Source organism: Schistocerca nitens, chromosome 7, assembly GCF_023898315.1.
Source record: "Schistocerca nitens isolate TAMUIC-IGC-003100 chromosome 7, iqSchNite1.1, whole genome shotgun sequence".
Taxonomy (NCBI): domain Eukaryota; kingdom Metazoa; phylum Arthropoda; class Insecta; order Orthoptera; family Acrididae; genus Schistocerca; species Schistocerca nitens.
This window is the reverse complement of record NC_064620.1, coordinates 506,931,803-507,003,891: the sequence shown is the minus strand read 5'-3', so window position 1 is coordinate 507,003,891 and position 72,089 is coordinate 506,931,803. Positions and strand designations below refer to the sequence as shown.

Here is a 72,089-nt window from a genome sequence, read left to right as displayed (position 1 = left end):
CCAACCTATTATCCATTTGAGCCTGTGCAGGCGATAGCAGCGTCACCTGGCGAAGAATGACTGCTAGTCAGACACACGCTCGGTACATGTAGTATGAGTGAGCTTTCTGTCCTTGTATGGAATGGGGAAGTTGCGCGAACTAACTGAGTTTGACCGAGGGGAGACTGTGATCGCCCAGAGGCTCGACATTAGCATTTCGGATCGTGTTCGAATTTTCAGGTGTACGAGGAATGCTGTGATTATTGTCTTCAACACGTGGCGAAAACAAGGTGAAACCACGTCCAGATGTCATGGGATTAGGCCGCCGCGCGTCATTGGGCATGTCGGACGTTGTAGGCTGAGCAGATTGCTAAGCCAGTACACACAGTGAACTGTGATGGAACTAATATCAGACTTTAATGCTGGGCAGAGTACAAGTGTGTCTGAACGCACAGTGCAACGGAACACTCCTAAAGATGGGCCTCCGCAATCGACGACCCATGCATGTGCCAATGTCAGTACCACAATGTCGGCCATTACGACTGAAATGGGCACGTGACCATTGGCACCAGAAGTTGGTGCAGTGGCAGAAATTTGTGTGGTCTGATGAACCCCGATACCTTCTTCATCATGCCAGTGGAAGGGAGCGAATCTGTCGTCCTCCGAGGAAACAGCTCGTTCACACCTGTACTGCAGGTTGGAGACAAGTTGGGGAACATTCACACGGGCATCCATGGTCCAGTGGAGCTCCTGCAAGGCACCTTGACGTCCAGGGAGTATTTTACACTGGTTGCAGACCATCTACAGCCCTTTATGACGATCATGTTTGCCGATGGCAGTGGCGAGATAATGCGCCATGTCAGAAGACCAGGATTGTGCTGGAGTGGATCGAGGAACACAGTGACGATTTCCAATTTATATGCTGCCCTCAAGTCGCCAGATCTGAACCCGATCGAACACATCTGGTACATGACTAAATGTGGCGTCAGAGCTCATCACCCCCCCTCCCCCCACCCCCGGAATTTACGGGAGTTGGGTGATATATGTGTGCAGATGTGGTGCTAACTCCCTTCAGCGGCCTACCAAGCCTCATTGCTTTCATTCCACATCTCGTCGCCATTATTATCTGTGGAGAGGTGGACATACTGGCTATTACGTAGGTGGTCACAATGTTATGGCTGTTCACTGTGTGGAGTCACAAGGCTCGCAGGAGGGACTCTTCCACTGCATACTGTAGCGCCAGTTTCTGGGTCATCACTCATGGGATGCAGAGACTGCCATGATTCTGCTAGGCCTACTGGAGGCTTGACCATCAAGGCCAAGAAGCTGTACGCCTTCAGCCAGGAGGTTGAGCCACTGTTGCTTTTTGTCCCGTTCCTGCAGCCGATTCTAGAGCTGCCAGACTCTGTCTCCCAGCTGGAGGCCGCAGCGCTGGAGGGCGAGTCCAGTGGGTGCAAGTCCTCAAAGAGAACGCTTAGGAGAACAGCCCGCAGAGCTGCTGTCCACCAGTGTCATCCATTGCCAGCCATACCTGCCAGCCCGTGGAGGCCACCATCCAGCCGTGACGTAACAGCTGCAACACGAGCCTTCTGTCGACACAGCAGTACGACCCATCAGCCTTCTGAGCTCGCTCAGCAAGACTGTTGAGAAGGTGATTCTCAAACGCATCACTAGGCACTGCATAACAAACGACATCCTGAGACCGGAGCAATTCGGCTTCAGGAATCACCACTCCACAACACAACAACTCTTACGGGTCGTTGAACATACAACACATGGCTTCAACACAAACAAAGCAACAGGGGCGGTGTTCCTGGACATCGAAAAGGCTTTCGACCGTCTATGGCACAATGGCCTCATTCGCAAACTCAGCGACGCGGGATTCCCCGACGGGCTGGTGCGTCTCATACTCATGCCTCACAGACAGTAGTTTCAACACTGACGTGCAGGGAAAACAGCCAACACGACACGGTATACACGCGGGAGTACCCCAGGGAAGCATCCTAAGGCCCCTACTGTTTAACCTCTACATAAACGATCACCCAACCACACACAACACAACGATGGCAATCTACGCGGATGACACAGCCATCCTCGCGCAATATTCGAAACCATCAAACATTACGTCACGCTTACAGTCTGCACTCAGAGTGGCTGAGCCTTGGTTGGAGAAATGGCGTGTTAGAGTAAACGTCGACAAGTGCGAAGCCGTTCTGTTCACTAGAAGACCGAAGCAACTGCGCAAGCACCGATACTGCAGACCAATAACTCTACATGCACGCCCAATACGTTTCCGTGAGAAAGTCAAATACCTTGGTGTCTGGCTGGACCGGAAATTACTCTAGGGGGAACACATACAACAAATGACCAACCGAGCAAGCGCGAGGCTCAAACAGCTCTGCCCTATGCTCAACAGGCGTAGCACACTGAACAGAAGGGTGTCGAGGTACATGTACATGACACTTATTCGACCCCTGATGAGGTACGCAGCTCCTGTCTGGGGATACGCTGCGCCCACACGCCTGCGCTGTCTGCAGCTCATACAAAACAAAGTACTCAAAATCATAAGCAATGCTCCACGATACACACGCATCGCGAACCTTCACCGGGAATACCGACTTGAGACTCTCACGGATGTAAACAACAAACTCACCACAAGACTAAACAGAAACTCAAGGCATTCGCAGAACCCGTTTATTCTGAATCTGGGAAACTACGACCACAACCATAGATAGAAACATAAAAGACCAAAAGACATACTTGTAAGGACCTAACATCTATGGCCAAGTACACGCAAACACAACGGTACAGGTGAGCCCCTGTTAATCAGGCGCCATTACGGGATATCCAGCTGGAACGCACTTGCCGAATAACTGGCACCACGCAGGGAAGCCGTACTGTACACTGCATGCCGACAAGCTCCACACACACCCCGCAAAGTGAGATGATCTATGTACGATCTTCCACTACTATATAACGATTGTTTCAGGAATGTAGCGGCTGCAGCAAACTGGGATACATCGCCATCGCTTGCCACGGTAACGATGCATGATACCCATACTAACAAATCCAACCTTGCATGAACTATCGCAGCTAGTAAGCCACTTCTGCTCTTACTACCCATCCCACTGTCGCAGAGGTTTTTTTTTTTTTCACGAGCCTTGGCACTTTTTTCCCTCTGCTCTTCACATTGCTACCCTCATTCGCGTTTCGTCCACTATTTTTCTATCACCTGATGGTTGGTTGGTTGGTTGTTTCGGGGAAGGAGACCAGACAGCGAGGTCATCGGTCTCATCGGATTAGGGAAGGACGGGGAAGGAAGTCGGCCGTGCCCTTTGAAAGGAACCATCCCGGCATTTGCCTGGAGCGATTTAGGGAAATCATGGAAAACCTAAATCAGGATGGCCGGACGCGGGATTGAACCGTCGTCCTCCCGAATGCGAGTCCAGTGTCTAACCACTGCGCCACCTCGCTCGGTCTCACCTGATGGACCGTGTTAATGCGTAGTCTTACCCAGACGCACGGATAACATCACAGCCCAGCATCCTGTGATCCACCTATTAGATAACTAACATGTTGACGGAGGTGACAGTAGAACTTTTGGTCTGGTCACCATGTTGGTGCGGGCGTGGAGGGGCGCCATCTCTATACTGCCGGGCGACGCACGCCTGCTAGTGCTGAGTGGGCCTGCACACCGCTGGCCCGAGTGAGCTGGCAGCGCCTGGGGAAAACAGTCCTGTATTGCTGATTGATACGAAGGGCGTTCAATAACTAATGCGACGCATTTTTATTCTGAAAGCAGGTTGGTTTTATTCAGGATTCAAATACATCATATTATTCCCCACACTTTTGGTTACAGGGAGTTATTTTTCAACATAATCTTTGTTCAATGCGACTGCCTTAGACCACTTTAATCAGAGGGCATGCGTGCTGGTATTGTACCAATCTGCTGGTCGACGTCGGAGCCAACGTCTTGCTGCATCAATAATCTTGTCATGAGTTTGAAACTTCCCCTTCGAAAATTAAGAATGACTGTGCTAGTAAACTTCTACGTTATTTGATTTTCAAACAGCTGAGCAAAACTGAACGTACTCAGACAGTTCTCTCTTTACTTACTCTCATCATCTCTAAACTTACACACAATATTTTTTAGCGCAACGCAGTCTGACTTTCAATAATCCCTACAAAAGAACAGCCCTGACTAATAATAACCTATACCTTTCATGAATCACTTACCTCATAAAAATCTTCGTTAGTCGAAATACTGCAATACACCGAGCGCCAATACTGCAAGCTAAATAAAAGATTTTAACTACTGAAGGCACTAACTACTGATAGGCATAGTTAGCAAATGAAACATTTTGATAGAGAACAAACAATGTATTTACCTTGACAATTTTCAAAAGTCATCATATATATATATATACAGGGTGTTACAAAAAGGTACGGCCAAACTTTCAGGAAACATTCCTCACACACAAATAAAGAAAAGATGTTATGTGGACATGTGTCCGGAAACGCTTAATTTCCATGTTAGAGCTCATTTTAGTTTCGTCAGTATGTACTGTACTTCCTCGATTCACCGCCAGTTGGCCCAATTGAAGGAAGGTAATGTTGACTTCGGTGCTTGTGTTGACATGCGACTCATTGCTCTACAGTACTAGCATCAAACACATCAGTACGTAGGATCAACAGGTTACTGTTCATCACGAACGTGGTTTTGCAGTCAGTGCAATGTTCACAAATGTAGAGTTGGCAGATGCCCATTTGATGTATTGTTTAGCACGGAGCAATAGCCGTGGCCCGGTACGTTTGTATCGAGACAGATTTCCAGAACGAAGGTGTCTCGACAGGAAGACGTTCGAAGCAATTGATCGGCGTCTTAGGGAGCACGGAACATTCCAGCCTATGACTCGCCACTGGGGAAGAGCTAGAACGACGAGGACACCTGCAATGGACGAGGCAATTCTTCGTGCAGTTGACGATAACCCTAATGTCAGCGTCAGAGAAGTTGCTGCTGTACAAGGTAACGTTGACCACGTCACTGTATGGAGAGTGCTACGGGAGAACCAGTTGTTTCCGTACCGTGTACAGCGTGTGCAGGCACTATCAGCAGCTGATTGGCCTCCACGGGTACACTTCTGCGAATGGTTCATCTGACAATGTGTCAATCCTCATTTCGGTGCAAATGTCCTCTTTACGGATGAGGCTTCATTCCAACGTGATCAAATTGTAAATTTTCACAATCAACGTGTGTGGGCTGACGAGAATCCGCACGCAATTGTGCAATCACGTCATCAACACAGATTTTCTGTGAACGTTTGGGCAGGCCGATTGGGCCCCATGTTCTTCCACCTACGCTCAATGGAGAGCGTTATCATGATTTCGTACGGGATACTCTACCTGTGCTGCTAGAACATGTGCCTTTACAAGTACGACACAACATGTGGTCCGTGCACGATGGAGCTCCTGCACATTTCAGTCGAAGTGTTCGTATGCTTCTCAACAACAGATTCGGTGATCGATGGATTGGTAAGGCGGACCAATTCCGTGGCCTCCACGCTCTCCTGGCCTCAACCCTCTTGACTTTCATTTATGGGGGCATTTGAAAGCTCTTGTCTACGCAACCCCGGTACCAAATGTAGAGACTCTTCGTGCTCGTATTGTGGACGGCTGTGATACAATACGCCATTCTCCAGGGCTGCATCAGCGCATCAGGGATTTCATGCGACGGAGGGTGGATGCATGTATCCTCGCTAACGGAGGACATTTTGAACATTTCCTGTAACAAAGTGTTTGAAGTCACGCTGGTACGTTCTGTTGCTGTTGGTTTCCATTCCATGATTAATGTGATTTGAAGAGAAGTAATAAAATGAGCTCTAACAAGGAAAGTAAGCTTTCCGGACACATGTCCACATAACATATTTTCTTTATTTGTGTGTGAGGAATGTTTCCTGAAAGTTTGGCCGTACCTTTTTGTAACACCCTGTATATAGGCATCTCTCTCTCCACATCGACCACTGCTGGCGGCTCACCTCCAACTGCCCAACGCTACACGCTGTTCACATCCAACTGCCCAACACTACACAAGCGAATATTCCAACAATGAGTCCAACCAGCCACAGACTGCACGCAGCGCAGTCAGCGATTTTCATACAGAGCACTACGTGGCGTTACCAACATAAAAACCTAACAGCCTACTTACAAGTTGAATAATACGAGGGCGGTTCACGCACTCAACAGGTCAGTCGGCATCAAGCCGTGGTCGAGTGAACGTCGTACCTGCGCTAGTTTAGTTTTTGTGGCAGTTTGAAATGTGTGCTGCAATAGAAAACCCCGCCAAATGTGAAGTGCGTGCTGTCATAAGGTTTTTTACAGCCAAAGGATATTCTGCAGCAGCTATTCATCGTGAGCTTTGTGCCGTGTACGGACCAAGAGTTATGAGTGAAGGAGTTGTCCGTGAATGGGTACGTTTATTTAAAAGTGGACGAGAAAACGTTCATGATGAAGAGAGGAGTGGTAGACCATCATTGGTGACTGACGAACTCGTTCAGACAGTTGATGCAAAAGTTCGTGAAAATCGACGTTTCTCAATGTCGGAGTTGTCTACTGGTTTTCCACAGATTTCTAAGACTCTCTTGTACGAGATAGTGACAGCAAGATTGGGTTACCGTAAGTTCTGTGCACGATGGGTGCCCAAAATTCTTACCGACCACCACAAAACTCAAAGAATGGCCTCTGCATTAGACTTTCTGTCACGTTATGAGGACGAAGGAGAACCATTGTTAAACAGAATCGTGACCGGTGACGAAACCTGGATTAAGTACGTGAACCCTGAGACAAAAGAACAATCAAAGATGTGGGCACATTCAAATTCGCCTACCAAACCAAGAAAAGCCTCGCAAGATTTTTCTGCCAGAAAACTGATGGCAACGGTGTTTTGGGATGCCAAAGGGGTGTTGTTGGTTGAATTCATGGAACGTGGTACGACCATTAATCAAGACGTGTACTGTGAAACAATAAAAAAGTTACGACGGGCTATACAGAACAAACGCCGTGGTATTCTGACTTCCGGTATCGTTTTTTTGCACGATAACGCCCGTCCTCACTCTGCTCGCAGAACAACGGCCCTTCTTGAGTCCTTCAAGTGGGACGTTATCAACCATCCACCTTACAGCCCAGACCTGGCGCCAAGTGATTATCACCTCTTCATGCATTTGAAGAAATGGCTCGGGTCACAGCGGTTTGATGACGACGAAGAGCTCAAAGATGCGGTCACAGGTTGGCTCCAGGCACAAGCGGGTGATTTTTATGCAGAAGGAATTTCAAAGCTTGTGAAGAGATACGATAAGTGCCTCAATCGCTATGGAGACTATGTAGAAAAATAGTGCAAAGATGTAGTTGTAAGATGTATATATTAAAATATTTTTATTTAACTTGGTGTATTTTTTTAAATCAACCGGAGGTTACTTTCTGAACGGCCCTCGTAATTAATTCAGATAATAACGTGTTTTGTTTCAATGATTCTGACACTGTATCCTATTGATAAATGTTAATAAGAATGTCTTGTAGCTCATCATAGCCCACATAATTCTTCCCACAAAGTGCATCCTACATTGCGCCAAGAGGATGGAAAGTGCGAGATCCGGACCGTAGGGTGCTTGAGGAAGAACAGTTCAATGGTGTTTTATGAGCTCCTTTAGGGTGTGGCATTGCGTTTGATTGCAACCCGTCTATCATCTCGAATGAATTTCCACACTTTCCAACATTACAGTAATTAGAGCTGTGTGCGGTCGGCCGGGACGCTGGATGTCGGACATGTTTACTCGACCTTGTTGCGATGATGAAAGACGCCTCGCCCAACAAATCTCCCGGGTTGTGTTCTCTGCCAGATCTCCGTAGATATTCTGCAAGAGCCTACGGATATCTGTGATGCAATGATTTTCCGATGAAAGAAATTCAGTGACCTTTCTCTGCTTGGAACGCACCTCCGCTACAAACACCAGTTTGAAAGCTACTTATGGCGCTCCACCTATCAGAATTCATGGAACTATAGGAGCTGAAGCGGGAATGTTTCACGATGTTATAACGCCTCAAAATGGACTTACAAATTTCTCTACAAAATCATGGTTTATGAATACTGCATTGGACACTGATAATTATTAGTTTTATTACTTCTTGCAACCATGAACTGCAATTCTATCAAAATGAGAGTAAGGATGTAATTGATGTAGTATCAGTGAACTCCATAATATCTTTGACGGACGATAAGATGCGACTACCGAATATTGCTCTCTTCCCTTATCTTGGCCGGCCGCGGTGGTCTCGCGGTTCTAGGCGCGCAGTCCGGAACTGTGCGACTGCTACGGTCGCAGGTTCGAATCCTGCCTCGGGCATGGATGTGTGTGATGTCCTTAGGTTAGTTAGGTTTAAGTAGTTCTAAGTTCTAGGGGACTAATGACCACAGCAGTTGAGTCCCATAGTGCTCAGAGCCATTTGAACCATTTGAACCTTATCTTGAGCCAAGCATGTAAGCATCTGATTTCATTCATTAGTGTAATTTCATCAGTTGAATAATAATTACTTCAGATAGTAACTTTATTTCAAGGAGTTTGGCACTGTATCCTATAGATAAATGTTAACAGGACTCTCCTTGCAGCTGGGCAGAATTTGGTACCATTACCTCGACTACTCGTACATTCTGTGAGATCGAATCTTCTTGTTCTAATGGTAAATCTACTTTTGTGCAGCAGATTATAATCAAATATTTTATAAGTCAATGTTCACCTTCAGCGCGGCAGTTTAAATTACCCGCGCCTAGTCAATAATTGACGTACTGCTAACGATGTATTTTACGCCCGGGCAGGAAGAGGTAGATAAAAATTAAGCGGAGTTTTCTTTCTAACTTTCAGTGAAAAGTATCAGTTAAGGATTTATTTCAAATTTTAGCAGTTCTGTATCTTACTGAAGCCCCCGCTCTCCTATTTACGCATAGCTCAATGCACGTAGGTAATTTTATGTAATTATGTACGTACTAAAACTTGGTCCAATTTTTCATGCTCTGCGAATACTACTCGTACATGGCAACAGCTTCATGTTAGCCTTACTGAACACCAAGGATCAGGGAAACCATGGCCCTCACTGGACGCTGCATTTAGTAATTTTAAGAATAAGTCATAGATTTGACTGTAACTTAAACTACCTACGTCGTAGAAATCAATGTTCCATGAAAAGTAGGAAATAATACACTCCTGGAAATTGAAATAAGAACACCGTGAATTCATTGTCCCAGGAAGGGGAAACTTTATTGACACATTCCTGGGGTCAGATACATCACATGATCACACTGACAGAACCACAGGCACATAGACACAGGCAACAGAGCATGCACAATGTCGGCACTAGTACAGTGTATATCCACCTTTCGCAGCAATGCACCATGGAGACGATCGTAGAGATGCTGGATGTAGTCCTGTGGAACGGCTTGCCATGCCATTTCCACCTGGCGCCTCAGTTGGACCAGCGTTCGTGCTGGACGTGCAGACCGCGTGAGACGACGCTTCATCCAGTCCCAAACATGCTCAATGGGGGACAGATCAAGAGATCTTGCTGGCCAGGGTAGTTGACTTACACCTTCTAGAGCACGTTGGGTGGCACGGGATACATACGGACGTGCATTGTCCTGTTGGAACAGCAAGTTCCCTTGCCGGTCTAGGAATTGTAGAACGATGGGTTCGATGACGGTTTGGATGTACCGTGCACTATTCAGTGTCCCCTCGACGATCACCAGTGGTGTACGGCCAGTGTAGGAGATCGCTCCCCACACCATGATGCCGGTTGTTGGCCCTGTGTGCCTCGGTCGTATGCAGTCCTGATTGTGGCGCTCACCTGCACGGCGCCAAACACGCATACGACCATCATTGGCACCAAGGCAGAAGCGACTCTCATCGCTGAAGACGACACGTCTCCATTCGTCCCTCCATTCACGCCTGTCGCGACACCACTGGAGGCGGGCTGCACGATGTTGGGGCGTGAGCGGAAGACGGCCTAACGGTGTGCGGGACCGTAGCCCAGCTTCATGGAGACGGTTGCGAATGGTCCTCGCCGATACCCCAGGAGCAACAGTGTCCCTAATTTGCTGGGAAGTGGTGGTGCGGTCCCCTACGGCACTGCGTAGTATCCTACGGTCTTGGCGTGCATCCGTGCGTCGCTGCGGTCCGGTCCCAGGTCGATGGGCACGTGCACCTTCCGCCGACCACTGGCGACAACATCGATGTACTGTGGAGACCTCACGCCCCACGTGTTGAGCAATTCGGCGGTACGTCCACCCGGCCTCCCGCATGCCCACTATACGCCCTCGCTCAAAGTCCGTCAACTGCACATACGGTTCACGTGCACGCTGTCGCGGCATGCTACCAGTGTTAAAGACTGCGATGGAGCTCCGTATGCCACGGCAAACTGGCTGACACTGACGGCGGCGGTGCACAAATGCTGCGCAGCTAGCTCCATTCGACGGCCAACACCGCGGTTCCTGGTGTGTCCGCTGTGCCGTGCGTGTGATCATTGCTTGTACAGCCCTCTCGCAGTGTCCGGAGCAAGTATGGTGGGTCTGACACACCAGTGTCAATGTGTTCTTTTTTCCATTTCCAGGAGTGTAGGTTGTAGTGTATGCTTGGACTTGACTCTTGGGTATTCAGTAGAGGATACACACTTGAGAGGCTTAGACAAAGAGCGCTATAATATTACAGAGATGCAGTTGTAGATATCTTGTAAATATATATATATATATATATATATATATATATATATATATATATATGACAAGGTGATTTTTTTCTTTCGTTCTGAAATTAATGTGAGGTCCATGAAGAGATGTGTCTTGTTCAAAAGAACTTCTCCAAAATACTGTGTGCAGAGGTCTGCAGTTATTTCCCATAAATGAAACTGATAGAAGAGCAGCAATACGGGCACGGTCCATGCTTAGCACAATTTTGATAAGAAGAATTACTTTATGTCGCAGTTTCTTGGCCCGTGGTAGGCAGTTAATGTTTGTAAGTAAACACCTGAGGGTAAAAGGGTCACAAGCGAATGCGTGTACACTCCTGGGGATATCAAGATCAAGTTATTCTTGTCTTTCGCCAGCGAAGACCGTGATTAATACCTCATAAATTAAATGTTAACCTGGCGTAAAATATACCGATTAAAGTGATGAGTTTGATGATCATTAATGTCCTCTGTGAAGCAAATGTAACAGAGAAAAATGAATAACAACTGATCGCCGTGTACAGCGCGAAATTGTATGTAAATGTTGTAAATATTGTTAATATGTAGGATTTTGCTTACTGCTTGGCCACATATATATAGACAGTGAACTAGAAAGATACTAAACAGTAAACGATCTGGACCACTTTATGACGCTGAGTGAAGCGGGACACTGTAAGCGCGCTAAACAGACAGTAATAGGTGAGTAGTGAACACGCCCTGTTAGTCCGACACGGGATAAAATTATTACTGTCGATGTGAGAATTCCGTCCCGATATATCAGTGAATGTGATATTTATAGTGGTGATTATGGTGAGCTACACTTCTGACGCGGCCTGTGATGGATGTGTGCAAACGGTGGCGAAGCGCAGTGAGGTTAAAGTGATTATTGGCAAATTGTTTTCGGAGAGCGCCAGCAACAATAACTCAAATTTCCCGGCCAGCCCTTGGGAGGCCGAACAACAACATACCACATAACCTGATCTATGTACGTGTCCTCATGAGCATGCATGTTAACATGAAACGAACTATTCGTAACGCATAATTACAGGGTGACAGTTATTGAACTATATGAAAAAAAATTAGTTACAAATTGCGGCTGCACACACTTTATTCGACATGTAAACGTTACTACAGATATTGGGATTTGGCTTATGGCATGTTCGATATGGCTGCCATCATTGGCGATGATGTGGCGCAAACGAGTAGCGAAATTCTGCGCGACTCGAAGTGACGGAAGATCGATGCTGTCGATGACTTCCTGAAAGGCTGTCTTCAGCTCAGCAATGGTTTTGGAGCTATTGCTGTACACCTTGTCTTTAATATAGCCACACAAAAAGGAGCCACATGTGTTCAGATCCGGAGAATATGGCGGCCAATCGAGACGCATGCCAGTGGCCTCTGGGTACTGTAACGTTCCCTGGCAAACTCGCGCTATTAATGAACAAGAGTTTATTTATACCATATACGCCGCTGTGAGCAAGTTGTATATACCGTAATTAATGAACAAAAATAATTACTGAATTTTGTGTAAAAGACATTTGTTATTATCGTAATATGTTTTGTAGTAATATTCTCTCTGTATTTAGGATAGTAATTTTTCTATATTTATTATGTGATTGTGAAATGTGTCAGTATCTGCGATAACAGAGACATGAAATTTAGCCAGAGGTGAATATTATTGTCAAATTACAAAGAAATGTTAATAGTCAGCAGTAGTATAAAAGAACCATGTACAGCGTATTCTTTGGTCTTCTCTGTGTAGAGCTGAATGCGAGAGGAAGCTGTGTCGAGACGATTTATGAATGGTTAGACTTCTTTTGTCTCTGTCTAGATTTAGCCGCCATTAGAGGAGGCGTTACAAATTAATGTGAGTTGAATTATTGTTGGATCTAAATATATCAGAATTTACCAAAAGTGTGAATAATTAATGTAAATTAGCTTGCCCATGTCATCTATAAAATTTCTTTAAAGAATTTTCAGCATTTTTAGCGGTGTTGCTGGGCTGTGCCGCGACCGATCGATTTGCAGCGGCGGCACATTTAAAAAATTGTTTCGCTAAAGGAAAAACCAACCAAACCCGTAAATCGGGAACAGATAGATAAAAATTAACAGTGAATTAAGAAAATGTTCTTCTTTTACAGTGATCCTGAGACTGATGAACTTTTAAACTAATTATACGTTTGTGAATTCGTAGGCGGATAGTTAATGTTAGTTAACATTGAAATTTAACAATTTTGGTTCTTTCAAATAACTTAAATGTATAGCGAAGTAGGTTTGATCAGTGATAATTAAATGTCGGCTTGGCAATAATTAACCATTTTCTGCTAATAGAGATAATCTTGTGTTCTATAGCTAACGCCGGGATAGAATTCAGTAATTATTTAAATATTTAACAAAAAACCCACTGCATTTAGAAAATGTGTGCCAAGGCCGGATTATGTAAAGGATTTAATTCTCAACGAAATATGCTTAGTCAGTTAATATGAGTTCACGTAATTCTTAAATGTACGTAATTCTTTTGAAAGTGAGTTTTTTTATTACCACACGTAAATAAGAGAGAGGTTCTACAACAAAGTTCGTACTTACAGAAGACAGTTAAAGAGAGGCAAATTAATTAACTAAAAGCAATAATAATTAATAATTACTATCTTTAACGAAAATTAAAAGCGATTTCATTAAATTGGCGCCCCACGTGGGGCACGAATATGCAGTGGCCACTAAATACCCATGAGATAATTATGGAATTATTATAGTCGAACTTTGTTGGAGGACATTTAATAATTTTTCCATGTATTGTATGTATTGCATAACCAATATTGTGTGGTAATACCTGTATACGATTTTTTGCATGAGAACACTATATACCCAGAGGCAAGCTGAAGAAGAGAGCTCATTATAGCGAAAAATTAATTACCTACCACAGTATCAGGGGGCAGCTGCACCCAAGATATATCACCAAAAGGTAAAGCTACAGTGTAGTTGTCCTGTGGGTAGTAAAGTAGCCTCAGTGCAGTGTTCTCGGATCATTAGTGGTGTGCTTGTTGTTAGTGCTTTGTTTTAAAATAACAGGACATTTGAGTAGTTAGTCACTGTAGTATATAATAAGTGTGTTTTAACAAATGACCATTTCTTGTGTGATTATGTCAGTGAAACCTGAGTGTTAGGATATTTAGTTCAGATTTTGTTTCTTTTGTTGACTATGGTTAGGTTGCGTAGTCAGAAAGATATCAACATGGATAATGAACAACAACTGGTAAGTAGTGATACCGAGTTAGAAAGTGGGACACAAAGTAATGTTAGTGACGTAGTTCAGGAAGTACAATGTGAGAATCTGGGGGCAGAAGGGCAAGAAATGTTGCCACTGCCAGCCAGTGATTCAGTTGATAGCGGAAACACTGTGCCACCCGCAAGCACTGGACACGGACCAGAGAGTGGTGAGATGTCAGAAGTGCAATCATTAAGAGTTATGTTCGAGCGCATGCTCAATTTCCAAGCTGAATTTGTACGTATGCAAGCAGAGCGTGAAAGAGAACGTGATGCTGAACAAGCAGAGCGTGACCAGAGATTGGTAGCTGAATTTGCATGTATGCAAGCAGAACGCGATAGAGAACGTGATGCTAAACAAGCAGAGAGAGACTTGCAGTTAATGCAGTCTTTGGAAGCTATGCAAAGTGAGATTGTTAGTTTGAGACTAAACTACGAAACCATACCCAAAGCGGTGCAAGAACTAAGCGAAAGAGTAGATAGTATCCAAGTGGCTAACGCCAGTATCGTAGGTGAAATCAGTGTACTGACCAACAGGGTGGAACAATTAGAGATTGACACAAATCAAGTAATAGAGCACAAAGTGTCCGAACAAGTGTACAAAATGGAAAGCGAATTTATAAAGGAAATAGACGAGAAAGTGCACGCCGCGATTGAAGTCAAAGATGTGGGCTCGAATGCGGAGGTGCAGAACCTGAAAAAGGTGGTACACACTGGCATTCCGCTGTGGCAGCGAAATGTCAACCGTCGTCTTGCCGAAATAGAAATCAGCTTGCGGCAGGACGACTCACAGGTGTATGTCCGAACAAGTGTACAAAATGGAAAGCGAATTTATAAAGGACATAGACGAGAAAGTGCACGCCGCGATTGAAGCCAAAGATGTGGGCTCGAATGCGGAGGTGCGGAACTGAAAAAGGTGGTACACACTGGCAATCCGCTGTGGCAGCGAAATGTCAACCGTCTTGCCGAAATAGAAATCAGCTTGCGGCAGGACGACTCACAGGTGTATGTCACGCCAGCCAGGTCCGACAATGATAGGCAATTAATACAGCAGTAAAAAATTGCGACTGCGAGACAGAACAGGCAACCAATGTAAGCGATACAAATAAATGTCATTCCAAAATAGTGATTGAAGAAAGCCTGATTAGAAACCGACAGTTTCAGATCTTTACAACGGAGAAGAAATCTGTTCACCCTGTAGTGTTTATCAAGGGATTTAGAAACATTTTGCCTAGCGTTTGGAGTCATACACAGAAATTACAGTTCGTTATGTCTTACATACAAGGAGATGCTGCATTATGGGCAACCGAAGCAGCTGACAGTTGCGATACATATGAGCAATTTGAAAAGGCATTCTTGGCCAAATATTGGTCAACATGTATTCAGGAGATATTACGGAAGGGGGTATATAATCCAGAGCCGTATTCTCCACGATTAGGGAATTTGCGAAAATATTTTGAGAAGTACATTAATAGGACCCGTTATTGGGACGAGCAGATTTCATCCCGGGATTTGATCAGACTTTTGAAATTACACTTGCCGATACACGTAAAGGAAAAACTTATACACGTGCCGGAGAATGACATGGAACATTTCTTGTCTGTTCTGGACTCAATTGACCTGATTCAGGAGGATGTTAAGGCAGCATCTGAACAGGCTACAAAGTAACGGAAACGGTTACAGAAATGGTCGAAATAACACGCCTCCACCAAATAATGGAAACGGCGGAGGTAACAATAGGAGACAAGATTATGTACAAAATGGGAATAGAGGTAGAGGCCGGAACGGCAATAGTCCGCCGGTGAATAATGATCGGAAAAGGAGGTCTGATGACCGATATGAAACAGGCCCACCAAGCAATAGTAGATGGAAAAATGCCAGGGGGCCGTGGAACACTAATACCTATAGTGATGCAAACCGAACTTGGCCACAGAACCAGAGGCCCAGTACGGACCGGCCAAACAGTGAAGGATATGACAATAACCGACCGCCACCACAAAATGCGCCAATTGCGCAACCGTGGCGGCCGACGCAACACAACTTACACATAGTGGAGGTCAGTGACACAGAGCAGCCACACCAATCCACCTGTAATAATTCAACAAACTAGATTCAGCCGAGATACGCTCTCCATCGTCGGCTGAGGTTTGGAGTGAGAGCGGCCCGACACCGAACAAAACATTGGGAATCTGTATCCTCAGGTATAATGACGGGGTACAGATGGGACATGAATTGATAACTGAACCATCCACGTGCATAAAGGAGCACAAAGACAAAGTACAAGCGATAATAGAGATCAAAATTAACAATATTGATGTGCAAGCGATCGTAGATACAGGTGCTACTGTCAGTGTCATGAGTATGGATTTATTCAAAGTACTGGGGAAAGAAAGGCGTATGCTGACTTTTCCTGTGAACAATTGTAAAGTCACTGGAGCCATAAGTGCACAGCGACAAATAATTAAACTCCAAGTGCGGGTAGAGATGTATATAGGGGAAGAAGCCATAGCGTGCTCATTCCTGGTAGTAAAGGGTTTAAGGGTAGCCTGCATTTTGGGGGTAGATTTTTTGAGAGAAAGGGACGCAGTAATCGACCTTTCTCGGGGAAAATTAAGTTTGATGAACGCTGGTAGGAGGATAGAATTGTCCATGCTCAGATCTGAAGAGGTGCCTGTGCCTAATTGTAATGCTATTAACATAAAGTGTAGGAATCAGTGGATACTACATTTAGACAATCATTATCTAGGACAAAATCTCTATTATCCAGACGTACAAAGTGATCAATTAAAAGCAAATGTGGACGCACTAGTGAACAAAGTATCACAGTCCGAAAATTTGAACTCAGTGCAACAGCAGGATTTGGTACAGTTATTATCTATCTATTCAGATGTATTTTCAGAACGACCAGGAATTGTTAAGGGATATCAGTACAATATCGAGGTGAAGCCTCACAAAACCTACTGTCGAGCCTCATACTCCATTCCTTAGTCCAAGAAGGAAATAGTAGCTATCTCTTAGCAGATCCCCACTCAGGGAGAGTACGGGGACTGTATCCGAGTAAGGATGTAAAAATATTCCTACAGTAAAAGACTAATAGTCCTATGTGGACAACATTCTTTTGCAAATAATGAACATTAATGATGTGTTATCTGTAGAGATAATGTACTAGTGTAGAAGTATTTAGTTATAAGAATATGATTGACTTTCTTTTTTTGTTTATGAATATTTGTGTTATGTCTTCTTTTAATTAATGTTAGCTCAAACATGCTCTAAATGTCTGCACAGATAACCTGATTAGTGCAATTATTTATAGTGTTAAATTGTGATAGAGATCAGTCAGGAGGAACATTTTAGTAATGATTAGTTTGTGTACTGCATAATATTCTATATGTATGTCAAACTTGAAATATTTCTTGTACAATCTTTTTATTATATATGTGTATATATGTGTAGCTGTCAGATTGACAGATTCGAACCCAGAATAATATCAATAATATAAGGCCCTGAGAACTTTATTATCAAACCAATGTTATCAAAGAGAATAATGCACCCAGTAGTGACCCGAGGGCACCATGGGAGGCAAACTTATTTTAAGTAGCGCAAAGTTACGCACAAAGAAGCTTCAATTGAAGCATGTGCAGATTTAATCAGTAAAAAAAAGGGAGCTAGCCTAATACAGTCCAAGTCAATTTTAGCCTACAGAGACTACACTGTAGCTACGTAGGACCTTACAAGTGAAGTAAGACATAATTTCAAAGGAGTTATTGAACAATATGCCTGAATCCGACTGGAATGCAGAAATTAAATCTACTCGAACACGAATATAGATGATTTTTGGGCAAACTAATACGAAATTTTAATATTTGTTACCATGTACGCAAATATCACACACCTTGGTAAAGAGTTAGAATGTGCTGTTACAAAAATTACACAACGGACAGTGTAAATAAAAATAAAGGAACTTAAACAAAAGTGCAGTATTGCGTGGCAGAGACAGACAGTGACTGTTAAACCTGCAGCAATACATCACGAAGTTGTTGTGTACAAGTATTAAAAAACTGTATCATCGGCGTGTGTGCAAGTGGACAAGGAACTAGCACGACACGAACAGTGAGCCGATAACGGACGATGGACCAAGTTAGTGTCAAACTTAAATTCTTTGTGTGTCAAGGGACGCTAGGAAAGCGCATTGACTACAGAGATACATTTTGTCCTCAGGTGAAAACTTGCGTGTGACTAATGACAAGTCATGACATGGTGAAAAATATTGTGTGCCCATAAAACGTGTTACTGTGACAACGAAACATTGTGCAAACCAGACTAGTGAAGGCCTACTGAATAATAACTGCCAATAACTGTGTGCGTTTTTTCCCACAGCAGGAAAAATGCCCATAAGGATAGTACACTGTTTGTGTACTTGTTGTATGTTTGCTGGAGCACTACAAGAAGAAGACGTCACACGGGCGAGCTGATATACAACGCGCATCCGGCTACATCAGCCATGCAGCGGCCGCAGCAGTCCGTAGCAGACCAGACAGCCACACGCCTCTCCGCGCCGTAGCTGTCAACACCGGGGGCGGTGACCTACACGGAGGCGACGCGCCGCGCCGAGCGCCGCTCAACAATCACTCCGCACCGCTCACCAACTACAGCATTATTGACATTTTCCAAAATATTTACATAAACTGCATAACACGGCAATGACTCCATTTTGATAAACATTGAACATTTATTATGTATGTCCGTAAACCGATAAGAGAAAATGAACACTAACAAGTGCAAGAGATGAATTTGTAACACGTAGGTAGTGGAAACATTATGAAAAGTGATCCTGTGCTAAGTGAAAGAAAACTTTCGTTGAACTGTATGTGACTGTGATATTATGTAACCGTTGGTGACAAACTGCTAAATTAATTTAAATGAATGACTGTTAAAGAGACAATATTAATCATGAACCAACTGGGATGGCTGGGCTCCGGCACAGTTTTGCCCAGGTTTCCTGTCTGCCTTCGCCCAAATGGGGGAGCCATGAACATATATAACCCTGGGACTATTAAAAGAGCCATTCCATAAAAAATACAGAATTGTAAAGAACGTTACTGGCACCATTGTGTCAAAGTATAGAAACTCTTTGCCAAATGCTGCCAGGGGGCAATGTAACGTTCCCTGGCAAACTCGCGCTATTAATGAACAAGAGTTTATTTATACCATATACGCCGCTGTGAGCAAGTTGTATATACCGTAATTAATGAACAAAAATAATTACTGAATTTTGTGTAAAAGACATTTGTTACTATCGTAATATGTTTTGTAGTAATATTCTCTCTGTATTTAGGATAGTAATATTTCTATATTTATTATGTGATTGTGAAATGTGTCAGTATCTGCGATAACAGAGACGTGAAATTTAGCCAGAGGTGAATATTATTGTCAAATTACAAAGAAATGTTAATAGTCAGCAGTAGTATAAAAGAACCATGTACAGCGTATTCTTTGGTCTTCTCTGTGTAGAGCTGAATGCGAGAGGAAGCTGTGTCGAGACGATTTATGAATGGTTAGACTTCTTTTGTCTCTGTCTAGATTTAGCCGCCATTAGAGGAGACGTTACAAATTAATGTGAGTTGAATTATTGTTGGATCTAAATATATCAGAATTTACCAAAAGTGTGAATAATTAATGTAAATTAGCTTGCCCATGTCATCTATAAAATTTCTTTAAAGAATTTTCAGCATTTTTAGCGGTGTTGCTGGGCTGTGCCGCGACCGATCGATTTGCAGCGGCGGCACATTTAAAAAATTGTTTCGCTAAAGGAAAAACCAACCAAACCCGTAAATCGGGAACAGATAGATAAAAATTAACAGTGAATTAAGAAAATGTTCTTCTTTTACAGTGATCCTGAGACTGATGAACTTTTAAACTAATTATACGTTTGTGCATTCGTAGGCGGATAGTTAATGTTAGTTAACATTGAAATTTAACAATTTTGGTTCTTTCAAATAACTTAAATGTATAGCGAAGTAGGTTTGATCAGTGATAATTAAATGTCGGCTTGGCAATAATTAACCATTTTCTGCTAATAGAGATAATCTTGTGTTCTATAGCTAACGCCGGGATAGAATTCAGTAATTATTTAAATATTTAACAAAAAACCCACTGCATTTAGAAAATGTGTGCCAAGGCCGGATTATGTAAAGGATTTAATTCTCAACGAAATATGCTTAGTCAGTTAATATGAGTTCACGTAATTCTTAAATGTACGTAATTCTTTTGAAAGTGAGTTTTTTTATTACCACACGTAAATAAGAGAGAGGTTCTACAACAAAGTTCGTACTTACAGAAGACAGTTAAAGAGAGGCAAATTAACTAACTAAAAGCAATAATAATTAATAATTACTATCTTTAACGAAAATTAAAAGCGATTTCGTTAAAGTACCCCAGAGCCAGAATGCGGTCCCCAAAGTGTTCCTCCAGAACATCAAACGCCCTCCCGCTTCGATAGGGTCGACCTCGGTCTTGCATGAACCACATCTTGTCGAAATCAGGGTCACTTTGGATAAAGGGGATGAAATCATCTTCCAAAACCTTGACGTACCGTTCGGTAGTCACCGAGCCATCAAGCAATATCGCACCAATTATCCCATGACTGAACATTGTACACCAAACATTCACCCGTTGAGGACGAAGAAACCTCCCGATCGCGAAATGTGCATTCTAAGTCCCCCACATCGGCCAACCAATTTTGCTTGTTGACGAACCAATGCAACTGAAAGTGGGCTTCGTCGCTAAACCAAATCATGCATGCGCGTAATAATTCCCATCATGCCCCGCCGCCAACCGTGCAGTTTGAACGTCCTAACGCAGACCGTTCCGAAGTTATGACTGTTTCATTTCATTTAGTACAGTAAGTGTCACGCTGCATATGTGTGGCGCAATTTAAAATACAGACGACTAAAATCTTCACTCTAGCATAGACAGTGTCAGGAATTACATAAATTAATGATGTCATGTGCAGTGTCTACGTGACTTGGTGTGATAGCACATGTTCTTTTTCAGGCAATAATATGTTGTAGAAATGCAGTATATTTATGAAAGCCCTTGTGTAATCTTATATGTACTCTACGACTGATGGCGAATGGTGACGGCAACTAGTCATAATCCGGCTAAATCTACTGAGACGAAATAAATTATCGGCAGTTCCAACAGCACACAGCTCTAATAGACCAACCACCTGCTCCATCCATTTACCTGAGAGGCCTTCCGTCAAATTCAACACATTTCATAAATGTAAACTTAGACTGTTAAAACTAATTTTCACTGTATATACTTCAACAGAACATGTTAGAGGATCGTTAAAATCACACAGATCTTAGCGAAAACCTTCTGAACACTTCACTGAAACATAAATTTGATCTGTTTGCTGAGCGAAAATTGCAAACATCTGTGTTAAATGTGGTCTTACATAACCATGTTATTAAAGCAAATTACTTAATGTTGAATTTCAGAAAGTTCTAATCAACACAGACCAATGAGGTAAATTAACATGACTTTGTTTTTAGCAAGGTAAACTAATGAATGTGTAACGAATGAAATTATTACTATCATAACTGGAAGAAACGTCATCGCCCTGTAAAAAAATCTGTAAATCTACATATCTTCGTCGGTAAAAGTCCAAACTATAAATATTCCTGCAGTGTACAAGCATAGTTATTGTGTAAAACCAGGTCAAAATTCTGTGATTTCTGTATGTTGTCTTTATTATAAATGCACTAACTTGCCCTGTGTAATCTAACAATTGGTGACGCATTGTTGCGACTCAGAGATATCTTGCCGGCCGAAGTGGCCGTGTGGTTAAAGGCGCTGCAGTCTGGAACCGCAAGACCGCTACGGTCGCAGGTTCGAATCCTGCCTCGGGCATGGATGTTTGTGATGTCCTTAGGTTAGTTAGGTTTAACTAGTTCTAGGGCACTAATGACCTCAGCAGTTGAGTCCCATAGTGCTCAGAGCCATTTGAACCATTTTTAGAGATATCTTTTTATTTTGTCTCATATCGACTGATATTGAAAGGTGGCCAGAGATTGCGCCAAAGATTATTATTCCGCCGCCTCCACTGGTGCAGTAGTAGTTCAGAGGATGTCGAGTGCAGTTGTTGTTCTGTTGGGCGAGAGAGTAGATGCTGTTCGGTTGATGTAGTGTATAGATGGAAGATGTTGCAATTACCACAGTGTATTTGAGAAAGGAGATGGGCTTTGATTTATGATGCTTGTGTCATGGAAAATTTTCGTCAATATATAATGAGGTAAAAAGGTATTACAGATTTCTTTAATGACAATGCCTCTTGGTCACAGGTACAGTCAACAAAGCATCTGGCTCGTGTTCATGTATTAGACTTGTAATTCTGGTTTCCATGTGCAATTATAGTATTTCTGGTTTTTCAATTAGTTAATTGTAAATGGTGTTTAAAATATTTTGTCGTTTTGAGAAAGAACCGGGCCAGATACATGTACGTTGAGTCACACTACGACACACAGAACAGTTACACTTGTGCTTTGTTGTTTCGTAGTTTTTATAGTTGCAGGGGACTTAATTAATCAATTGTTTTAATGGAAATTCCTTGTCATTCTTTATTTTTATTCTATGCAGTCAGATTGCGTGCTAATACTAGTCAGGGCCAACCGGTCACACAGCTACTAAAATTGTTGCATCTTATTCATTTAATTAAGCCCCCATGCAATATATTAATTTGTTGATAATTTTATTTTTGTGATTTAGGATCGAACACTATTGTGGTACATATACTTCGCTTTTGTAGAAACGAAACAATTTCTTCCTGCTTCACATGTTATAGCCATAGTGACAAACAGAACTTATTTTCGCAGAACTTTTTATTTACTTGCTACAGAGTATTAGCACGAGATGTCAGACGCTTCCAGAGCTGATAAACATATCCCTATGAACGTTTTAAAACCACTAAGTTGGTGGCAGGTATGCTTCCGCAAGTCCAAATAAGAAACATTAATTTTATGGTGTCTCATAGAGAAACTACATTGGTCATAAGCATATTCCCAAAACGTCTTTAAAACAACGTGTTTTTGCCCCAGAGTCTATATTTCACAACAAACAGAAATTACAGCTGGTGCCACAGTCTACTAGTAGATGTCATGAGCTTACAGAAGTGGTGCAGCCTACTCCCATGAACGCCGTAAATAAATTCAGTGACTAGTAAGTATACTTCCCAGTCCGTGAAAGGGTACATTAATAGTGTTGTTGTTATAGAAAAACTTTCTCTGTCCATTGTGACTGAACTTGCGTCAAAGCGGCGATATTTTGCTGTTGAAGAAATGGTACTTGTTACGGCTAATGTGGCTGTAAATAAATATGTGAAAGGAGCAGCTCCTTCAGTGAAATTGCTTTTCTGAAATCAAATAGTATAAATCAAGACATCGTGAGGAAAGGAAATAGTTAATTTACAGATAATTTGTGGAAATTCTTTAATTGTTGTGCAGATTATTTCTGTATATGGTGCTGATATTACTCAAGGTATAGAAACTTCATACAAGCCACTTCTGCCTCTAGTGGTGATTACTGCGGTGGTGCAGAGGAGCATGTCTGGAACGATGTGCAGCCAATTTACGCGAGTGGGATCGCGCGTTGATGCGAGCCGATCCGCCATCCTCTGTTGAAGCAGATGTAGACTGGAGAGCAGGAGAAGAAATGACTGTTTGGTTACGTTGTTTCAATCAAATTTGGTACCAACATCGTATTTCACGATTAACATCACACTACTGCTAATGTACCATACAAATTGTAGATAATAAACCACCTTGAATTCATGCTGTTACGATATGTTTGTGACAGTGTGCGATTTGTGCTTTTACCAGTGGGGTGAGGGGGGGGATATGTCTTATGGGGTTAGTATAATTATATATGTTACTAGCTTCGACCGTGGCGTTACCCATGGTTAAACAGTTATTTATAAATAGATGTTAATGCCGAAACTCACTATTCACGCGTATGCACTATCAGAAAAGCCATCTCTTGTTGTATCTTTAAAAGTACATTATAGGTAAAGCTTATTTACAAAATCATCGTACAGCTATACGAGGGGAATTCAAAAAGTAAAGGCACATTTGTGAAAAGCTGTACTTATTCTGATGATAGAAAACTGAAACATGCCTTATTTTTCTACGTAACCTCCCTGGACTTCAATGCAGTTTTCCCGACGTTTTACAAGTTTTTTTATTTCATCAGAAAATACGTTTATCGGTTGCATCTGTAACCAATTTTGCACCGCAGCAATGACGTCTTCATCACTTTCAAATCTTCTTCCCTGTAGTGCTTCCGTTAAGGGTCCAAACATGTGAAAATCGCTTGGAGCCAGGTCTGGACTGTTTGGTGGATGTTCCAGCACCTCGAATCTCAACTTCTTTATTGCGCCGGCTGTCCTTTTGGCAGAATGTGGGTGAGCGTTATCTTGCTGCAGGATGACACCTCTTCACAGTTTTCCACGACGTTTGGATCTGATTGCAGGTTTTAGTTTCGTACGCAACACATCACATTCCTCATACAATACAGACCTGGCTGTAAAGCCTCGTTTACGCTGGGGTCTTGCAACATGGTGGCATGCTATGGAAGTGTGGCGTACGTCGTCTTGCCATTTAGTTCTAAATGTTTTGAAATGCTTAACTACTACATAACACTTTTTCAAAATTAATAAGCAAACATATTAATAGTATTAATAGTAAACTTTCAGTGTTCGGCTCCACAAATTTAAATTATATGTAAAGTCTTAGTCCAGTGCGTGGGAAATAAACATCCCAGGTTGGGATGCATAAACTAAAACCAGAGGAGGGGATGGTCTGATGCAGAGGGTGGGGGGGAGGGGGGAGAAATTTCCCCCATCCCCCCCCCCCCCCCTGCAAATCGCACACTGGTTTGTGACGTCGACAGAGAGTACGTTGTCAGATTTGACAGTTGCCGTGCATACCTGTCACAGGGTCTAGTCACATTAATGTGACCACTGCCTATGTTCGACGCCAACGTGCAGTTACCACTCACAGGTGGCAGGTGGCAGCACGAGTGGAGGGTATATAAAGCACGTCGGAGGGACGGGGAATACAGTGCAGTCGTTGTCCTAATGCGGAAACGGAGCGATTTATCAGACGTCCAAAAGGGCATGCTCATTGGCTTTCTGGCTAAGAGCGGAAGCGTATCAGAAATGGCTAAGTTTGCAAACTGTTGTCGTGCCTCGGTTAAAAGTACACCGTGCATGGGAAAACGGCACTATCCAAATGACACGCAGAGACAACTGTGGTACACCACGGGACATAGATGACAGGATTGGAGATATGTACGGGCGAATAGACATGCAAACTGTTGCGCATCTGACCACCCAGATGAACCATTGGGTTAATAGCAGTTTCTTCTCCACGACTATTCAGTGAACGTTGCTGCGTATTGGCCTTCCCAGTGGGCAACTAGTTCATGCACCCATGCTGACAGCTGTTCACAGGTGACGAGGGCTAGAACTTGCGCGGCAGTACCACAGCTGGACGTCACACTGACAAGGGGAGCCCGCCAATTGTGAAATTCAGATTCGATTCATAGTGCGCATAATAAAAGCTCATGGCCAGAGGTGTAATGTGGCAAAGCACCAAGATGCACTTCTCAGCCGTTGTCGAGAAAATCGACAGTTAAAGAAACCGTTGCCGTGAAATACTCTCTACGATCAATAATTTTCTACAGCGTCGTGGCGCAGCGGTACGCGCTCGGGTTCGTAATCCGAAGGTCGCCGGATGGAATCTTCCGCCATGCAACATTTTTTTTATTATTAGTTTATTGTAATTCATATATATATATATATATATATATATATATATATATATATATATATTGTACCGCCTCCATTTTTCCGTTTGTTTAACAGGGTGTACCAAAGCTCTCACGTCCGCACTGATTTTCGACGATGTTATAAGTTGCGCTAGGGACCGCATCTACCTTCTTTCGAAGTTAGCAGGCAACTACGCTGTTATGCGGCGGCTCGTTTCGGCCCTTTCAATGTCTGTCCTTCAAGTGTAACGAGCGAGTAACGGAGTTTATATTTCATACCCGCCACAGCAAATTTGTGTTCGTGGGGTTTCTATTCTAATTCGAACGTTTGACTTACGCTATACGTATTCGTTTCGCAATATCGTTTCTACGTCTTCCGTTAACTATACATGGTTAACATTATGAAGACAATAACATTTGTGAAATACAACTTTGTTTGCGGAAAACATAATGATGTTCCAAGTCGCCAGTTTTTCCACGACAAACGACTTTCAACAACTTATTATATGCATAATTATTGCAACTGATTGCCGGGATTTATATATATATATATATATATATATATATATATATATATATATATATATATATATATATATATATATATGTGTGTGTGTGTGTGTGTGTGTGTGTGTGTGTGTGTGTGTGTGTGTACAATTTTGAATTACAAAAAAAATACTAAAAAAAAAAAAAGGTTGCATGGCGCGAGATTCGATCCGGCGACCTTCAGACTACGAACCCTAGCGCTTACTGCAGCGCCACGACGCTGTGGGAAATTGTTAATCGTGGAGAGTGACAACGGCTGAGAAGTGCATCTTGGTGCTTTGCCACATTACACGTTTGGCCATGAGCTTTTATTACGCAGTATGAATTCAATCTGAATTTCACAATTGGCGGCCTCCCCTTGTGAGAGGCGACAGGTGGCGTTTTAGGACGAATCACGTTTTATGCTCCACCAGACAGTGAGCTGTGCTGCGGCTCGCGTTGGTTCTGTTTGTAGGTTTCCGCCCTCTGTTGGAGGCCAGACCGTATCAATTAGTTGGCACGGTTGCTGTTGTTTGTCTTCTTCTCCTCTTGACTGGCGCCACTCGTTTCGCAAGCGTTGCCCATCCGCTAGTGGCAGCAGCGGCGGTTATCGATATGTAGTAACCGTTGCCCTATCTTCAGGGCGACGTCGTTGTTTTTCTGAGTCGTGTGAGTGCGCCAGTTCAGTTGGGGGGACTCATGAGGAGACAGGTCCGTGCAGTGCCAGAACGCACTGGGACTGCTGGCAGCACGCATGGACTGCCGGATGGAAGGACTGTGGTCACGAGGGTGCACGACCTCGTCGTAAACGGGATCAGTAAGCTTTAAGATGAGTGCATTTAAATCCAAGTAGAGCGGAGTCAGTCACCCGTGTGGGCCTCGTAGTACGTATGTGATGTTGTGACAGATTATCATCGCGCCGTCATGTCCAATTTGGTGGATCTGCATAACGCTTAGTACTTGGAACACCCTACTGTGTTAAAAGCACTCGGTTCAGTGATTAGACGGTGTGGTTGCACAACTGTGAATTAATAAAGCAGTGAAGAGATTTGGTTCATTCTGCCAACCATCGTCAGAGTTGCCACAGTGAGTTCAATGTGTATTTGTGTACCTACTAAATTTGATGTTACTCTTTTGGTTCAAGACAACACGTTAAATGAGAGTAGCTTGTTGCACATGAATAACGTTTACTGCACCCCAAAAAAAGTTAAGAAACTGGCAAGAACTCTTCTTGGTTCATGTCAAGACACAAAAATAATGTAGTAGTCCTAATTACGGACAAAATATTGAATGGTCCAAACCATAAATTAAGACACAGTGCACCGAGAGATAGCTGAAATACTAAAAATCATGATAAATGACGAGACCAGCCCAGACAGGGGCAGCTGAAATTGCTTTTAAGGAAACAAAATACGATTCTCTTACCAAACGTTTGGTATACATGTTATCGTGTCGCGTCGACATTATTACAGATTAGCCGGCCGCTGTGACCGAGTGGTTCTAGGCGCTTCAGGCCGGAACTGCGCTGCTGCTATGGTCACAGGTGCGAATCCTGCCTCGAGTATGGCTGTGTGTGATGTCCTTAGGTTAGTTTAAGTAATTCTAAGTCTAGAGGACTGATGACATCAGATGTTAAGTCCCATAGTGCTTAGAGCCATTTGAACCATTTGAATTACCGATTAGCACACGGAACCTGATTTCTGACCATACTGTATTGTGTTGCGCGATCAATGGCCGGTACTGATGTACCTAGCATGCACATTTGTGCATGATGGCGACAGCTCACTCGCGGACGATGGTCGTGATCTTGCACTTAATAAGAACTGGCTTCGACTGGCTTGTCGTGACAGCCTCCTGTCACTTCCGTGTCCCAAGACCCAACGACAGTGTATGCCTCCGGCGACAGGAAGAGGATCTCCGTGACCATCTAACAGCTCGTTAGACACCCTGAAGGCGGTGTCGGCGCCCTCACAGTTGGGACACCTGAAATAGCGGGTCCTCCCCAAAAACGACGGAGAGGTCTGTTCCTCCGCCGCCGATGATACAGACCTGGTGAACACCAGAGTGTAACAGTTCGTTGGTCACTGTGGTGAAAACTGCTGCTCAAATTGTTGCTGTAGATGCAGTACGATGTCCCAGAGCCATACGCCGAACATTCTATCAGCAGTCGTTTACAGTGGCTACATTCCTGCCAAGTCTTTCTGCAGTGTAACTGAAGCAACATCTCGTAGCCCTGTTGCATGGCCTCATTAAAATTCGGTGAGGTGTTAACAAGGGTGTCTTTGTCGCCTGAAGGGCATTCCTAACTAACATCAATTCGCCACGTCCAATCTCAAAGGTAAACAACTCTCACGACCACTGCAGCGTGTATTTAAAGCAAACCTGATTTGCATCGTCATAGTGGCACTACTGTTATGCAGCTGGTGAGAAGTTTCAACAGACGTCATCTTTCAAATGTAGAAACACGCCTACAACCTTTAGTTCATGTCGCGCAACTCGTTCTTGGTGTTGCGATTCTTTTTTCCGCCAGTGTATTATCGTTTGGTGTTTGAACTGCACAGTTCAGACACTGTGCTCTAAGGTCAAGTGCTAATATTGGGAAGAGCACATCTATTTTGACCGATTGTTTCTTTGTGATTGGAATTTGTATTGACTGATTTGATTCAGTGTGAAACAGTTAAGTAAATTTTGTGTGATAATTATTGTGGTGTCACCGCTAGACACCACACTTGCTAGGTGGTAACTTAAATCGGCCGCGGTCCTGTAGTACATGTCGGACCCGCGTGTCGCCACTGTGTAATCGCAATCCTAGCGCCACCACATGGCCGGTCACAAGACACGGACTAGATCTCGCCCCAGTTGTACGGACGACATAGCTTGCGACCAGACGTACGAAGCTTTCCTCTCCATTGCCGAGAGACAGATAGAATAGCCTTCAGTTTAGTCCATAGCTACTACCTAGCAAGGCGCCAATTGTATCAGTGCTAATAGCGTACTAATATTCAAGAGAGATGTATTCCAACAAGAGAATAAAGATAAGTATTAAACGCATCTACGTACTTTTCCTCTTATTCATTAATAAGTCTCATGTTCCAGAACTTCAAGCCCGTCTGCGTTCGTTTAGCGTGCACCTAGCTACCTCATTGTGTCTATGCTGTATGAAATAGACACAACATTATTTGGCGACGAGTAAAAGAGTTTGTATTGATTCGTTTGTGTCATGGCTTCGCCACAATCTCCAGATGTACTGTCCGAATTTTTTCGCTTGCACAATCAGCAGACGCAGGCGTTATTGGAAGCCCTTGGACAGCTCGTCCAGGGTCAACGTGCGCTACAAACCGATGCGGCAGCCGCCGCTTCTTCGCTACCGCTGCCACAAAACGCTGTTGCACCTCCCTTTCGGCCATACGTGGCGGCCGATGAGACCTGGCAAGAGTGGTCTCGCCAGTTCACCTTTCACCTAGCAGCATACAGAATTCAAGGTAAAGAGCGGCAGCCGTTTTTGCTTTCTTGTGTCGGTGTGTCTACCTACCGTGTGATTGTGAAATTGTTTCCCCGACGCGACGTAGCAACTCTGTCCTACGAAGAAATTTTGTCTGCTTTAGATGCCTATTTCAAAGAAACAGTAAATGTAGTTGCAAAACGGTATACGTTCTTTCGTACAAAACGTACGGCCGGTCAGACTAATAGGGAGTGGGTAGCAACTTTGCAAGGACTTACTAGGGAGTGTGCATTTGAATGTGATTGTGGACTTCCTTATTCAGACACTATGGTGCGTGATGCAATAGCACAGAACGTTTCTGATGTTCGCATAAGGGAACAGATTTTGAAACTAGTTAATCCCTCCCTTCAACAAGTGATAGACATATTGGATAGGCAAGACACACTTGACTTTGCTCAGGAATCATTTGAAACTTCGCCAGCCGTGTGTCACATTAACCGGCCCGCCGGCCGCGCTGCCCGGGACGCTACACGGCCCTCGCGCCCGTCCGCACAGCAGCGGCAGCCTAGCTCGCAAACACGTGCGCCGCGTAAGCAAGCAACTGCAGTGAAATCATGCCCGCGGTGTGCAACTAGACATTCGCGTGAAAATTGCCCGTCACGCCTAGCTATTTGCTTTTACTGTCAGAAGAAAGGCCATGTACAAAGTGTTTGCCAGAAAAAGCTTCGATCAGACAATCACAATAATTCCAGGCCCTTTGCTTCGCGCCGGAATCAAACCCAGGACAATCAGGCTCGTGGACCTTCGCCCATGGACATTCATGTGGTTCATTCCCACCCGTCCAGTGACACTTTAGCTAACAGTGACTGTGTTCGTCCCACCACAAATGTGCGTCGACGTCGCCGAAAATCACGTAAAGTCGCAAGTGCTTCTGTACCTGTATCAGTTCAAATTGCACGTGACAGTCGCTCTTGTCGTCAACAGGACAATAAACTTTTTGTAGACTTAGACTTTGAAGGCAAAGTGATACCATTCCAGCTAGATACCGGAGCTGCAGTTTCCTTGCTCAATCACGACGCGTACAAACAACTGGGCAAACCGCCATTGCGTGCCGCAAATGTTAAGTTAACTAGTTACTCAGGACAGCAGATCCCTGTGTTAGGACAGTGCAGCCTTCTTGCAACATACAAGGGACAAACAAAACTTGTGTCATTTTACGTTCTTCGTTCTACTTCTAGTGCAGTGAACTTGTTTGGCTTAGATTTGTTTCAATTGTTTAATATGTCTATAGTAAATCAGGTCCTATCAGTGAATCAGACTGTGCCTTCCGCCAGTGTTTCTAGTCTTTGTGAAGAATTTGCAGACATTTTTGCACCGGGCCTTGGTTGCGCTAAGAACTATGAAGCACATTTGGAACTGAAAGACAACGCGCAACCGAAATTTTTCAGAGCGCGCAATGTTCCCCACGCATTGCGTGATGAGGTCGCAAGAACATTGCACGATTTAGAATCTCAAGGTGTAATTGAACGTGTGCAGGCTTCTCTCTGGGCCTCACCCTTAGTAATTTTGCCAAAACCTTCCGGAAACTTGAGACTTTGTGTGGACTTCAAGGCAACTGTGAATCCACAGCTTGTGACTGCTACTTTTCCTTTGCCCCGCCCGGAAGATCTTTTTGACAAACTGTGCCCGGGAAAATATTTTTCAAAATTGGACCTAGCAGATGCGTACTTGCAGATACCTGTGGACGAAGAATCCCAGCGCGTCTTAGTGGTAAATACGCATCTTGGCTTGTATCGCTTCAAAAGACTGCCATTCGGGTGTGCATCCGCCCCTGCTTTGTTTCAGCAATATTTACACACTGTGTGTGCGTCGGTCCCTACTGCTGCGAACTATCTGGACGATATTGTGATCTCAGGAAAGACAGAAGCCGAACATTTGCAAAATCTCCGAACATTATTTCAGGTCTTGCGTCAAAATGGTCCTCGCTTGAGGAAGGACAAATGTGTGTTTTTTGCTCGGGACTTACCCTACCTGGGGCATGTCATAAATGCCCAAGGTATACATCCGAGTCCAGAGCACCTCCGTGCCATACAGGATTTACCTGCTCCGCAGAATTTAAAACAGCTACCGAGTGTGCTGGGTAAAATTAATTATTATAATAAATTTTTGCGCAATGCTTCTTCCATTTCAGCTCCGCTTCATCGTTTACGCCGTAAAGGTGTTCCGTTCGTCTGGACGACGGAATGCGAACGCGCCTTTCGCCAGTTGAAATCGGCGTTACTTTCAAATACTTGCCTTACGCCATTCGATCCCCGAAAACCCCTTTTGTTGATGGTAGATGCATCGGATTTCGGGATCGGTGCTGTGCTTGCGCACAAAGATGGCTCGCATGATCGCCCTATTGCCTTTGCGTCCAAACTGTTCTCATCTGCGCAAAGAAATTATTCACAGATAGAGAAAGAAGCTTTAGCTCTCGTGTTTGGTGTTACCAAGTTCCATGACTTCTTGTATGGTCGTCACTTTACCATCATCACCGACCACAAACCTTTGACATCGCTTTTTCATCCGAACAAGCCTGTACCTCCACGTACAGCGCAGAAATTCATTCGCTGGTCACTTTTTCTCTCGCAGTACCGCTACGATATCTTGTATCGGTCCACTGCTAAGCACGGAAACGCTGATGCGTTGTCCCGTTTGCCTGTTGCTGAGGATAAAGCATTCGATTCTTCCGAACTTGCTTGCATGTTCATTGATTCGGAAGCCGATGACGTGGTCGCATCGTTTCCGATTGATTTTCGTCGTGTAGCTACAGCCACAGCTGCTGACCCTGTCCTTGCTACTGTTTTGCGTTTTGTTGCTACGCAATGGCCCTTGTCACAGTCACGGATCGAGAATCCTTTGGTTCGCCGTTTTTTTGCTCACAAGGAGAGACTTTTTGTACGACGTGGTGTTTTGTTGTTGCGTTCTGATAATGATCAATCCCGAGTCGTGGTCCCACGATCGTTACAGTCCTCTGTCTTACGGCTTCTTCACCAAGGACATTGGGGTATAGTGCGCACGAAACAACTTGCTCGTCAGCACTGTACTTGGTTCGGAATCGATGCTGCGATTACAAATATGTGCTCCTCTTGCGTGGCGTGTGCCGAACAACAATCCGCACCGCCGCGGAAATTCTTTGCATGGCCGAAAGCCACTTCCCCTTGGCAACGCTTGCACATCGATTTTGCTGGTCCATTCTGGAATGCTCGATGGTTGGTTGTGGTCGATGCTTTCAGTAATTTTCCTTTTGTTGTCCGGATGTCTTCCACGACGTCTTCTGCCACAATCCAAGCCTTGTCTGCCATCTTTTGCATTGAAGGTCTTCCGCAGACTATTGTTTCCGACAATGGTCCACAATTCATGTCCGCAGAATTTCAGTCATTCTGCACGGCCAATGGTATTCAACATCTGACATCCGCGCCGTTTTCGCCTCAGTCAAACGGTGCCGCTGAACGATTGGTCCGGACTTTCAAGTCCCAGATGTTGAAATTGAAAGAGTCGCATTCTCGGGAGGACGCTTTGTTGCTCTTTTTGTCTTCGTATCGCTCTCAGCCCCGCGATGGCCGCTCGCCGGCTGAATTGCTCCATGGTCGATCTCATCGCACCCTGATGTCTTTGCTGCATCCGCCGCATCAGGTTCCTGTGCAGCGGCGGACTCCCGTTTTTGCTCCTGGCGACGTTGTCTATTATCGCCCCTATCGCGGTTCACAGCGTTGGCTCGCAGGGCGCATTCTTCGCTGCCTCGGCCGCGCGATGTATTTGGTATTGGGGGCCTCTGGTGAGGTGCGTCGGCATCTCAATCAGCTGCGCCTCTGTCGTCGCCTGGGTTCTGCCGCTCCCGTCTGCTTTCAGCGACGGTGCCGTCAGGTCAGCGCCTTGGGGACCCATCTACTGGCTCGCCTCATCCCCAGGTGTTACCGACGCTGCCTTCCATTTTGCCTCATGGCGTCGCGCCGCCGCCGCAGCTGCCGCCGGCGCCGCCCGCAGTGGACGCTTCGCTGCAGCCGCCTGGCGCCTCCCTGGGTCACGCGCCGCCGCTCGCTTCCCGTGACCAGCCGTCCTCCGCCATGGACCTCTTGCCCGCTCCGGACCAGATGTCTTCGCCCGTCGGGTGCTCCGACCACATGGAGGTCGATCCTTCGGCCCCTCTTGTCTCATTACGTGCGCGTACACCTCATGTTGACGTGCACCCTGGACTAGGTTTGCAGGCGTTTTCTAGCTCCCCTCGGACCGAATGGCCGGGTGCGGGTGGCACAGCCTCGCCTGTTGTTAGGCTCCCCACCTCATCGCATACGTCAACATGGGGTCCTCCCCACGGCGGGCGGAAGCCTTATCTCACGACCGTTCGCCGATTTGCGGGGGAGGAATGTGGTGTCACCGCTAGACACCACACTTGCTAGGTGGTAACTTAAATCGGCCGCGGTCCTGTAGTACATGTCGGACCCGCGTGTCGCCACTGTGTAATCGCAATCCTAGCGCCACCACATGGCCGGTCACAAGACACGGACTAGATCTCGCCCCAGTTGTACGGACGACATAGCTTGCGACCAGACGTACGAAGCTTTCCTCTCCATTGCCGAGAGACAGATAGAATAGCCTTCAGTTTAGTCCATAGCTACTACCTAGCAAGGCGCCAATTGTATCAGTGCTAATAGCGTACTAATATTCAAGAGAGATGTATTCCAACAAGAGAATAAAGATAAGTATTAAACGCATCTACGTACTTTTCCTCTTATTCATTAATAAGTCTCATGTTCCAGAACTTCAAGCCCGTCTGCGTTCGTTTAGCGTGCACCTAGCTACCTCATTGTGTCTATGCTGTATGAAATAGACACAACAATTATTATACGTTATTATGCTGTTCAAGAACTTTACCTGTGACGAAACATTTTTTTAACTTAAATTTTTATCTCATTCGTCAGTTTGGCTGCGAGTTTGAATTTTATATTATAAGGGGTTTGTAACATATATTACAAAACGTTGTGCATGTAATCTACCCAGTCCTACCACTCTCGTGCTGCTCCACAACAAAGATTTGTTTCGTCTTTGTTGATCCATTATGGAATGTGGGACAACGGCTGGCATGTATTTCTTGATGCAATCATTTATCAACAGCCTGCCCACTAAGAGCTGTTGCATAACGATTTGATTCACGGATCCAGTTATATGGCTCCTTCCGTGTATAGCGATTTTACGACTATGACGTGTGGGGCCTCAAGATGGCATCAATGTAATGCCGAAACTGGTAGCACATAAGAAGTTCTTAAAAAGCCGGCCGTGCGGTTCTAGGCGCTTCAGTCTGGAACCGCGTGACCGCTACGGTCGCAGGTTCGAATCCTGCCTCGGGCATGGATGTGTGCGATGTCCTTAGGTTAGTTAGGTTTAAGTAGTTCTAAGTTCTAGGGGACTGATGACCACAGATGTTAAGTCCCATAGTGCTCAGAGCCATTTGAACCAACTTCTACAATACATACGGCTGTTGGTATTTTATTGCATGAAGAAAGATTTATTTCGTCCGTTTCTTAATCTTACCTGATACAGCAGACAATGGTCTTCGCAGCCAGCCTTCGTATATTCAGCAACTATGTCATCTGTCCAAGAAAAACAAAACGTTTTACAAGATATTTGGCTGAGGCCAGTTATATGGTACGTAGGTAAGAATACTAAAAGTAATTTCAGACGTAAAGTATAATTAATCCAACAAAAGCAAGTATGGCAGTGAGAAGTGGCTAAAATATTCCGTCCAGCTATCTAGTGCCGAGTGCCCCACATGTTCAAATATTAAAATACAAAATTGTTTCTATTAATTCCTACTGCAAACAATACTACCCACGAGGGCATCAAAAGCTGCCTACCATCGCAGTCTAAATGACAGAACGCAGTGAAACATCGGACACTGAAATGACAGTGAGTGTTCATTACATGTTGGTACTTCATCATGGAGATTGGTTTTAATGTTTCATGACCACATTAAATGACTGGAATACATGTGTAGATATATGTTGTTGCGCTTACTTTATTTTCATTAAATTTTTCCTGTCGATAGCCGAAGTTCTAAAATATTCCTTTCGTACGAGTCAATACTTTCCTCTTTTGCAAAATATGTATCTCATCAATTTCAAGGGCATTTTTTCCGTTTCAGTAATTGTGAATGTGTTCTTTAATTAATAGTATTCCAAGTGTGCAGACTTACATAACCATCAATCAAAAATAGAATATAAACTTAAAATAAAGTAAACATTTATACTTTTTCATTCTAAGAATGGTAAATCAAAAGCACTTTCAAAGCCTAACACTAAATTTTTGATACTTTTGTAAGAATCAACAAATTCAGATGCCCATAATGATAGATGCATGAGTGATCAAGAAGTGAAAAGATTATGGCCATCAAAAATCGTGAAACTTTTAGAATGCTATTATTCTCAATTGACTGAAAACAGGTGTTCAGATAAATGTAAGAGTAATATACAAACCACACGTAAGGGGGTCTTCTTCAGAATTAGCCTGTTTTGCCAGCTCTAGGCACTCATCAGAACATGTCACCTGTGCAGAGCTGGCACCTGCAAAAAGATACAATTTTATAGTGTAAATGTGAGTTATATATGTATTCTATATGTTATTCATCTTACACGACAGAGCCACGCGGGGTAGCCGCGCGGTGTAAGGCGCCTTGTCACGGTTCGCGCGACTCCCCCAGTCGGAGCTTCGAGTGCTCCCTCGGGCATGAGTGTGTCTTTTGCCCTGAGCGTAACTCAGTTTAAGTTAGATTAAGTAGCGTGTAAGCCTAGGGACCGATGACCTCAGCAGTTTGGTCCCATAAGAACTTACGACAAATTTCCAAATTTACACCACAGAAAAAGAGACTTGGTTTGTCGGAAAGACCTAAAGGACAGTACAGTTTTTACTGTCCGATTGAAAAGGTTCACGATGCGACAACTCAGTGATATGCCTGTACTTACCATTATCATATGACCTTCCAGCTAAGTGAGAATAGTTCCGTCAGCTGCAAAAAGTTAGCGCATTAACATCGTACCTATAGAAATTACATTCACTCGCGTGTAATACGAGTACATCGTTGTAAATGTACACACTTTGTACACAACAAGAAGATTATTCAGTTTCACCAACACGAGCGTTCTTCCATTACACCCCACACACCTCACTGCATACCGTCACATTCTTATAGATGTAAATACGCTAGAGAAGAGAAGCGGTGTGTGAGATATCGGTAAAACTTGAGCTCCAGACTTCTAATTGGACGTCGCAACATCCGTGGTCTATTCCTCCCAGCCCTCAGAGCTCAAATTGCTTCACACAGCTTGTAGGAACGTTAATCATGTTAACCGTCTCTCTCTAAAATTAAGTCCCCAATAACCGAGTGGTGTCAAATAATCTGTGAATCAACAATGGAGGCAAAATTCAGAAACTTGTTGATAAGCTCAGTATGCTCAACAACAACATATTCCTACACGAACAGCGCAAAATGCAGAATTACGTGAAACGTTGAACAACAGGTATGTCAAGTCAAACACGGTCACGGAACGCTACGAAGAATTCAGAAACCTGTTGAAACTTGGAAGGGCAATATGTCTGCAATGCCTAAATGAGGCATGCTCATTCGACTGTATTCAACGATACGAGATCCGAAGTTCTGTAGCTCGGGTTCTAACAACCCTACCACAACAAAGGTCAAAAATTAATTGTGATTGTAGTGTTGCTCACGCTGCTAAATATTGCATTTTCGGGCAACAACAAAGTTATATTATGTGGCAGGTGTCATTAGAGCACAGTTAATAAAGTCATTTCTTGAAATAATGGATAAACTAGGCACTCATCTTTTCGTGTTTCACACGCTGGTCTCATTGTGAACTAATGGCTCAATCGTCGAAAATCTAGGTAGTGATGATTCCAAGCTCGTATGCAAAGAGGCCTAGGTGTTATTCTGCGATATTCAAAAGTTTTATAGATGTGTTTCATAAACCATTCTTGAAGATTAAACTTTTGCAAAGTTATGACAATGGTGATGTAAAAAAGTAATCAGCACTCCGAATTTAAGTTACACTTCTTTTTTATTACTTTTGTTGCAATATCACGTAACTCGTTCCAAAGCATCACTTCACAATATAAAACATACTCTAAAATATCTTCCTCGCTGTTAAAGTTCACATTTCATAAACTGACTACAATTTGCGTCTTTTTAACATGACGACCAAAGCTTGACTCTCCGATAAACGCTTACGCGCCCAAAAATCAGAGTTACAAGTACGTCAATGATCATAGTGACAAAAGAAAGAATACACATAAGAATGATATCATTGCAATATATACATATCGATGTATCGAAGTACCTCTACATTAATGAAATCAAATCTGAATGTTGTCACAGAAATATGTTAACTATTTTACAGAAACACAGTAGAATATTGCTGGTATCGAGAGGTTGAGGTGAGCCTCGTCACGGGAAGCTGCCGCCAGTGCTTTCCGCCAATTCTCTAAGCTAGTCTGCCTTTCGTTGTTTATGCCAAAATATCTTCGTAGCCAGCGGTTCATATGTGCAAAGATGACGAACGCAAGGAGCCAATTAAGGCCTGTATTATGGGTGATCAAACACTTCCGAACTAAAATGCTTCAGGGGCGTCTTCATTGCCCCTGCAGAATGCGGCTGAAAATTGTCTTGAAGAAAGAAACGCATGACATTTATATTATGTGGGCTGCATAGCTTCAGACGAAATCTCTCACCAGATCCACATACTTGGCGGGAGGCATTTCTACGTGATCACTTAGCGCTCTGAACTGAAAAGGGTGACGTGAAGCGATCGACAGTTACACATCTGTGCAAAGCTCCATCGGATACTAAAATGTAGACTTTCACGGGCGGAAATGTCATGTCCATTATAATTTCCGGGCTGTTATGCCGTGGTCGGTTGATGAATTCTGTGTCGATTCCCAACGTTTCGTCCCCGTCTGCGGGAGACATCTTCAAGAGGATCTGTAGCTCGATGGAAGGTCCAACACACCCGCTGGCTCGCTACTGACTGCCGCTAAATTCCGTGTCCGCGCGCTCCCGCGCCGCGGCGTGACGTCACGTGTTTTGAAAACGTCAGTGCAATTGGCCGCTGTCCGTTGCCGTCGATCGCCGTTGCCATCACCCAGTAGTGGACGGATGGTACACATCTTCTTTAACACCGGCATCCATATACCGTTTAATTTTAGGCCCTCCTCCTTACGATTGAAAACGTGTGGAAGAGCACAAGGGCAATTGTAGAAGAGGAGAAACGGAACAACCAGCTGTTGCGGAGCATGGTTTCCAGCCAGGGAACCACCATATTCGTTTCGAGGAGACGTACTAGCGGCCACAAGCGGATATTACGAAAGGCTCTACAGGGAGGCAATCGAGATCGCTAAACACCCTAATAATTACAATCATAAGGAGGAGGGCCTAAAATTAAACGGTATATGGATGCCGGTGTTAAAGAAGATGTGTACCTCCCGTCCACTACTGGGTGATGGCAACGGCGATCGACGGCAACGGTCAACGGGCAATTGCACTGACGTTTTCAAAACACGTGACGTCACGCCGCGGCGCGGGAGCGCGCGGACACGGAATTTAGCGGCAGTCAGCAGCGTGTCGGACCTTCGATCGAGCTACAGACACCCTTGAAGATGTCTCCCGCAGACAGGGACGAAACGTTGGGAATTGACACAGAATTCATCAACCGACCACGGTATAACAGCCCGGATCATTATAATGGGGCCGGCCGAAGTGGCCGTGCGGTTAAAGGCGCTGCAGTCTGGAACCGCAAGACCGCTACGGTCGCAGGTTCGAATCCTGCCTCGCGCATGGATGTTTGTGGTGTCCTTAGGTTAGTTAGGTTTAACTAGTTCTAAGTTCTAGGGGACTAATGACCTCAGCAGTTGAGTCCCATAGTGCTCAGAGCCATTTGAACCATTATAATGGACAAAGCTCCATCGGATTTTCACAGCGGCTTCCATTTCGCAGCCTAATCGGACCTTATTTTCCGAAAACGCCTCGTATTTCCAAATAGCTACGTTACAATAAACACAATAAGGAAAACAATAACGATAATCTCTTTTGAAGAGATGGGCAATGACGGTATTAGCATTATCACATTCACGAAAGTCCCTGATGGCAACCTTGATAAGCATGTTTCATATTTCTCTCGTGGATGGGGTACACCCTGTGGCATCGCCGGAGTTCGCAGTGCCATACCAAAGTCGGCAACGCGAATCACTACCACAGACACAGACCACAGAGGGCTCTCTGCCATCCGCAACAACCAATGAAAGGCAGTCCAAAGACATGCCCTCCCTCGCAATACAGTGACGCCCTTGCGCTGTCTTTTATAGTATCGACGATACAAGAGCTCTGTCCCAGTTTGAGGCCTACGCTGCAGCAGTCAGTATACGTATACGACAGCGACATTTCTAATGAAATGCACTTTCGTAAATGTTGCATTTTGAACTGCAAGGCAACAGTTTGTTAATCCGTGCATCAAGTGATTCTTTCACAGTCGGTGACCGTTGTAAATTTCAAGCAATTCTGTGGCAGAGAACTGTGTCAAGGTTAAATAAATCTTTTATTCATTTACGTAATAAAGTGAACTAATGTTTCATGTGTTTTAGTCTTATAAGCCTTTCTGCCAGAGCAATCACAGAATCCACAATTATGGCTGGACAAAAGTAGTTTCGTCAGGTCACAACATATCCCTTTCAATAGAAAAGGAGTATACTCCGACCTATTGATAAAAATCGATAACCCACAATCATCTAGTCATAAACCGATCACCTGCTGTACCCAAAATATTGCGTTTGCGTAGGTGAGCGGCCAGCGCCGCTGACTCTTATGCAGGAGACCCGCGTTCCATCTCCTGTCAGGTCGGAGATTTTATCCGCCCAGGTAATGGGTGCTGTATTGTCCTAACCATCACTTCACCAACATTGACACGCAACTCACCGAAGTGGCGTCAAACAAAACGTTTTGCTCTAGGCGGCCGAACAACCCCAGAGAGGGCCACCCGCCCAAAAATGCCATACGATCATTTCATTTTACGCAAATTCAACACTTATCTTAAAGATCAGTCCAGTTTTCGTAAAAACCATAGCACAAAATTTGCGCAAATTGAGGCAACTGATGAGCTGAATTAAGTCGCACATAACTGCGTGGGCACAGTGTTCACACTATTAAACATCAGCAATGCATTTGATACCATCAAAATTGGTATATTGCCGAGGCAGTTAAGGGGCTCCGGAACGCCCTATACTTGCAATGTTAAAATAACGCTTATAAATTACATCTTTCCTCACAAAGTATTTGAGGTAGGAAGTTGAACTTTTTACAGATTATTTATTGGAATATGGGCTACAACTTAACACAGGGATTTTACAAAATTTTAGTTCAGTTATTAAAGATGATTTTTTTCAATTGTAATGAAAATTCACAACATTTTTTTGCAATTTTTTATTTATATATTGAAAAATATACAGTTTTTTTGGAAAAAGGCTGTGTTAAATTATGCAGAAGGTATTGTGTAACATTTACTGAAAGTTTGAAACAAATATGTTTGGAAGATCCTTAGAAAACATGTAATTAGTATGAGAAAATAAAAGTTTTGGGAATCGAGCGACAAAGATTGGATTAACTTTTTAGTGCATTCCAGGTCCATAGGATGGATTATCTTCATCCTCTGCAAACTCCTCCTCCAGCTTCCTCTTGTTCCTCCTCCTGTTTAGTCTTGCTTGTATTTCTAGACTCTTTACAGCCCTGTCTGCAGCCCGAAGGCGTTCCTTGTCTAAAGCAAGCATCGCTCGTACCATGTTAGAACCTATCTTCATTCCCATATTTCTAAATACCTTGCACCTTACAATGTTGCCATCATTGAAAGTCGCAACAGCATCATACACACCAAAGTGAAGTGTTTCTATTCCAACAAATACAGTCTTGGGGATTCTCGACCATATAACACTATTTACACTTTCATTGGAGTTTTGAGTTTTTTCGTGAATACACTTTTTCAACAGTTCAGGTGCTGCTAAGTCTCTGAAGTCTTCACCAGTTAGCAATCCTTTGTTATATTTACACCAACTGTCTTCTTCTTTGGGACACAAGCTATGTTGGGGATTTTCATCGTCTTTATTGTTTACAGTAATAACACATACCTTTGGCTTTCCAACATTTCTCCTTTTCTTAAAAGCCTTCAGAGGATTTCTAATAACTTTACTTTTACTCATTATTATACTTCAACAAAACAGAGACTCAAGAAACAGAATTAATTACGAATATTTTCGAGATAACGACAGAGTAAATAAACATGAAACAATCGACAATCACACCAGCGATATATATTGAACCATCACAGGTTAGCCGCAACACATACTTTATCTCACATCACTAAAACGTACCCGATGAACACGGACGTTAATAATAACACCATTTGACAGCAGTTTAACAGCGCCACAGTGGGTCACGCCCATGTAGAACACATTTCAAAAAAAATTTAAAACTAGTTGTAGTCTTCGGAATTGAATAAATTATATATCTATTAAAAGGTAATAGTCTGCAGATTCAGAAAACGCAAAAAAGTAAAAATTGAACTTTTCATGATTTTGAGCCTTTCCGGAGCCCCTTAAAATATTCATATAATGTGCTTGTGAATTACAAGGTACCTGAGAACCAGAGAGCAGCGTGTGGTCTGTGAGGGCGAAAAGTCTTCCTAGAAACATACATTGATCAGCCAGAACATTATGACCACCGACATAGATATAAACCCGTCCATGTGGTAGCAGCGTCACCTGCCGAGGAATGACTACTAGTCAGACTCGCTCACGGTGCACATAGTATCAGTGTGAGTGCTGTCCGTGTGTACAATGGAGAAGGCGCGCGATCTATCTGAGTTTGATCAAGGGTGGACTGTGGTGGCAGAGCCTTGCATGGTGTGAGGAATCCCACTATCTTCTTCATCATGCGGATGGGAGGGCGCGAATCCGTCAACTTCCAGGGAAACAGCTCCTTTACACCTGTACTGTGAGACGGAGACAAGCTGGCGGTGGCTTCATTATGCTATAAGGAATATTCACGTGGGCATCCATGGATCCAGTGCAGCTCGTGCAAGGCACCGTGGTGGCCAAAGAGTATCGTACTCTGGTAGCAGACCACATACACCCCTCCATGGCGATGATGTTTCCCGACGGTAATGGCATTTTTCATCAAGATAATGCGTCTTGTCACAAGGCCAGGAGTGTGATGGAGTGGTTCGAGGAACACAGTGGCGAGTTCCAATTGTTGTGCTGGCACCCAACTCGCCAGGTGTGGACCCGATCGAACACATCCGGGATTTGATTGATCGTGGCGTCAGAGGTCATCACCCCCCTCCCCGGAATTTAAGGGGTGACTTGGGTGTGCAGATGTGATGCCAACTCCCTCCAGCGACTGATCAAGACCTCATTGCTTCCATGCCACGTCGCGTCGCTGTGAAATCCGTGACAAAGGCAGACATACCGGCTGTTAGGTGGGTGGCTATAATGTTCTGGCCGATCAGTGTATTTTCGCAGAAGTGCCCCACGGTTCAGTCTTCGGTTCACTTTATTTCTCTTTGTGTGTCACCGCATTTTCGTAGATTCTGCCCTGTAAATTTCGTTGCTATGATGACTAGCCCCAGCTTTACTCAAGTGTCTCACTGTTGTGTACACAGTTCCGCGTAGTCAGCGCGTACGCAACTTTCCCACTAGAGCGCGGGCCGCTAAGCACGACGGCGCAGACGCAGCGCTCGTCCGTCTCCGCACTACGAGATGGCGCTGCCATAGAGACGGACCAAATTCTGCTTCCGCCGATCCGCGTATTAATATGTAACGCAGACAATGAGATTGCTGCTAACGTAGAACCTTTTCTCCTCGCAGATCACACTCGCGCAGTGATACATGAACGCGCGAGGTATTATAACGAGTGTACAGACCTCCGATTAGTCAGTCTGCATTTGTCCGCACCAGTCTGTACCAGTCTTCATTTGTCTGTACCAGTCTATAGTCAAGTTTCAGTCTGCGCCTAATAAGATTACCATATTCCTGTACAAAGCTATGAAGATAGTTATAGACACTTTTGTCAAGTATCAGAGATGTATGTGAGAATAAGATTAACGTACCAATACGAAAGGAACTTCAGATTGTCAATTGTAAATAGCATCCAGAACCAAGTTAAGTAATTTTATGCTTGTTATTATTTTAATAAATGTGTGTGAAAATTAATCAACTTCTGTTTAAAGTTGGTCACCGTCAATCTGCTACACTAAGCGTGCAAGTGGCATTTCTATCGTCTGACCTAACGGCAGAAGATAAACACGCCACGATAAGACCACGGGACATATTGCTGACACTCACCTACTTCGTTAGAGCGACAAGTCAAATAATCTGATGGTGTGTGTACTGAAGGTCTTACAGTATGCACACCACACTCACCAAGAGCCATTGTCCAAGCGCATAACCTACAACTTAAACTAAATATGATGACGTACTGACTGTCTTCAGTATCCCAGCAGAAATTTACTAGTTCTAAATTTCATGTGCAATTCCTTTTCGTTCGTCTTAACGGTGTCCAACAGCATGTCAGTAAACGACCAAGTTCAAGGGTAAGACTTCGGATGAGTAACTCAAGTGGGCAGTAAACACTGTTTCAACATGTAGGAATACTGACACTTGCCTTTACACCTTCTAGAAGTTTTGAAATATATTTGCACACGATGTGAAACGAAAGTTTGTGCAGTCACACGTTCTGCCGAACCTGCAGTATGGCGATGAAATACGACCGACAAGAGTAGCAAGAGCGATATACAGTTGCAGCAAACCGTGAATAACTGTGTGCGCTACATCTGCAACATCCGGCAGTACCCATATCATTGCCTCGTACTCTCGAATAAGTCTATTGTGGCTGGCCAAGTCACGTGACTGCCGAAAGCTATGCCTACATCATCGACTCTTCAAAGCGGATGAATCCCAGTATTTCTTAGCATCAAAGGTCACATCCTGTCATCTCGTCTTACCCATAATTCAAGGACTCCCTTATCGACAATAAAATAATTTTGAAAGATACATAGCGACTAACTGCCGCAAATCATTCCACAGTAATAATGAGATTAACACTAACAAAACAGGAAGAAGACATCTCTTCCTAATTATTTGATTCTCTTCGTCCCTGAAACTGATCCATTTGTGAAAGTAATGTACGCCTTCAACAAGACGGCTACTACACTACTGGCCATTAAAATTGCTACAGCACGAAGATGACGTGCTACAGACGCGAAATTTAACTGACAGGAAGAAGATGCTGTGATGTGCAAATGATTAGCTTTTCAGAGCATTCACACAAGGTTGGTGCCGGTAGCGACACCTATAATGTGCTGACATGAGGGAAGTTTCCAACCGATTTCTCATACACAAACACCAGTTGACCGGCGTTGCCTGGTGAAACGTTGTTGTGATGCCTCGTGTAAGGAGGATAAATGCGTACCATAACGTTTCCAACTTTGATAAAGATCGGATTGTAGCCTATTGCGATTGCTGTTTATCGCATCGCGACATTGCTGCTCGCGTTGGTCGAGATCCAATGACTCTTACAAGGGAACCTACCCATCGCACCCCCCCTCAGATTTAGTTATAAGTTGGCACAGTGGATAGGCCTTGAAAAACTAAGCACAGATCAATCGAGAAAACAGGAAGAAGCTGTGTGGAACTATGAAAAAAATAAGCAAAATATACAAACTGAGTAGTCCATGTGCAAGATAGGCAACATCAAGGATGATGTGAGCTCAGGAGCACCGTGGTCCCGTGGTTAGCGTGAGCAGCTGTGGAATGAGAGGTCCTTGGTTCAAGTCTTCCCTCGGGTGAAAAGTATACTTTCTTTATTTTCACAAAGTTATGATCTGTCCGTTCGATCATTGACGTTTCTGTTCACTGTAATAAGTTTAGTGTCTGTGCTTTGCGATTAGTCGACGAAAGGACGTGCTTCTCCAATGGGAACCGAAAGCATTTGATCGCAAGGTCATAGGTCAACCGATTCCTCCACAGGAAAACACGTCTGATATATTCTATACGACACTGGTGACGGCATGTGCGTCACATGACAGGAATATGTTGTCGACCCACCTAACTTGTATACTTGGCGAATGGGTAAAAATATTCTTCTACCTTGCCCGATTTAGGTTTTCTTGTGGATGTGATAATCACTCCTAAAAAGTGATGAAAACATAAGTGTTTGTCACATAAACTGAAAATAAAAAGTTAAAATTTTCGTGCGAGGGAAGGCTTGAACCAATGACCTCTCATTCCACAGCTGCTCACGCTAACCACGGGACCACGGTGCTCCTCAGCTCATATTATCCTTAATATTGCCTATCTTGCACATGGACTACTCAGTTCGTATATTTTGCTTATTTTTTCATAGTTCCACACAACTTCTTCCTGTTTTCTCGATTGATCTGTGTTCAGTTTTTCAAGGCCTATGAACTGTGCCAACTTATAACTAAATCTGAGGGGGGTGCGATGGGGAGGTTCCCTTGTTAGCAGAATATGGAATCGGTGCGTTCAGGAGGGCAATACGGAACGCCGTGCTCGATCCCAACGGCTTCGTTTATCACTAGCAGTCGAGATGACAGGCATCTTCTCCGCATGGCTGTAACGGATCGTGCAGCCAAGTCTCGATCCCTGAGTCAAGAGGTGGGGACGTTTGCAAGACAGTAACCATCTGCACGAACAGTTCGACGACGTTTGCAGCAGCATGGACTATCAGCTCGCAGACCATGGCTGCGGTTACCCTCGACGCTGCATCACAGACAGGAACGCCTGCGATGGTGTACTCAACGACGAACCTGGGTGCACGAATGGCAAAACGTCATTTTTTCAGATGAATCCAGGTTCTGTTTACGGCATCATGATGGTCGCATCCGTGTTTGGCGACATCGAGGTGAACGCACATTGGAAGCGTGTATTTGTCATCGCCATACTTGCGTATCACCCGGTGTGACGGTATGGCGTGCCATTGGTTACACGTCTCGGTCATCTCTTGTTCGTACCGACGGCACTTTGAGCAGTGGACGTTACATTTCAGATGTGTTACGACCCGTGGCTCTACCCTTCATTCGATCCCTGCGAAACCCTACATTTCATCAGGATAACGCACGACCGCATGTAAGGGCCCTTCTGAATACAGAAAATGTTCGACTGCTGCCCTCGCCAGCACATTGTCCAGATCTCTCACCAACTGAAAACGTCTGGTCTATAGTGGCCGGGCAACTGGCTCGTCACAATACGCCAGTCACTACTCTCGATGAAATGTGGTATCGTGTTGAAGCTGCATGGGCAGCTGTACCTGCACACGCCATCAAAGCTCTGTTTTGAGTCAATGCGCAGCCGTATAACGGCCGTTATTACGGCCAGAGGTGGTTGTTCTGGGTACTGATTTCTCAGGATCTATGCACCCAAATTGCGTGAAAATGTAATCACCTGTCAGTTCTAGCATAATATATTTGTCCAATGAATACCCGTTTATCACCTGCATTTCTTCTTGGTGTAGCAATTTTAATGGCTAGTAATGTAGTTACAGTATCTTAACAATCATCTGGCCAATGGCTACCTCGAAACGATACGTAATGTAAGAACCAAGTATAATTTAGAGAGGTGGAAAAATACGTGAGTACATCATAGGTCAAGCAATAATGCACGAGTGGCATTCAGTAAGTAATGCAACACATTTTCTTTCTCGGGCAATTTCGATTGAAAAAATGCGAGGACATCGTGGAATATTCCTGATTAAGACCCTATAGTTTCATGAAGTCTCAATAGGTGGCGGCCCTATACGTAGCCTTCAGAATGGTGTCTGTAACAGAGGTGCATTCAAACCAGAGAGCTGTCACCGAGTTTTTTTTGGTAGAAAACCGGAGCACCGCAGGTGTTCACACGCGCTTGCAGATTGTGTATGGAGGCCTGGAAGTGAGCAAAAGCACGGTGAGTCGTTGGGCGAGGCGTCTGTCAGCATCGCAACAAGATCGCGCAAACCCGTCCCATCTCCCCCGTGCCTCCCGGCTGCATGCAGCTGCGACTCCTGCAGTGTTGGAACGGGCGTATTCATGGCCAAGAAAACGCAAACAAACTTCTCCTTCTCCATGACAACGCAAGGCGCACCCGAGAGGACCTCACCAAACCTCGTTGGACTGTTCTCCCTCATCCACCCTACAGCGCTGATCTCACATAACCCGACTTTTATCTGTTTGGCACGATGAAGGATGCACTCCGCGATAAGCAGTACGCGGATAATGGGGGGGGGGGGGGGGGGTTATTGACGCAGGAAGACTTGGCTCTGATGTCGACCATTAGAGTGGTACCACGTGGGCATACAAGCCCCCTCAGCAAGGTGGCGTGAGGCCGTCACACTGAACAAAAATTATGTTGAAAGATAGGGTTTTGTAGCCAAGAGAGTGGGAAATAATATGGTGTGTTGAAATACTGAACAAACCAACCTACCTTCATAAAATTTTGTGTCGCATTACTTACTGAGCGTCTGTCGCAGAATCCCAGCTGTGTACACCCATAAAACAAAATCATTCATAAACTCATTCTCTGTTGTTGTTGTCTGCCTCTTCAATAAGCTGCGCCACGCAGGGGGCACAGTTCATTGACCTCTTGTCTTTACGAAAAAACCGAATCAGTTCCTTCAGCACACCCAATAACATTATTTTAAAAAATTTACAAATACATCCAATTTCTTGCTGTGAGTCAATAAGCTAATGTTGCCATCTTCTACCACTTACGTTTTCTTTTTTTTCCGTTTGTTAAGCAATCACACAACATTCTCCCGTCCCCTCTCTAACATTAGCCTGTATCACGTTTAGCCTGGCACTTCATTAATATCCGATGTATAAATTGAAAGATTTTTTTTTTTTTGTGAGGCAATACTAACCTTACGACTTATCTTAGAAGAAAGATTAAGAAAAGGCAAACCTACGTTTCTAGCATTTGTAGACTTAGAGAAAGCTTTTGACAACGTTAACTGGAATACTCTCTTTCAAATTCTGAAGGTGGCAGGGGTAAAATACAGGGAGCGAAAGGCTATTTACAATCTGTACAGAAACCAGATGGCAGTTATAAGAGTCGAGGGGCATGAAAGGGAAGCAGTGGTTGGGAAAGGAGTGAGACAGGGTTTTAGCCTCTCCCCGATGTTATTCAATCTGTATATTGAGCAAGCAGTAAAGGAAACAAAAGAAAAATTCGGAGTAGGAATTAAAATCCATGGAGAAGAAATAAAAACTTTGAGGTTCGCCGATGACATTGTAATTCTGTCAGAGACAGCAAAGGACCTGGAAGAGCAGCTGTACGGAATGGACAGTGTCTTGAAAGGAGGATATAAGATGAACATCAACAAAAACAAAACGAGGATAATGGAATGTAGTCGAATTAAATCGAATGATGCTGCGGGAATTAGATTAGGAAATGAGACACTTAAAGTAGTAAAGGAGTTTTGCTATTTGGGGAGCAAAATAACTGATGATGGTCGAAGTAGAAAGGATATAAAATGTAGACTGGCAATGGCAAGGAAAGCGTTTCTGAAGAAGAGAAATTTGTTAATATCGAGTATAGATTTAAGTGTCAAGAAGTCGTTTCTGAAAGTATTTGTATGGAGTGTAGCCTTGTATGGAAGTGAAACGTGGACGATAAATAGTTTAGACAATAAGAGAATAGAAGCTTTCGAGATGTGGTGTTACAGAAGAATGCTGAAGATTACATGGGTAGATTACATAACTAATGAGGAGGTATTGAATAGAACTGGAGAGGAGTTTGTGGTACAACTTGACTAGAAGAAGGGATCGGTTGGTAGCGCATATTCTGAGACATCAAGGGATCACCAATTTAGTATTGGAGGGAAGCGTGGAGGGTAAAAATCGTAGGGGGAGACCAAGAGATGAATACACTAAATAGATTCAGAAGGATGTAGGTTGCAGTAGGTACTGGGAGATGAAGAAGCTTGCACAGGATAGAGTAGCATGGAGAGCTGCATCAAACCAGTCTAAGGACTGAAGACCACAACAACATGTATATACAGAATGAGATTTTGACTCTGCAGCGGAATGGGCGCTGATATGAAACTTCCTGTCAGGTTAAAACTGTATGCCGGACCGAGACTCGAACTCGTGACCTTTGCCTCTCGCAGGCAAGTTCTCTACCATCGGAGCTACCGAAGCACGACTCACGCCCCATCCTCACAGCCTTACTTCTGCCAGTATCTCGTCTCCTACCTTCCAAACTTCACAGAAGGTCTACTGCGAACCTTGCAGAACTAGCACCCCTGAACTAACACTCAGTCTGGAAACATCCCCCAAGCTGTGGCTTAGCCATGTCTCCGCAATATTATTTCTTTCAGGAGTGCTAGTTGTGCAAGATTAGCAGGAGAGCTTCTGTAAAGTTTGGAAGGTAGGAGGTGAGATACTGGCATAAGTAAAGCTGTGAGGACGGGGCGTGAGTCGTGCTTGGGTAGCTCAGATGGTAGAGCACTTGCCCACGAAAGGAAAAGTTCCCCAGGTGGAGTCTCGGTCTGGCGCACAGTTTTAATCTGCTAAGAAGTTTCAGTATGTGTATACTTTTCTCTACCTTAAAATTAATTTGTATACTTCATTACAAAATTAAACTATATATATACACAAATTTTATTATAAAATCAAATAAATTAATTTTAAGGCAAATAAAAGTATACAAATACTAACTTAAAAAATTTCAATTTATACATTAAATATTAATGAAGTGCCTGACTAAACGTGCTCCCAGTTCTCGAAAGTAAAATTACGTGTAATGTTTTTGTGCTCTGCTTTACATTAACAAATACTGCTGTAGTCTTCAGTCCGAAGACTGGTTTGAAACATCTCTCTGAGCTAGTCTATCATCTGCCAGTCGCTTCATCTCCATTTCAAGTCAGCCTGATCTGTCCACGGCCAGGTCTCAGGCTACAATTTTAAACGCCCCAACACTTCCCTCCATTACCAAATTAGATATTCTCTGATGCTTCATTATGTGTCCTATTGATTTATCCCACGTTTTAGTCGAGCTGTGTTTCCCTTCGATGCAGCTAGTCATAAGTTATCTGCTCTACCATACACTGCGGGAAGGAAGTTAGTGCACCTGGAAAGATGTTGTTGACTTTCCTCCGATGACGGAGCATGCCACCTGGGTGAAGGCAGATGTACTGATAATGGATTCAACGTCGTCTAGCAACAGTTAGTGCAGTCGTATAGCTACCATGGAGCGACCTGTGTCTGCGCTTTTTTAGGGAATGCTCACAGCCAGAAGGTTCAGTGTGAAGCAAGAAGGCAACCGTAACACGGAGGCGCATTCGTACTTCCCATAGCCAACTGTTCGAGTTTGAAAGGCGTCAAATTGTGGCCTTCCGAGTGGCTTGATGGTTCTTTCGGAGAATTGCTACACAAGTTAGACGTGCTGCGTCATCTGTGCAACGACGCTGGTATCAGTGGTCACGTGGACAGTCTCACGCCCGTAGAAGAGGTTCTAGACTTCCATGCTTGGACGCGCGCCAGAATCGTCGTATTGTAAGGGTAGCAGTGGCAGATCGTACAGCTACCACAGCACAGATAAGAGGGCTTGTGAGCCAGACGTGCAGACAAAAACTGGGACTAGGGCCACGCCGTCAGAGAATCACTTGGAAGATGGAACGGAGAGCCGTGGTCTTCTGAGATGAAAGAAGATTCTGCCTGCACTCAAATGATGGTCGTTTGGATGTTGACGTAGACCTGGTGAGCGCTGTTTCGTAGAGTTCGTTCGTCCAAGACACACTGGCTCCAGTCCAGGCCTTATGGTCTGGGGTGCGATAAGTTACAACTCTCGTTCACCTTTTGTGTTCCTGGAGGGGACGCTAACCAGCGCTCGGTACGTGCTGAATGTTGTTAGACCCATTCTTTCGCCGCCCTTGCAATTAAAAGGAAGCAGAATGCGAGCGGGCCTTACCGTGGAGTACCATCACTTCACGCAGTGTTCTAAGCGTTGTTCCTGGACTGTGTCTTTAAGATGTCTCAGTTTGTAACGCCGGAAATGCATATCCTCCTATTTCCATCTATTGTACTATAAATTTGTTTTCCTTATTTTTGTTACCTGAATATATGACATTTCTGTGTCTTTACATATTGTAATTGTTTTTCTATTTGTATATATATATATATAGCCGGCCGAAGTGGCCGTGCGGTTAAAGGCGCTGCAGTCTGGAACCGCAAGACCGCTACGGTCGCAGGTTCGAATCCTGCCTCGGGCATGGATGTTTGTGATGTCCTTAGGTTAGTTAGGTTTAACTAGTTCTAAGTTCTAGGGGACTAATGACCTCAGCAGTTGAGTCCCATAGTGCTCAGAGCCATTTGAACCATATATATATATATATATATGCATTTATGTCGATCATTTGGGACATATTCCCCATTTAAACATCTTTCGAAAAGGTTTCTTAACAATTCCATTAATTTCTTTGTTCCTAATTTTAATAATTCTGCAGGAGTACCTCCAATGCCTGTAGCCCTTCCATTCTTTAAAGATTTTATTGCAGTTTTTACTGTCTCTATTTCCAAACGGATGTAATTCTCTGCTTGTAGCTCTATCATTTCATTATATTCAGGGTTTCCCAAGTATTCTTCCCTGTTTTCTGTTAATAAACTTTTAAAATATTTTTCCCAAGAGTCATGAGTAATATATTTAATATGTGTTGTTTCTTTGGAATTCCTTCTTAAATTTTTTTATAGTTTTCCATGCTTCTGTGTTTCTTTTACCACCAATATATGATTCAATTTTTTGACATGACTGTTCCCAAACTTTGTTTTTTGCTTCTGCAACCTTTTTCCGGATTTTCGCTTGTTGTGCATTAAGCTCTATTTTATCTTGAAGATTTCTGGTATTTAACCATTTTCAATATTTTTCTTTCTTTAATTTCACTTCCTTTTTAATTTCTTCATTCTAGTAGTATAATGGATGGTTTGTACGTGTTTCTTCTGTTTCTCCTAAAGCTTCCTTGGCGGCTTCATGTAGTTTATTTACAATATAATGATATTGATCTTCTGTATTATGAAACTCTGTTTCTACCAGTTTTTCATCTAATCTCTTTTGATATAAACTATTCAAATTATATTTAGGAATTTTGATTTCTGTTTGTATATTTTCTATAGGACAATTTCTATTTTCTTCAGTGCTTTTTCCTCTAAAGGGGAATAAAAATTTGGAATTTACCAAATAATGATCGCTAAGAGTTACCCCTCTATATACTCTTATGTCATGTATTTTTATCCTCGTTTGCTGTTTAATTATAATATAGTCTATTATTGATTTTTGATTCAATGTATCTTTATGCCATGTGTATTTATGTATTTCTTTGATCATATCTTTTGCCTACAACAAATTATTGAAAAAAAAATGGTTCGGGCACAACCTATACATTTAGTATTCATAGATATAGAAAAAGCCTATGATAGTGTGCCTTTATCCAGTTTATGGAAAGCTTTAATATCAATAGGAATAAATCCAAGAATAATTAAAGCAATTCAAAATTTATATAAAAATTCTATTTCAAAAATAAAAATTGGTAAATATCTATCACATGGATTCCAAGTCACAAAAGGATTACGTCAAGGATGTAGCATCTCACCTACATTGTATAAAATACATACAGAAGTAACTTTACAGAATTGGAAGAAAAAATGTCACGCTATGGGAATACCAATAAATGATAGAACAATATACTCGTTACAATTTGCAGATGACCAACTGATTATAGCCCAAGACTATGAGGACATAGAGTATATGACCAGAAAATTGATTCAAGAATATAAAAAATCAGGTCTAAATGTAAACATGAATAAAACAAAGTACATGGTAATTGGTGGAGTGAATGGAGACTTAATATTAGAAGAAGGGATGGGAACAATAACAGCTACTGAGGAATATAAATATTTAGGTGTGAAAATTACAAATGATGGGAAACAGGACAAAGAAATTAGATCAAAAATAAATTCTGGAAAGACGACAATCTCTTTATTGAATGGAATTCTCTGGGACAAACACATAACAACTGATAACAAAATAAGGATTTTTAAAACAATAGTTAGGAGCATTATTACATATGGTTCAGAAGTGTGGACAACAAAATGGCAACTGAAATCAAAATTATTAGCCACAGAAATGGATTTCTGGAGACGTTCCGCAAGAATATCAAGACGAGAAAGAATAAGAAATGAAGTAATCAGAGACAAGATGAAATGTAAAAATTCAATTATTGATTTCATCGAGCACAAACAACTTAAATGGTATGGACACATCAGACGAATGGAACAGGAAAGGCTACCAAAATGCATAATCGACTGGGTACCAATTGGAAGAAGAAAAAGGGGACGACCACCTGATACATGGATACTGGGAGTTCAGTCAGCAATGAGGAAGAACAACATTCCTGAAGATTTATGGACAAATAGAGAAGAGTGGAGAACAATAATTAGTGACTTACTGTAATCTAGAATAGGTGCTGGAAAAATGTACTCACATTGTAAATCCAGAATAATAATAATAATTTATGTCGATGTATAATTGGTTTGTTTCGTAAATATTATTAGTATTTATACGCTGGGTCTGGCCTAGGGAAAACTATACTATCGAACGAATACATCGATAGGTCGTGTGGAGAACGAAAGTGTTTAGGATCTTTGGTAGTGTTAACTCTGCCGCGTGGAGCGCGGGCCGAGCAGAGAGAGTCTGGCTGGGGTAGTGCAATGGAGCAGGTGTGTTGTGTGACGCTCCCGCGAGTTGCCGCGCTTTCGGGGTTTGGCAGCATGTAATTGCGCTCGACTTGCTATGATAGTTTCTGACACGGTGTCGCGGACGGGAAGCGTTAGCTGGCGCACATCAAGAGCCCGTTTCGCCCGGTGACCGTGTCGAGAAGGAGGCGCGCCAACATCCAGCTTCTGCAACAGCGACGGCCGACAATGAGTGACTGTCGCCACCTCCTCGATCGACGGCTTCAAACCTTCAATCAACCAACAAGGAAGACTGGAAGCACGTAAAGTTTTAGGACTGTATGGCAGACCTCAGCTTTTAAAACTGTTCAAATCACAAAATTACAGCAACGTAGCATGAACCTTTGGTGCTCATTGTCCCAATTGCATTACCAAGCAGGGTCCCTTCCTTTTCCGGAATGAACCCGAGTGTCGTTGAAATTCAAACGCCAGCATTAAAGCAATATTATTCTATTTCACTGCTTTAATTTCAAAGTTCAGTTAAGGTATTCATAGCTGGCTACAATATTTAGATTGCACAAGCACAAATTAAGAGTGCGAGTTTTGTTACCGTATTTTAGCTTACCTGTGACTGCAGCTCAGCTTGGAACGTACTAAATTTCACTATTGTTAATTGTTCAGAATCATTTAATTCAAGTTCAAAGTTAAACCTCTTATTTCTAAATTGCGTAGATTCAAGTAGCTTTTGAAATGATTGTTGAGGTAGTCCAAGACTAACCGTATCTTACTGAATTTCGATGTGCTTCAGAAAGAAAGCTCACTATTAACTTTAGTCACTAAATTAACTTTCGATTTTCCGGTTTTATTAATTCTTTTGCTAAATTAAGTCATAGTGTAGCGAAATTTATTACTTCTGACAAACTTTCAGTTTTCACACTACACGTGTCAACCTTCAGTTGCCACGCTTCTAGTGCTAATTATATGTGTAATAACCATTCTTTTTCAGTTACTATAGTAATTGTCCTTAGGACTGGCGACCGTAATTTCTCCCAAATCTCAAATATCTAATTACCGCTAGTTAATTGTTAACGTAACGGCCGCACATTTACTTTCTTTATTAACTTTACCCCTTTTCAAAATTAATTTCCACCAGTCTCATTGGCATTTTTCCTTTCATTTAGATGTAACCCTTTCCTCCCTCTTTACCGACAGATTAACTTCGGTGACGATTGCTTTTCCCAAATTTCCATTAGGTATACGCGGTTTAATTTTTCACTGTCATTAAGGTCGATAAGTGAGGGGGAGGTTACAAGTTGTTTACAATGAATGCCAGCAGTGATAGTTACACCTCGGAAAAGTAATTCGTAGTACATCACACCGTCGCTGCTCCACCATATGCATGACATTATCTTTTGTGGATGTCTTTGTACGGCGAGTTGCTCATTTGTTTGGGCTGAAACATTCCTTTCATGATTACGTGTAAAGAAATCAGTTCGCGTCACCAGTAACATACACGATAGGAACGGTCGGTGTTCTTCTTGAGCAAATTGATGACAAGCAAGCAGAGATGCACATTTTGCCGCCCGCTGATTTTTGTGATTTTGGCTTAGAGTATGCGATACCCGTACACCAGAGTTTTGAATCTTCCCCATTGCAAGAAAATGTCGGACGATGGCGGAATGACCAAAGTTCATAAATTGGCCATTTCTCGAGTATACTGACGAGGACTGTTGTAGATTAAAGCTTTTACACGATCTTCATCAAATACCGAAGGTCTTCCTGAACGCGGAGAGTCACTAATGTCAAAACGATTCTCCTGAAACGAGAAAACCAGTATTTCCGTGCCTTGTCGAATGACGTTACCCCTTACACGGCGAAAATGTTTCTGACTGCCTCTGTTGCTGCCACCTCTCTGCTGAACTCCAAATGTCGGAAATGTTCCGATTTCTCCACTTGGCACTCCACTTTCTAGCGTCCACACCTCCATTCAGTACCTCTAAATGAAAAAAAGACAATGTGTAAACTCGAATAGCAGCAGTGAACTACAAATAAGAAACGAGAACCAATAAACAAACCCACAGCAACCGAAATACCAACATGTAAAACGAAAACGCTACGAATTTATGCGCAATGTTAATATGTCTCCATACGGAATACAGCAGTGGTTGGGAAGGGAGTGAGACATGGTTGTAGCCTATCCCCGATGTTATTCAATCTGTATATTGAGCAAGCAGTGAAGGAAACAAAAGAAAAATTCGGAGTAGGAATTAAAATCCATGGAGAAGAAATAAAAACTTTGAGGTTCGCCGATGACATTGTAATTCTGTCAGAGACAGCAAAGGACCTGGAAGAGCAGCTGTACGGAATGGACAGTGTCTTGAAAGGAGGATATAAGATGAACATCAACAAAAACAAAACGAGGATAATGGAATGTAGTCGAATTAAATCGAATGATGCTGCGGGAATTAGATTAGGAAATGAGACACTTAAAGTAGTAAAGGAGTTTTGCTATTTGGGAAGCAAAATAACTGATGATGGTCGAAGTAGAAAGGATATAAAATGTAGACTGGCAATGGCAAGGAAAGCGTTTCTGAAGAAGAGAAATTTGTTAATATCGAGTATAGATTTAAGTGTCAAGAAGTCGTTTCTGAAAGTATTTGTATGGAGTGTAGCCTTGTATGGAAGTGAAACGTGGACGATAAATAGTTTAGACAATAAGAGAATAGAAGCTTTCGAGATGTGGTGTTACAGAAGAATGCTGAAGATTACATGGGTAGATTACATAACTAATGAGGAGGTATTGAATAGAACTGGAGAGGAGTTTGTGGTACAACTTGACTAGAAGAAGGGATCGGTTGGTAGCGCATATTCTGAGACATCAAGGGATCACCAATTTAGTATTGGAGGGAAGCGTGGAGGGTAAAAATCGTAGGGGGAGACCAAGAGATGAATACACTAAATAGATTCAGAAGGATGTAGGTTGCAGTAGGTACTGGGAGATGAAGAAGCTTGCTGAGAATAGAGTAGCATGGAGAGCTGCATCAAACCAGTCTCTGGACTGAAGACCACAACAACAACAACGCAATACTGTGCGATGGTATGTTTGTAAGATCCTCCTGCGTGAACCATTCCTTAAATGAGATATTTACAACCTCGGTCTGCTTTTTTCTGTGCTCAGCTGCCAGACCAGATACAAACAATCATTGCATTTTAACTGTTTCTCTACTGTAAGCAGCACACGTTCTGTAAAATGTTCCTATATCCTTCCGTTTTTAGCGTTTTCCGAAGCGCAATATATGGACCACATTCTAACCACGAAATACACCCCGATTACATAACACCACCTCTTCTGCACTTCAACTTTGGCACAACGCATGGTGGCAGGTAAAGTTCTCGAGGGTTTGCAAGGCCCGAATCCTCCCTTCGGATTTTATATTGTGTAGCGTGATTCTTCACTCCTAATCGCTCCTTTCCTGTCATCAGCTGTACAATCACATCGTTCCTTACACCACCTCAAACGTTGTTAAGCATCGACTGCAGACATGTGTGGGTTATAACGAGCTGCTTGACCATTGTACCCATTCTTTTTAATTCCCTGCGCTGGCCTGAAAGCCGGTAGCACTTTGGAGCTCACGAATTTTTCCTTCCGTTGATATCATGCGATTTTTTACAGTCGCCCTCTGCAGTGCTCGACTGTCGCTGTCGATCAGTACACAAGGACTGCTTGGTGTTGCTTTAGCTGTGGCTGTTCCTTCGAGTTTCTGCTTCACAGTCACATCACCAATAATCGACTTGGGCAGCTTTAAAAGAGTTAAAATGCCCATGATTGATTTGTTACTTAGGTGAAGTCCTGTGAGAAATCTGCGCTGGAAACCAGTGAGCTCTGATGACCAACCTATTGTGCTGTTACTGCTTCTATGCTGGAAACTAAATACTTGTCTTCTTTTATACTGGCGAGCCTGCGTCTCGTGACATCTAGTGGTCAATTCGGCAGTAGACCTATATAGGAATGCCCGTATACTTTTGTTCAGATACTGTATCATTAACGTTATTTGTGTAATATCATGTCTTTTAGTTCTTGTAAAAGTGGTGTATATTTGTTACTCTTATCGTATCCCCTGCTTGAAATCAGTACCAAAGATAAACTGTAGAGTAGAGTGGGGTAGGATTGCGCGTCGGTTAAGACTGTGCAAGGCTTGTATCTCAGTTTTAGTAATGCAGCTGTTGGCTACTCTGCAGGGCACGAAATAACCTCTGTGGCAGACCCTTTATTACCGTAGTTTGATTGTTGTCCTGGTGTTAACGGCTGCGCAATGCGGTAAGAACTGTTTTACGTTATTTTCATATAACATTTCATGTTCCAGAAATAAGCTATAACTCAGGCAATAATGGGATTATCAATTTTAACTTTATTCCATTGTGTACTACGACGCATTGTCAGTCTTGTGATATATTAACACATCTATATTCCTACAAAGCGTTTCCATGTGCAGTCACAAGCTGCAGTGTCGTAGTGCGGGGCAAGTTTACGCGTTGCAGGTGGGGCAAAACTGCGCAGTGCGTAATCTTACCCCATGCGTTAAAATTATCAGCTTTTTCATAGACCTAGAAATATATTTTGAACGTTGAGGTGGATATTATACATCGACAGTAGTCCTCCAAGAATCCTTTTTTTATATTTTTGCGTCTACAAAAGGAAAACCGAACGGAAACAATGCACTCCAGAAATGCAGGAAGCTGTAAAAGAGGCCTTGAAAAATGGCAAGTCTAAACGACAAATAGCGAGGGAGCTTGGAATAAGTGAAGCTGCCCTCAGAAATCGTCTTAAAGAGGTACGAGGTCCTTGCAAGTATACTTTTATCTCTATATTTCTTATTTTGGAAACTTTTGCCTACGTAGGGATAAGCTTAAAATTAATACTCCCACCCCCACTTTTTTCAGGGTTTTGGGCTAAACAAACTGGGGAGATTCGGAAGAACTTTTAATGATGAACAGGAACTGGAACTCGCCGAACACTGCAGATCTTTGGACAAATGTTATTATGGTATGACTCTGAAAGATTTCAGAAGATTAGTTCATGACTACTCTGAGAGGAATAACATTAAAACAAAATTTGACATAAACACTAAGATGGCCGAAAAGGACTGGACTTACGATTTCCTGCAGAGACGAAATCTTAGCCTTCGGATCCCACAGAAAACTAGTCTCGGACGTGTGATGGGGTTCAACAAACAGCAAACGAGCATCTTATTTGATAATCTTTCATCGCTGATCGAGAGATATAAATTTGAACCTCATCGCATATTTAACATGGACGAGTCAGGAATTTCAACTGTACCTAACAAAGTTCCGAAAGTGATTGCAACATGGGGCAAGAAGCACATAGGCAAAATAGCATCTGCAGAAAGAGGTCAGCTGAAAACGGTTGTATGTTGTATGGGAGCTGTGGGGAGTTACATCCTTCCAGGAATAATATTTCCTCGGAAAAGGATGAAGGAGAGTTTGAAGAACGGTGCCCCTCCTGGGTCACTAATGATGCTTTCGAACACTGGATACATCAACTCAGATTTGTATCTCACATGGCTACAACATTTTGAAAAACATACACAGCCAACAGAAGATAATCCAGTCTTATTAATTTAGAACAATCACTCGTCACTTTTGCGGCTGAACGCCGTTCTTTACTGCAGGGACCATAACATTCACGTGCTTACCATTCCTCCACACAACAGCCACGAAATGCAGCCACTGGATCGCTGCTTTTTCAAGCCACTGTTGTTGTTGTTGTTGTTGTGGTCTTCAGTCCTGAGACTGGTTTGATGCAGCTCTCCATGCTACCCTATCCTGTGCAAGCTTCTTCATCTCCCAGTACCTACTGCAGCCTACATCCTTCTGAATCTGCTTAGTGTATTCATCTCTTGGTCTCCCTCTACGATTTTTACCCTCCACGCTGCCCTCCAATACTAAACTGGTGATCCCTCGATGTCTCAGAACATGTCCTACCAACCGATCCCTTCTTCTAGTCAAGTTGTGCCACAAGCTCCTCTTCTCCCCAATTCTATTCAATACCTCCTCATTAGTTATGTGATCTACCCATCTAATCTCCAGCATTCTTCTGTAGCACCACATTTCGAAAACTTCTATTCTCTTCTTGTCTAAACTATTTATTGTCCACGTTTCACTTCCATACATGGCTACACTCCATACAAATACTTTCAGAAACGACTTCTTGACACTTGAATCTATACTCGATATTAACAAATTTCTCTTCTTCAGAAACGCTTTCCTTGCCATTGCCAGTCTACATTTTATATCCTTTCTACTTCGACCATCATCAGTTATTTTGCTCCCCAAATAGCAAAACTCCTTTACTACTTTAAGTGCCTCATAACTGCCATCTGCTTTCTATACAAATTGTAAATAGCCTTTCGCTCCTTGTATTTTACCCCTGCCACCTTCAGAATTTGAAAGAGAGTATTCCAATTTTCAAATCTGTCAACACCTGCTTTCTTTGGGATTGGAATTATTATATTCTTCTTGAAGTCTGAGGGTATTTCGCCTGTCTCATATATCTTGCTCACTAGATGGTAGAGTTTTGTCAGGACTGGCTCTCCCAAGGCTGTCAGTAGCTCTAATGGAATGTTCTCTACTCCGGGGGCCTTGTTTCAACTCAGGTCTTTTGGTGCTCTGTCACACTCTTCACGCAGTATTATATCTCCCATTTCATCTTCATCTACATCCTCTTCCATTTCCATAATATTGTCCTCAAGTACATCGCCCTTGTATAGACCCTCTATATACTCCTTCCACCTTTCTGCTTTCCCTTCTTTGCTTAGAATTGGGTTTCCATCAAAGCTCTTGATATTCATGCAAGTGGTTCTCTTTTCTCCAAAGGTCTCTTTAAGTTTCCTGTAGGCAGTATCTATCTTACCCCTAGTGAGATAAGCCTCTACATCCTTACATTTGTCCTCTAGCCATCCCTGCTTCGCCATTTTGCACTTCCTGTCGATCTCATTTTTGAGACGTTTGTATTCCTTTTTGCGTGCTTCATTTACTACATTTTTGTATTTTCTCCTTTCATCAATTAAATTCAATATTTCTTCTGTTAACCAAGGGTTTCTACTTGCCCTCGTCTTTTTATCTATTTGATCCTCTGCTGCCTTTACTATTGCATCCCTCAAAGCTACCCATTCTTCTTCTACTGTATTTCTTTCCCCCATTCCTGTCAATTGTTCCCTTATGCTCTCCCTGAATCTCTGTACAACCTCTGGTTTAGTCAGTTTATCCAGGTCCCATCTCCTTAAATTCCCACCTTTTTGCAGTTTCTTTGAAGGACTTTCATTCAGAGGAATGCGACCAGTGGCTCATTAACCACCCTAGATATGTAATTACGCAAGAAAGTGTCGCTGAATTGTTTGGAAACGCTTATCAAAGGACGGCCACAGTGATGAAGGCAACAAAGGCGTTCAAGATATGTGGCATTTATCCAATAGATCGTCAGATATTCACCGAGGAAGATTTCCTGCCTTCGACTGTTACAGACCAAAGTGACAAATTTAATGATGCATCCACAGTTGAAACTGGATCTCTCCAAAGTTCAGAGACATCTACAAATGAACCATAACCAGGACCAAGTACCTACGTTTACCCAAAAGAAATACTTCCTTAGCCAAGAAAAAAAATTGGCATAAAAGACAGAAGAAAGGAAAGAAGTTCAAAAATGGCTCTGAGCACTATGGGACTCAACTGCTGAGGTTATTAGTCCCCTAGAACTTAGAACTAGTTAAACCTAACTAACCTAAGGACATCACAAACATCCATGCCCGAGGCAGGATTCGAACCTGCGACCGTAGCGGTCCTGCGGTTCCAGACTGCAGCGCCTTTAACCGCACGGCCACTTCGGCCGGCAAGGAAAGAAGTCAGAAATAGTATCTGGGACCCCATTCAAGAAGCAACTGGAACCCCAATCAACAAAACAAGAAATAAAGAAACCAAAGAGGAAACTGTTTGATTCTGATCAAGCAAACAAAAAGAAAGCAAAACAAAACTTAAATACGTCCAGCGAATATTCATAAACTTTTCACTGTCCAGGCTGTATGTTTTTGATGACAGGCCCAGATTTGTTCATTAGGTCAAATATTGTACCAACAGTAACCGTTATATGCTGAGAAACAAGGTATATTACGTTTATGTACGCTATAAATTAAATAAAAGACGAAGAACTAAATGACACATATGTTTTTCTCATTTGATAATAATGCGCAAATTTACCCCACTAGAAACGCACTCTTACCCCACGGTCGGGTAAGACTGCGCATTTGCATTACTTTTTTTACTAAGTGCGAATTACAGTTTAAATTGTTTCTATGACTTTCGGACTCATATAACAGGCAAAATTCAGATGAAATACCAGTAAAAATATGATTGTAATTTGTGACGTTTCCTTCAGTATATCGCTATTTAAACCTCAAGTGCGCAATCTTGCCCCACTTTACTCTACTATCGCCTAGTTATTTTAAGGATAGATGTCATTTTCACTTCCTTCTCACCCATCACAGCTATAGATGAAATGAACTACAGTAAAATACTGAGATTGTTCTTTAAAACCCTTCAAGAAATCGTCCGTCAGGTTTTCTCCATAAGAACTAAGTCCTCAGCCTTCTGACTGGTTTCAAGTGGCGAGCCACGAGTTCCTCTCCTTTGCCAACCTCGTCATCTAAGAATAGCACTTGCAACTTACGTCCTCAGTTATTTGTTGCACTTAATTCCAGATGGTTCCCTGTCTTATAATGCTGAAGTAACTGACTAATAATCTCTTTTTCCCGCCTGCTTTCCTAAGTAATGATGTGTGTGTTATCTTCGTTTGGCATAACTTTAAAGTGATCCTTCTCTCATTCTCCTTTTAGTCGCCTCCTTACTTTACGATTAATAAAATTTGCCCTACGGTGCCACAGACAGAATTTTTCTTTTATCCCAAATGAGGAAAGGGCAAAACGCGTGTCACAATAATGTATGTTCCGACAGAGAGCAAAAACCGAGGAACAGACAACTCTAGAGATGAAATCACGCAGAGTAGCCGCAAAAAGGGTTGCTGCATGTTAAGCGTGAATGTAAATTAATGTAATGGAGAAAAAAATTTAAGGGGCTCCGGAACGCCCTATACTTGCAATGTTAAAATAACGCTTATAAATTACATCTTCCCTCACAAAGTATTTGAGGTAGGAAGTTGAACTTTTTACAGATTATTTATTGGAATATGGGCTACAACTTAACACAGGGATTTTACAAAATTTTAGTTCAGTTACTAAAGATGATTTTTTTTTCAATTGTAATGAAAATTCACAACATTTTTTTGCAATTTTTTATTTATATATTCAAAAATATACAGTTTTTTAGAAAAAGGCTGTGTTAAATTATGCAGAAGGTACTGTGTAACATTTACTGAAAGTTTGAAACAAATATGTTTGGAAGATCCTTAGAAAACATGTAATTAGTATGAGAAAATAAAAGTTTTGGGAATCGAGCGACAAAGATTGGATTAACTTTTTAGTGCATTCCAGGTCCATAGGATGGATTATCTTCATCGTCTGCAAACTCCTCCTCCAGCTTCCTCTTGTTCCTCCTCCTGTTTACTCTTGCTTGTATTTCTAGACTCTTTACAGCCCTGTCTGCAGCCAGAAGGCGTTCCTTGTCTAAAGCAAGCATCGCTCGTACCATGTTAGAACCTATCTTCATTCCCATATTTCTAAATACCTTTGGCTTTCCAACATTTCTCCTTTTCTTAAAAGCCTTCAGAGGATTTCTAATAACTTTACTTTTACTCATTATTATACTTCAACAAAACAGAGACTCAAGAAACAGAATTAATTACGAATATTTTCGAGATAACGACAGAGTAAATAAACACGAAACAATCGACAACCACACCAGCGATATATGTTGAACCATCACAGGTTAGCCACAACACATACTTTATCTCACATCACTAAAATGTACCTGATGAACACGGACGTTAATATTAACACCATTTGACAGCAGTTTAACAGCTCCACAGTGGGTCACGCCCATGTAGAACACATTTCAAAAAAAATTTGAAAATAGTTGTAGTCTTCGGAATTGAATAAATTATATATCTATTAAAAGGTAATAGTCTGCAGATTCAGAAAACGCAAAAAAGTAAAAATTGAACTTTTCATGATTTTGAGCCTTTCCGGAGCCCCTTAACTGAAGTGTTTATCATTCATACAGTTGATTCCCACTTCATCACTCAATCGATATTTAGTTAAGGATAATTTATCATTCTTGAATTTTTTTCCTCACATTTAAAGAACAAGGATGTGTGTGCAACTCTAGCGTAAAGGGAGGTGGGTTCACCTCACACAAGACGTTACTACGTGCTGTTGGAACTGCTCGCTTACCGACACAGGCGGCGATCACGACGACAGCGACGAGTGCCTTCTGCATGGCGACTGATAGTCACAAGTCTGCAACGAGCGTCGCCAACGTTACCCTTTATGTACGAGTACGCGCCCACTGTTTCGGAATGCAAATTTAAGCGGAAAAAAATATCAGCTGTAGCGATAACAACTGCAAGCTGCATTTCCATCAAGTTTCTTATTAGCTTGCTTCTTATTATCAGTAGCACGTTTAAATGAGAGTTAATAACTGTCCAACGAGGAAAAGGCAGTGACATTCTTTGACGTTATCATAAGCGAGTAGCGTGGACACGAAGGTAAGCCTGATAACGAATGCGTTGCACAAATTATAGTTTCAGACAGTTTTTTCTAAATGTTAAGTTTTTACCTGCACGAGTACTGCGATACGGGCTGACAAACGTTCCTTGGACACTATCCACGTAACTCGTAAGTAGTTACTGGGAAGGAGTGCAAGGTCACAAATGGCCGAAGATGTTTATGGCATTCGACGCCCCACATACTCTGATCAGCCAGAATATTATGACCACCGACCAGCTATTGACGTAAACCCGTCCACGCGATAGCAGCGTCATCTTTCAAGGAATGACTCCTAGTCAAACACGAGCACGTTGCATGTACAGGGTGTTTCAAAAGTGACCGGTATATTTGAAACGGCAATACAAACTAAACGAGCAGCGATAGAAATACACCGTTTGTTGCAATATGCTTGGGACAACAGTACATTTTCAGGCGGACAAACTTTCGAAATTACAGTAGTTACAATTTTCAACAACAGATGGCGCTGCAAGTGATGTGAAACATATAGAAGACAACGCAGTCTGTGGGTGCGCCATTCTGTAAGTCGTCTTTCTGCTGTAAGCGTGTGCTGTTCACAACGTGCAGGTGTGCTGTAGACAACATGGTTTATTCCTTAGAACAGAGGATTTTTCTGGTGTTGGAATTCCACCGCCTAGAACACAGTGTTGTTGCAACAAGACGAAGTTTTCAACGGAGGTTTAATGTAACCAAAGGACCGAAAAGCGATACAATAAAGGATCTGTTTGAAAAATTTCAAGGGACTGGGAACGTGACGGATGAACGTGCTGGAAAGGTAGGGCGACCGCGTACGGCAACCACAGAGGGCAACGCGCAGCTAGTGCAGCAGGTGATCCAACAGCGGCCTCGGGTTTCCGTTCGCCGTGTTGCAGCTGCGGTCCAAATGACGCCAACGTCCACGTATCGTCTCATGCGCCAGAGTTTACACCTCTATCCATACAAAATTCAAACGCGGCAACCCCTCAGCGCCGCTACCATTGCTGCACGAGAGACATTCGCTAACGATATAGTGCACAGGATTGATGACGGCGATATGCATGTGGGCAGCATTTGGTTTACTGACGAAGCTTATTTTTACCTGGACGGCTTCGTCAATAAACAGAACTGGCGCATATGGGGAACCGAAAAGCCCCATGTTGCAGTCCCATCGTCCCTGCATCCTCAAAAAGTACTGGTCTGGGCCGCCATTTCTTCCAAAGGAATCATTGGCCCATTTTTCAGATCCGAAACGATTACTGCATCACGCTATCTGGACATTCTTCGTGAATTTGTGGCGGTACAAACTGCCTTAGACGACACTGCGAACACCTCGTGGTTTATGCAAGATGGTGCCCGGCCACATCGCACGGCCGACGTCTTTAATTTCCTGAATGAATATTTCGATGATCGTGTGATTGCTTTGGGCTATCCGAAACATACAGGAGGCGGCGTGGATTGGCCTCCATATTCGCCAGACATGAACCCCTGTGACTTCTTTCTGTGGGGACACTTGAAAGACCAGGTGTACCGCCAGAATCCAGAAACAATTGAACAGCTGAAGCAGTACATCTCATCTGCATGTGAAGCCATTCCGCCAGACACGTTGTCAAAGGTTTCGGGTAATTTCATTCAGAGACTACGCCATATTATTGCTACGCATGGTGGATATGTGGAAAATATCGTAATATAGAGTTTCCCAGGCCGCAGCACCATCTGTTGTTGAAAATTGTAACTACTGTAATTTCGAAAGTTTGTCTGCCTGAAAATGTACTGTTGTCCCAAGCATATTGCAACAAACGGTGTATTTCTATCGCTGCTCGTTTAGTTTTTATTGCCGTTTCAAATATACCGGTCATTTTTGAAACACCCTGTAGTATCAGTAAGCATGCTGCCCGTGTGTAGAATGGCGCGCGATTTATCTTGAGTCTGACCGAAGGCAGGTTGTGATGGCCTAGAGACTAAGCACGAGCATTTGGGAAACTGCCGACTTGTCGTGTGTTCGAGCAGTGGTGTGGGGAGTATCTAGAACACGTGACAAAATCAAGGTGAAACCACGCGCAGACGTCGTGGGGTTGGGTGACCACCCCTCATTACTGATGTCTGACACCATTGGCTGGGTAGACTGTTAAAACAGAACACGAAGCTAACTATGGCGCAACTTACCGGGTGATCAAAAAGTCAGTATAAATTTGAAAACTTAATAAACCACGAAAAAATGTAGATAGAGAGGTAAAAATTGACACACATGCTTGGAATGAATTGGGGTTTTATTAGAACCAAAAAAAAAAGTTTACATGTCCGACAGATGGCGCTGGACAGCAAAACGTGACTGCGCATGACAATCGTGTATAAAAGGAGCTGTAATGAGAGAGAGAATCAGATGCGCCAGCAGTCGCAGCATGTTGACGTTACCTGAAAAGGCGCTTTTAGTGAAGCTGTATTATCAGAATGGGGAATGTGCTAGTTCGGCGTTACGATCCTATCGCCATAGGAAGGGGATTCGAACGGGTAAAGGTCCGTTGACAAATGCAGCTGTGGCGAGAATGATTTCAAAGTTCAAAGCCACGGGTTGTTTAGACGATAGACCCCGTAGTGGCCGACCGAGCACAAGGCGTAATGCTGCTGAGACGGTTCAGGAAGAAATGGAGACTGTAGCGGGTTCGTCTATGCACGGGGAAGTCAGCGCGCGTGCAGTCGCACGTCGCACCGGCATTCCATACACTACTGTTAGGCGTACCCTCCGATGCTATCCGTACAAAATCCATCGGCATCATGAACTGTTACCTGGCGATTTAGTGAAGCGGAGGGCATTTGCGGTGTCTATGTTTCAAAAGATGGCGGAAGATGACGATTGGATGAGTAACGTGTTGTGGATCGACGATGCTCATTTCAGGCTCCGAGGGTCTGTCAACGCCCACAATGTGATGTGCTGACCCATGACTAATCTGTAAACATGCTGCAATGTAATTCAATGTCACTCGGTGGTTTTCCTTCACTATGGCTTCAACTGCTGCAATGTTCTGTGGAGTCACAACTCGTTATGCCTGCCCTGGACGAGGAGCACCTTCCACTGAAATCACACCGTTTGCGAAGTTCCTGCTCCATTCATAGACTTGCTGCTGTGACAAACATGCATCACTGTACTGAACCTTCATTCGTAGATGAATTTCAATGGGTTTCACACTTTCATTACGCAAAAACCCAATAACAGAACGCTGTTCTTTCCTGTTGCAAGTCGCAAGTGGGGCGGCCATATTTATACTGATACTGTGATGGTATGTGTGCATCTGCACTATGCTGCCACCTACAGCCCATTCTGCCCGCTGTTTGTAGCACGCTTACCAACTGACAGGATAACGGCGCGAAATTTCGATTTGTTATTACAAATTTAAGGTTTTCATTTGACTCACCCTCGTACAATTATGCAGACTGTTAATCTTGCGGTAAATTGGCTGGAAAGTTAATTATTGTGCTACGAGAAGTTGGACGTGCTCTGCCTCCTACGATTCTTTGTTTCAAATGGCTCTGAGCGCTATGGGAATTAACATTTGAGGTCATCAGTCTCCTAGACTTAGAATTACTTAAACGTGACTAACCTAAGGATTATATTACGAAATGGGAGGCTTAAAGTAGTAAAGGAGTTTTGCTATTTGGGGAGCAAAATAACTGATGATGGTCGAAGTAGAGAGGATATAAAATGTAGACTGGCAATGGCAAGGAAAGCGTTTCTGAAGAAGAGAAATTTAACATCGAATATACAGGGTTATTACAAATGATTGAAGCGATTTCACAGCTCTACAATAACTTTATTATTTGAGATATTTTCACAATTCTTTGCACACACATACAAAAACTCAAAAAGTTTTTTTAGGCATTCATAAATGTTCGATATGTCCCCCTTTAGTGATTCGGCAGACATCAAGCCGATAATCAAGTTCCGCCGACACTCGGCGCAGCATGTCCCCATCAATGAGTTCGAAAGCATTGTTGATGCGAGCTCGCAGTTCTGGCACGTTTCTTGGTAGAGGAGGTTTAAACACTGAATATTTCACATCACTATGCGTGAAACTTGCCCGCACACGTTCAACCGTTTCTTCGCTCACTGCAGGCCGACCTGTTGATTTCCCCTTACAGAGGCATCCAGAAGCTTTAAACTGCGCATACCATCGCCGAATGGAGTTAGCAGTTGGTGGATCTTTGTTGAACTTCGTCCTGAAGTGTCGCTGCACTGTTATGACTGACTGATGTGAGTGCATTTCAAGCACGACATACGCTTTCTCGGCTCCTGTCGCCATTTTGTCTCACTGCGCTCTCGAGCGCTCTGGCGGCAGAAACCTTAAGTGCGGCTTCAGCCGAACAAAACTTTATGAGTTTTTCTACGTATCTGTAGTGTGTCGTGACCATATGTCAATGAATGGAGCTACAGTGAATTTATGAAATCGCTTCAATCATTTGTAATAGCCCTGTAGATGTGTCAGGAAGTCGATTCTGAAAGTATTTGTATGGAGCATAGCCATGTATGGAAGTGAAACATGGACGGTAACTAGTTTGGACAAGAAGAGAATAGAAGCTTTCGAAATGTGGTGCTACAGAAGAATGTTGAAGATTAGATGGGTAGATCATATAACTAATGAGGAGGTACTGAATAGCATTAGGGAGAAGAGAAGTTTGTGGCACAACTTGACTAGAAGAAGGGATCGGTTGGTAGGACATGTGCTGAGGCATCAAGGGATCACCAATTTAGTATTGGAGGGAAGCGTAGAGGGTTAAAAACGTAGAGGGAGACCAAGAGATGAATACACTAAACAGATTCAGAAGGGTGTAGGTTGCAGTAGGTACTGGGAGATGAAGAAGCTTGCACAGGATAGATTAGCATGGAAAGCTGCATCAAACCAGTCTCGGGACTAAAGACCACAACAACAACAACAACAACCTAAGGACAGTGTTGTGGCGTAACAAGCTAGCTACGCCACACTGAGAAGGGAGCCGAAAGGCACGCGTACACACACGCCGACTGGCGTCAAGTCTGGAACAGGATACGTTATGACTGCTATAAAGAAAATACGTAGCTTTGGAATATACTTAACTTTTAATCACTCCTTGTGATACATCTCTCTTGACTATAGAAATGAGACTCGTAAGATACATGCACTGTTACAATTGGCGCCTTGCTAGGTTGTAGCCATTAACTTAGCTGAAGGCTATTCTAACTGTCTCTCGGCAAATGAGAGCAAAGGCTTCGTCCGTATAGTCGCTAGCAACGTCGTCGTACAACTGGGGCGAGTGCTCGTACGTCTCTCGAGACCTGCCGTGTGGTGGCGCTCGGTCTGCGATCCTCAGTGGCGACACGCGGGTCCGACAGGTACTAATGGACCGCGGCCGATTTAAGCTACCACCTAGCAAGTGTGGTGTCTGGCAGTGACACCACAGACAGGATTCGAACCTGCGACCATAGCAGCAGAACGGTTCTGGACTGAAGCGCCTAGAACCGCTCGGCCACAGCTGCCGGCTACGATTCTCTCTCGTAGGGGTGATATTGCAAGGGCAGTTGGGAATTTTTACTTCACAGCAGGCAAAAGTTGCAAAATGGACGTAAGAGAACTGCAACACTGCTTTTGGCCAATTGCTGGTGAAAAGATTTGCTTTTTCTTTGTTTCTTGTCCGCATATAAGAATCGTACTTCCATAGAGCAAACTATCCCTCGTGAAATGTGTGTGACACTACAGTTCATACCACCTGGAACCACTGGACGAATTCAGCCTATAGACGTTTGGTTTTTCCGTGCCTGTAAGACATATTAGCGCACTATCTGCAGGTACGCCTTAAAGGACAGCCAGTTTCACGATAAGCTCCACGGTCACGGCAGACTGTTTCGCATTCGGTTACATGCCGTCACATTCCATCAGTTTTCATCACCCCGTTTCACCAATACGATTCTATATGCATTCTTTAAGAGTGAACACCTAACCGAAAGTCCTGCACAGTTTGTAACTCCCAAGGAGTTCGCTTTAAGTCTTGATGGTGCGAACCTTTGTGATCACTGCGGCGCGCCATTTTTCATTCGGTGTTCACGGTGCATGTTAATGGTTTGTTTTGAACGCTTCTTAAAAGTCGGCCTTGTCCTAATTGTGGAGCGTGAAACATATATCCCATAGAAGACTGAGCTCTGCGCCTTCCAGACAGTCATTTTCTGTCCCCCTCCCGATGCACCAGGTAAATCAGTAGCAGTTAATGTTTTTCTTGTCATAGTTGTTAACGCAGCACTTTCAAATACGCTTTGCTGAAGATTGAACTTGTGATGTTGCACTCGAGGGGTTCCAAAGCTTGAAACGTATACATCTGTCGTAGAATTTCTTTAGTTTCTTTCCTCGTTATAAACGACATGAAAAAGTGTATTATGAGAAAGACTAGACATCTTGTTTGTTACAAAGCTTCATTATTTGCAAGTCATTCCATAGACTTCTCTATTTGTAAATTGTGTTCATCACAGATACTGTGCCACATCATGTTCATACCAAAAAGTACCCCAAACGTAGCCATATTAGCCGGCCGGAGTGACCGAGCGGTTCTAGGCGCTACACTCTGGAACCGCGCGACCGCTGCGGTCGCAGGTTCGAATCCTGCCTTGGGCATTGATGTGTGTGATGTCCTGAGGTTAGTTAGGTTTAAGTAGTTCTAAGTTCTAGGTGACTGATGACCTCAGCAGTCAAGTCCCATGGTGCTCAGAGCCATTTGAACCATTTTCGTAGCCAT

General features: G+C 43.3%; 1 protein-coding gene across 1 annotated transcript; it reads right to left on the bottom strand.

Annotated features, from left to right (window-relative positions):
• Positions 1-23,478: 23,478 nt before the first annotated feature.
• Positions 23,479-65,157, bottom strand: LOC126194945 (uncharacterized). Its single transcript, XM_049933333.1, has 4 exons — positions 65,025-65,157; positions 36,313-36,399; positions 35,372-35,430; positions 23,479-23,699 (listed from the first exon to the last, which is right to left on the bottom strand). The coding sequence occupies exons 1-4, from the start codon at positions 65,068-65,070 to the stop codon at positions 23,577-23,579; spliced, it is 315 nt and encodes a 104-aa protein (XP_049789290.1). The 5' UTR covers positions 65,071-65,157; the 3' UTR covers positions 23,479-23,576.
• Between the last annotated feature and the right edge of the window lie 6,932 nt (positions 65,158-72,089).

Bases quoted from the DNA above. Each gene is read 5' to 3' on its own strand.
- LOC126194945 (XM_049933333.1), bottom strand. From the start codon at position 65,070: ATGCAGAAGGCACTCGTCGCTGTCGTCGTGATCGCCGCCTGTGTCG. The intron at 36,400-65,024 runs GTAAGCGAGCAG...ATCTTTTTGCAG, and splicing joins CGTGATCGCCGCCTGTGTCG to GTGCCAGCTCTGCACAGGTG. The intron at 35,431-36,312 runs GTTTGTATATTA...TTTCTTGGACAG, and splicing joins AGAAGACCCCCTTACGTGTG to ATGACATAGTTGCTGAATAT.